Below are 60948 nucleotides of genomic sequence, written 5' to 3'. Positions count from 1 at the left end.
CGTTATCGGGGCTTCGCCAGGTCCACCTCCTCTGAGGCTTCTTTTGAAAGAAAGAATTCAACAAAAAAAGCCCCTGCGCTTCGAGAAAGTTTATCAGCATTTGCCCCCTGTGATTTCTGCAGCCCAAGCCGTAAGGTCCGACTTTTGATTCACCGCTATCTTGTACTCCCACTTTAGCATTAAAGTCTCCCATAACAACATTGTAGTGGGCCCTCGAGGTGTCGTTGAGGGCCTTTGCGATGTCCTCGTACATCGCTTCGACCACATCATCAGAGTATGTCGAAGTTGGCGCATATACCTGTACAACCTTCAGGGAGTACCTGTCGGAAAGTTTTAGGACAAGGTACGCTACCCGGTTCGACACACTACTGATTTCCACAATGCTGCTAATGAGATCCTTTTTGACTAGAAAACCGACACCACCCTGGGAGAGGTTATCACCTTCGCGGAAGTAGAGTAAGTTACCGGACTCTAGAGTTATCGTGTCCTCCCCCTGTCTTCGGACTTCAGATAACCCCAGTATATGCCAGTTTATATGACTTAACTCTACTTCTAATTCGGCGAGGTGATGGTCCAGCCTCATCGAGCGTCCATTATACGTTGCCATTTTCAGTCGCTTTATACGGTAGCCTGCCGTGAACCGGTGATTCTTAGCACCCCCTGCCCTGCCGATACCGCGACCGCTACCTTGGTCGGGCCTAGCGGGCTTGCCGGTAACTGGGGGCCTTTTTTTGGGCGCATCTGCCATTTAGGGAGGGGTTTGCCCATACTCGCCGCGCTGGGCAGGCGTGTTGGCGAGCGCAGTAGGGGGTAAGATGTTTATGGGAGGGGGGACGCTGCTGCCCATCCCCCCTTTTCCCCGTCCCTCAGTCGCCTCTTACGACACCCACGGGATGAGATTGGGGGAGTACTATTCTAAGCCGGTACTCCACGGCAATAGGTATGTATACTGAAACAGTACTAAAGAGTACAGAGAAACTAACTGGACAGGCTTCGGAGGATTCACGACTGTCATATGAAGACGCAATGTAAATAAAAAAAAATATATAAGTATTTAATTCATAGTAGACGTAATTGTAGGTGTGGATGTATATTACAGTGTATTCGAAATTTCGCAATAAACAAAGCGAAAGAAAACTACAAAGCTCGAAAATGGAACTATGCAAGTCCTTGGAGATTTTTACAACAGTTTATAAATAAAAGGTTAATCTTAGAGCATTGTTTCTATGAGGGGTCAAAGTGTTAAAGTTTTAATTACTATATAATGTGATTTGGTGTACCGCAAGGCACGGAGAATTAGTTGGACCATTAGATCCCATTTTGTTACCAAGAAATATCGTTTTGTTACATTATTACCAAAAGTCAATTTCAAAGTCAAATTTTTTGTACAATGATAAACGTCACTTATTCACAATAAGTGACGTTTACGAGAAAATAAATAACTTAAAAATTAGTTATATAATTTAAAGGCCGCATACCCCGAGGTCCTGGGTTCGAACCCTGAGTTTTTTTTATAGGAAGACGGACGAGCATATGGGCCACCTGATGGTAAGTGATCACCAAACGCCCTTAGACATTGGCATTGTAAGAAATGTCAACCATCGCTTACATAGCCAATGCGCCACCAACCTTGGGAACTAAGATTGTATGTCCCTTGTGCCTGTAATTACACTGGCTCACTCACCATTCAAACCGGAACACAACAATAATAAGTACTGCTGTTTTGCGGTAGAATATCTGATGAGTGGGTGGTACCTACCCAGACGAGCTTGCACAAAGCTCTACCACCAGTACCAGAGTTGGGCCTATATAAGCTTGTTGGATTTTTCAGCTACCCGTCGTCAGAAAGTTAGCAGTGCTTACAGTCACTTGCATCGGAAAGCACGTTAAACAATTGGTAATTTCGGTGGTTTCAGATTTGCCATCCCTTTACAATAAAGGGTGCGCCTGTGTTATATATCTTCACTTATGCCTGCGATTTCACTGGCTCACTCATATATATAATATTATTATTCATTAGAAGAATAATAATTAGCGAGTTGGAAAAGATAGATTTTCAGAACGGTTTTTCGTTAAGCTTATTATTTAGTTATTATATTATTAAAAAATAATTAAAGAGTATGTAAGCATTATCTTTGAAATAGAGTTGTTTTTTTTATTGAGAAATACCAAAACAAATTAATAAATATTAATAAATAAAAATAAAAACTTCTTACCAATTTCTTTGTCGAAAAACAATAACACTTTAATTGTATACTGATTATTTCTAAGTTTAATAAAATAAATACTTTAACAAACGTACGCGCGCTTGATTTGACTGTTCACAAATGAAAAATAACTTATTGAAAAATCCGGCACACGCGCTTATTTATAATATGTACCATATGTATACATATGTATGAACACTTTAAATCTTGCTTAAAATGTTTTAATATAAATGACCAATGCTATCTAGTGGCATAGCTAGGCGATCAAACGCCTCGGTGAGGCATGACCTTGAAAATTTGAGTGAGATACGAAGTGAGTCCACACCGACACGCTCGGTGCGGTGAGTCCTATATACCTTGCCTCGTGTAAGAAATAATTTGTATACATCAATGGGCGCTTAAATTAGTTAGACTAAAAAAAAAACAAATTACTAAATTATGTCGTGAGGCACTTTTTATACGCAAATGCAAAAGATATGATTGTTATCAACTAAACGATGCCTGTAAGGCATTTTGAAGGCGAATCAAGGATGTCAATAATTTTAGATTATCCTAATTACCTTAGCAAGCAATAAGGTAATTTATAATATATACTTTATCCGTCCGACGGTCGGCCCGCCGTCAGGTTCAGTGTCAATTAAAAAAGTACATAAAAGATTTGTGGTACACAAAATTAAATAAGTGTTGTTTAAACTGTCTTTTACACTTTACAAGCCCATAACTACCTTGATTTATATTAATAATTTGGTCGTTACATACGTCAACGCCGTTATTTTTTTTAAAATGTGTTCTACAATCCTCGAATTAATTCCTAATTTTTCTTATTAGTTTCTAATGTTCTTGTGCAGATTCTTAATTTTTTGTAACTTTTTTTTGTTATACGTTGTTATTAAGCTATAAAGAACCATATTTTGCCAAATGTTTATACTTTGTTTCCAGTCTTTATGTGCATATATGTATAGAAACTGTTAAATAAGTAATACTTACATACTATATCGTTTATTTTATTAGTAGAGAACCTATTTTATATAAATGTTTTGTTGAGACAAACAAAGTATTTTATTTTTTGTAAGCGATTGATTAAAGCTTGATTGATCGGGCGAGCACCACTGAATTTTCATGTATTTAATTTGTGTTATAATTCATCTCATTATTGACAGTGAAGGAAAATATGAGGAAACCTGCATCTGTTCAAATTTACTAAAATTCTGTCACATATGTATTCCACCAATCAGCATTGGAGCAGCGTAGTGCAATAAAACCCAAAAAAAAAACTCAAAAAAGTAGAGGAGGCCTTAGCCCAACAGTGGGACATACACAGTTACTTACTAACAAAGATATTTGTGTGATGCAACTTCAAATAGTTTACTTGTGTTCAAGAAAAACTTTTGCATTTAATACCAGACTAAGACTTTAATGTATACAAAATATATATTCGTTGTTGGTTATACGACAGCAAATCCATATCAATTAATATTTCCTCAAACGATAATACGTACGGTACAAAAACACCCGACACTCGTAATTTAGCAATACCTATCTAACTTGTTTTAAAAAAAATTAAATAGGAATGACCTCTACCTAATAAATATATCTAAATAGTAAAGTTAAATAAGACTTTCGTATCATTTTGCATACTATATCCATACTTTGTCTTTGGGCGGCTTAAACAAAATGATTGTTGTGTGTCAGAAATTTATGTGTATATGTGTGTTGCACGTTTGTTAAGGAAGCTCTAACAGGTGGAGTATTTTTAAGTAGAATTTGGCATTTTGGCAAGTATTCGATTACATTTGGAATTGACGAAAGGTTTTTTTTACCAGTGACAACGATTATATTGATCTACGTATTCCGATTTAGGAATGAGGACTTTAAGTACGTTGGTATTTCTATCTTTTAAGCGTGGTCGGCTAAACTTTCATGTGATTAATTTGAGCTTATAATTCATCTTGAGTTCGGAAGCATCGTGAGGAAACCTGTTGGACGATAATTTGCCGCAAATGGTTCACAAACCCGCATTGGAGAAGCATTATGGAATAAGCGCCAAACCTCCTCGACCTTCAATAGGAGCCCCCTGCCTTAGCCCAGCAGGGGGTCATTAACAGGCTGTTAAACTAACAAGTCTTATGAAATAACTTCCATAATGATATTATGTTAAAATAATTAAAATATTTGTTATAATATTTCAGTACTATTCAAAGATTTTAGTTAAAGTTGATATAATACAATATACATATGTCCAATGTTTCCAAAAATATAGTCTTTAATGGTTTCCCGGTTTACTTTAATTACCACATGGCTTGATTTGAATATTTATATATATATGTTGGCTTGGTTGGTAGATACTTGCCTTTCACGCCCAAGGTTGTGAGTTCGATTCCTACCCAGATATTTGTGTGCATGGACTGTTTGTCCTGACTCTGGGTGTAATCTATATAAGTATGTATTTACAAAAGAAAAGTTGTATATCAGTTGTCTGGTTTCCACAGCACGAGCTCTTCCTGATTTGGGATCAGATAGCCGTGTGTGTATAATGTCCCGGGATATTATAAAAAAAATACATTATTATTATAATATAATTATTTTGTTAATTTTTTGCTAGTTTACAAAGGCTAGTTACGTTCGTAATTTACTTGTAAGTTATTACTAGACGTTTCGCTTTACGGGTGCAAACAAAAAATTAAAAAATATAATTTTGTATGAAGTGTTAAAATGTAAGAATTACGTGTTTTAATTATTCGCAGTAGTTTTTATATAACATCAATTTATAGTAACTTCGTTTCACAAAGACGGCCCGCCCTTACGGCTTAGATTGTACACTTGCACTGAAAAAAAAGAGCAGGGCGCGACATCGTGGATTGAACGTGGTTCACTGGTGGTAGGGCTTTGTGCAAGCTCGTCTGGGTAGGTACCACTCACTCATCAGATATTCTACCGCAAAACAGCAATACTTGATATTGTTGTGTTCCGGTTTTTTTTTTTTTTTTTTTTTTTTTTTTTTTTTTTTTTTTTTTTTTTTTTTTTTTTTTTTTTTTTTTTTATAGAGTAGGAAGGTGGACGAGCATATGGGCCACCTGATGGTAAGTGGTCACCAAACGCCCTTAGACATTGGCATTGTAAGAAATGTCAACCATCGCTTATAGCCAATGCGCCACCAACCTTGGGAACTAAGATTTTATGTCCCTTGTGCCTGTAATTGCACTGGCTCACTCACCCTTCAAACCGGAACACAACAATATCAAGTATTGCTGTTTTGCGGTAGAATATCTGATGAGTGGGTGGTACCTACCCAGACGAGCTTGCACAAAGCCCTACCACCAGTACCACGGTTTGAAGAGTGAGTGAGCCAGTGTAATTACAGACACAAGGGACATAAAATCTTAGTTCCCAAGGTTGGTGGCGCATTGGCTATAAGCGATTTTTGACATTTCTTACAATGCCAATGTAAGAAATGTAAGGGCGTTTGGTGACCACTTACCATCAGGTGGCCCATATGCTCGTCCACCTTCCTATTCTATAAAAAAAAAGAACTATCAACACAAACGCTACTCTTTTGATTTTTGTAACTGATATTCCAAATTGCATAAATTCTAATAATGAGTATTAGTTCCTAGTCTCACTCAGGCGACTCAAATCCACATGTATTTTAGATTGCGTTATGGAGAAAGAAACTAAAAATCTATTCTTAAAAAAATGTTATCTAATCGTGGAGTTTTTATTTGTGTGATTGACGTAGCTTTGTAATTTAAATGGTGGAAACGATAAACTACTGAGTGTCTGGCTGGTTCTTCCCATGATATTCCAAACCGAACAGTGGTAGCTTTATATATGGGATAATCCTGTAAAATGACCATCGAGGACTAATTACCATGATGATTTCCTTCAGAATTAATATGGCGGTCACTCTTAACGGAAATTTCAGTTGCGGAGAACGCATAAGAGTGCGACGTGCATATATATATATGTGTGTGTGTAAACTCAGGTGCACTCCCTATTCCTCATAATTCGATTGGAAGACGAATCAGTCACGATTGGAAAGAGTTTAAGCGCAGGACCGGCGGCTTTACCTGCTGTACGGAACGGTTCCAAGGTTGGTGACGCATTGGCAATGTTAGGAATAGTTAATATTTTTTACAGTGCCAATGTTTATGGTGACCACTTACTATCAGGTCGCCCATTTGTCCGCCCACCTACATATTACATAAAAAAAAAAAACAAAAAAATATACAGAGGCGTCTGCTTGAGATTCGCGATTGATCACTGGGTTATATCTGCTTTTTAAGTCTACCTTAGAAACAAAGCAGGAATTTATTCGCAAGTTTTTTTTTATGTTTTTAATGTTTTCTGTTTTTAATAATTTAAATACAATAAGCAAATCTTACGTTGGAACGATTGTTGCACGAAGAACATATATTTTTTACGGTTTACTATTGTGTTGAAACTACAAAAAGCTTACATTATTAAAATTTTAAATAATTATTACGTGATTAGCATAATCTATAATTAAGCATTTTTTGTAGACTTTTGTTTACAGCTTTTTCATGTCAATGTTTGACGATTATTTGTCTAAACACAAATTATGCCGAGTATCGGATACGCGGAGCCCGTCATAGGCGACAAATGGACTGTGACGTCATCCCTCCAGATGAGCAGCACAAGAAAATCACTTGAATTTATTTTTGTTGGAAATTTTTGCTAAATCTGATTGTCTGTAATTGTTTTTATATTATATCTCTGTATCTCGTTTTATTATTTGTTGTAAAATAATGCATAAAATAAAATATATAAATATAAATTGCATAAAAGTCGAGATGGCCTAATCTTAACCGATGATCGTGGGTTCAAACCCGAGCAACAACCACTGAATTTTCATGTGCTTAATTTGTGTTTATGATTCATCTTGTGCTTGACGGTGAAGGAAAACATCGTGAGGAAACCTGCATGTGTCTGATTTTATTGAAATTCTGCCACATGTGTATTCTACCAACCCGCATTGGAGCAGCGTGGTGGAATAAGCTCCAAACCTTCTCCTCAAAAGAGAGAGGAGGCCTTAGCCCAGAAGTGGGACATTAACAGGCTGTTACTGTATAATAATGCATTTTCTTATTTGTTACTTTGATGTATAAATTAATTGTGTGGATGCCATCGTTCTTTTCCAAGGTTTAGCATTATTAGGTGTGTCGAGTATGTTTAAAAGATTTTTGAGATTGGTGTTACCGTGTTACAAATATCATAATTTTATTGTTGTAAATAATTTTTAACTTAGCTTAAAAACGCAGCCTAAAGACATCCAGCGCCATCTATTAGCACACAAAGTAGTATACGTATGTAGAAGATTACCTGTACAATGAATATATGACAGTGTTTAAAAACTAATCAAATAAAACATTAAATGTTTCGGTTAAATTTTATTAAAATAAACAACAACAATTTGTTACAATAACAACGATTGTACTTTCGTTTGAAATTAAATTAAACTAAATGTTACTGCTGTTAACTAAGTTAAATAAATTAATTAATATTATCACAGTGATACTAAGTACTTTTTATATTTTACTAAAACACATATTTGACTGACTAAAGCATTTTCTTACAATTTGTATTTCAGGGTGCAATAAGTTGCTAACAACGACGAATTGCATATAATTATTTCTATTGGGATATTTTAACATGGCAGACATTATATAAACATAAAATTAAAGTTGAAAATAAGATAACTGTATAAACAAATATATTTATATAAACAAGTTGATAATGCGAGTATCAACGGCTAACCAAATACACGATCAAAACACCAACATACATAGAAATGACATAATATTTGGAAACGTCACGTGGTCAACGTTAAAAATGATAGGTGATTGAAAAACGATTCTAATAGAACACCTGCCACAGTCCTGGCGGTCCTGACTCCTGACCAAGATGCCGTTATAGATATATAATATACTCATGTTACTTAAGCATGTTGTTTGTTAACTTTACTTGGGTACCAGCCACATACCACATATTCTACGGCCAAACAGAGATTGTTGTGTTTCGGAAGAGTGAGTGAGCCAATGCAAGTACTTCATGCACTCTTTTCTTTACCTAATACGATACGAATAAATTATATTATTCTTAAATTTAATATAGTATTAATAATTAATAAAATTTCTAGACAATATCATATTGCTGTACAATGGTGGGTTATTACATATTTATTACAATTGATTTGTAATGAATAAATGTTGATAAGCATATGGATTTTCATTCACAGAGAATGACTGAGAATACGTTTGTAGTAATGTTTTACATTATAACAAATTTTATACGTATTTGAACCGTTGTACACACACAACATCTTATGTGCCATATAATACCTATCGGGTTACTACACGTTCATATAAACTGGTTTCATTTTATGTATTCGTAAATAAGCGATCGCCGTATTTCGAATTTTCTATATTTTTATAAAACCCGTTAAATAACTTTGTTTTTTTAAATTATTATTATAATCTGATAATATTATTCATTCTTCATAATCAGATGTTTTATTTACATACGGTAGGTAATTTTGTTAGTATAAGAAACGAGATTTACGGCCTTATAATTAAACTTCTTTATTGTCCCTTTAGTTAAAAACTCTTTTTGTCATCATTGATTTGACATTAAAAAAAATGAAAAACTTAATAAATTCTTAAATTATCATATTTTATAGGTAATGACATTAATATTTAATAATAATCAAATGATTAGCTAAATTAATTTAAACTATGATTTGACATAAAAGTAAAAATTACAGATGATTAGAAAATACAAATGAGAATAATTCAGTTTGTCCATTATATATTTTGGTGATAAGTTTATCAAATGTGTTGTATAATAATTAATCCGTCTGTTTAAGCCCAAGCCATATAGGCTTTTTCTAAAATATCACAAATAAAATTAAAAAAAAATATAGTAATCGCCTAAATCATCTAAGAAATTATTTTTATTAAACTTATATATAACAATAATTTTATAATATTTCTTTGATAAATTTATGATAACAAAAATAAACAAACACGATTTAAGTGAAATTAAGCTTCTGTTTAAGTTATTAATAATTTTGTCCTTGCTTATAATAATACCTATATTCGCGAATTACATAAGTATTTCTATGGACTCGTAAGTCGTAGGCAGAAGGCATTCATATTATAATCCATATTTTCATGGAAATTTGGAAGAAGAATAAATATAAAAAAATGGATTTTAATTTTAAATATTAAAAATGCCGCATGTACGATGTTTTTATTATATAAATTCTTTCTAGATAAATCTAATCTAACAGCTAGTGTTGCATACACACTGTTCTAGCGCCTCGACTGCAGACTTCGCTCGCAACTGTGCCTGTCTTCTCAAATGTTTTAGCTTTCTTCGAGAATGAAGAAGTAAATCCTTGTAGAATCTTCTAGAATGAAGAATATCGTCTTTGACTCTATTTAATTCGAAAAGAGCTAGACGCCTCCATCGTATCATTCTTGGCGTGGTCTGAAAAAGAAACGGTTTGTTTACAGAATACACTACTAGATGGCGCTGATTCACAACGTCGCGTTTCTACATCGCGATGGCTAGATGTTCGAGAATCGAATGAGGTCCCCGCCGTTCTCAGCAGTCGTTACTCTGGTTTCCCTTCAAAACGTATAAATCTTTCGCCTTTTACTAAAGATTTCCGTGGAGGGGAACACTCAAATGAGTCTAAACATATTTTTGAAGCTTTGTGCATTAGCGCAAGGTTAATAAGTCTTTCAAACAAATCTTATGTAATATATAACATTGCTTGCAATAAACCTTATAATTATAGTGATATTGGTATTTGGTCAAATATACATTATAATTAGTTGACTATGTATAAAATGGTATTTCGGCTTACTTATATTACAGCTACAGTGGTTCAAAATTTCAAATCAAATCCAGCGAGCTTAGATATATTGTTGATTTTTTGTGACATTTTGTTTTTAACTAACGAATAAGTTAATCGTTTTGTAACTTGTCTTGTACCGCAGTTTCCAAAACAATTTAGTTGTTCAGCTTTTACTTTGAAAATTTTATATATCTAAGAAATAATTACTGAACTGAGCTACAATTGATGTTGTTTTATAAAAGTGAATTGGTTTTAATACCGGTGTTTCCGATCGTGAAAAAATTAAAATCCGACTACTCACTTCGCACGGTACTCCACAACCTCTCATTATTTTTTCACATCTTCTCAAGTAATCTTCGCTCTGAAATTATAAAAAATAAAACGTAAATTAGAAAATGTATATATGTTTAAAAAAAAAAACATTTTTATAACGCATAATTCTACACAATTTCATCGGTCGGGTAGTTAAGAAAGCGTAACAAATAAATTAATAATCAAATTGACTTCCGCATGTATAATTTTAGTTAGCATTGGAAGTGTAAAATAATTATATCACCTTATTGAGATGCATACGGAATACGATCATGTGCCCCAGGAAGAATTTGTGGTGGTTCTCTCCGTTGAAGCTGGCGGCGCGATTCGAGTCGAAAATGACCTTCTTCATATGTTTTTCGAATTCATCACGACAGGCTCTGGACTGAAAAATGTACATTCAAATTTTATTACGGTCAGCAGATTGGTCTCTGGATGGTTAAGTCTCCTGACTTTGAACATTGATCGGATCGTACTGCGATGCCATAATTACGATATTTGAATGAATTAATTAATGATTAATTTCGATTTTACGTCATGTCCATTGGTCAGGTCATGTATGCGCTCAATAAGCCCTAATCATGAGCGGTGACATTTCCGACTAGGGATGTCCAATACGAGATTTTCATATTATAAGATGGTTTTTGTTTAGATCAGTGTCAACTGTGAACAAAACTTTTGCTGAAAAAAACTTTCTTACAAATAAAAAATATCGTAAACACATTTAACAACTTTACGATTGTGATACGAGAAATCGATATAAAGGAATACGATAATATTGCGTATCGATACGGTTAAGATGCGATATATCGATACAATATACTACATCCATATCGCCGACTGACACTGGTATCTTAGGAGATGGTATCTCTCTCATTGGCTTACTCATTTTATATGGTATGACTTGAAAGTTCTGTTTGGAGGTGGAACAAATCGAAATTATACTTTATTCATATGAGTAGTTAGAAAAATTTTTGAATCGACATTTTACAATAAAAGAAAATTGACATTTATAACGGTTTAAGACAATGTAACCAACCTTATGACATAAGTATTATTTTAAATTTTGTTTAGCGGGTGATCACTGAAACAATGCCGTCTTCTTCTTACGAATGTCAATTCAGTAATGACAGAAAGAGATAAATCAATGTTTAAATAAACAGCTGCTGAGCAACGTTTATAAGTGAGATATATTTATAACATCTGAAAGGAAGTAATTTATTCGTTACTTAATTCACGTGACGAGCTCATCTCACTCCTATTGTGTCGTATCGACAGTTTGTATGTATGTTTGGAACTGCTTGCTTTTCGATCTTGACAATCAAGTATTATTAAAATCACGTGTTCCGTGACGACACTGGGTGTGTATTATTCATATATTAACATAGTAATAATAATATCTTGGGACATTTTTCACACACGGCCATCTGATCCCAAATTAAGCTTGTACAGAGGAAACTATCTTGTACTATGGAAACCAGACAACTTATATACTACATATACTATTTTTCTTTTGTAAATACATACTATACAGATAATTACACCCAGACTCGGGACAAACAGACATGTTCATGCACACAAATATCTGTCCTGGGTGGGAATCGAATCCACAACCTTCGGCGTGAAAGGCAAGCGTCCACCAACCACGCCAACCGGCTCGTCAAACATAACGAGAAGCTGGGGTTGTTCAGTGGCTAATACACGAATTTTAATCCAAAATTATGTGTTTAAATCCGGGCAAGTAATAATTCTTGTGTTTTTTATTCATCTCATGCTCGGCTGTGACGGATAAATTGGTGAAAAAACCTGTAGATTTAGAATAAGAGTCTGACACATGTGTCACCAGACCCCAAACGGAAACCTCACGAGGAGAGGCTTTTAACCAGTTTTAGCAGTGGGACATTTACAATAGAGTACCTATCGCTATTGTTTTTTACTTCAACACAATAAAACTAATTGTTATGTATTTTTAATATCGATGTTTGTATTAACACACAAGTTCATGTCATTGAACTTGCGCAGCTTCAACGCTACAGCTGTGACGTCCCTTGAAATATCATATGCATTGATAAATAACATATTGTAAAACGATCGTTTATTGTAAACAATTAATTTAATTAGTATTTAAATTGATAGCCTTTCAATATAATGACAATCTTAATCAATTTCCATCTTTGTAATGAAATTGCCAAGATTTATTGCAAAGATTTGCCGCCTTCACTTAAGCTAACGGGTAATTTTATCTCAATAATATTAAGTACTAAGCTTGATTTGATAATATAGATTATAAATTCGGAATAATTGTTTATTTATATGCTTTGATACTTATTACAGTCAAACAATAATAAGCCTTATTCTAAGCCCTGTAAGTCCACGGATATATATACGATGTTTTTAATATTTGTGATTTTACATATTAGTCTATAACTAACATATAATTGATTCCAATCATAACATTGATCCATTCATGACCTTTATTTGCAGAAATTGGCGATTTTTGATGTCTAAACGCACTTATTGTGTCATACCTAAATTTTAATTAATTTAACGTGTTTTTTAATTTATACAGTTAATATATTTAGTATAAAAAATGTAGTTGTTTTTAATTCTCAAATCCTAAGTAACAATAATATTTTATGTTAAGTCCAAATAACGCATGAGAAGAACCCTGCACAAACGGTTGTGAGCGAGCGATTAGGGGTTGGGTATCAACCTCTGTTATTCAGGTGTATCAGGTATTCTATTGTTTAACATTAATACTTTGTATTATTGTATATTGTAATGACATACACACACACACACACACACACACACACACACACACACACACACACACACACACACAGACACACTATGGAACACAGGGGCCCATAATTGTGTGTAAGTGTAATTATATATTATATGTCAAGGTTGACAGTCTTTGAAAAAGCGTGTGACCACGTGTTTCAGCAGTCAATGATCAGCATCAGGAAAAGAAAATACTTTGACCTGAGAAGAACTGGCGGCGAAAGAAACTCGGCGGGTGTTTTTTCTTGTCAGATTATGTATTTATTAATATTGTTGAAAGTTATGGGAGTTACACATTTAGTGTTTGCTTGTTATGTAGTTGTACATATGTCGGCACCGTGAAGGCTTCTCGTATAGTTCCATAAAAACACAATAGGCCCGCGAGTAGTAAGATATTTGTTTAGCAAAAATATTTGCCGGCATTGCAAGAACAAATTATCTAGTTCTTAACAAAAAATAATATATCGAAAATTGAATTTCTAAGTATTTAGCGTGATCCTTGCTTGACTAGAGTACGGGAAATCGGTCAACTACATTCTTATCATGTCTATGAATGTACATAATTTGTTGTAATTTGAACTTTATCACGTAAGCCATAAGGAAATGTTTTTTTTATTAGCGAATGTAGTAATTGAAAAGTAATTGCTAGTGAATTCGTCATTACATATGTTTATAACACGAATAAAAAACTGATTCCTTACGTAATCGTATAGACCTCGTGCAAAAGTACATCTTTATTGCTTATATTGAAGCATTGCATTTGTTCTTTGTGTGGAGCTTTGTGGGAGCTCGGTTGGGCTTAGAATTTGCTAGAAACTTAGAAGAGTTGACTTCCGAGTTATAGTGAGAGTTGGTGGCACATAGTGATGATAAGGATAGTTCATATTTCTTACAGTCTAAGGGCGGTGGTGGCCCTTTCAGGTGACTTATTTGCCGGTCTGTCTGCCGATTTAAATTAAAAAAAAAACTCTACTAAGTGTAGAGTATATACGGAACGTAGGTGGCGACATCCTTGGTGTAAGCATCGGTGGCGGAATTTGCAAATACCCGAACGTGTATTAAGTTAATTATTAAATAATATTGCAGCAAGTATTTCAATATATATATAAAAGCAAACTCGCAAATATATAAGTAATCGATATTGTAATTACATATTAGACAAATTAATTAATAATATTAAATCAGCTATTTATATCGAAAGTAATAGTTTTTTTATGATGAATGACCCTTAAATCAAGGTTCACATAATATAGGTGTTAATGACTTGGCATAAGTCTGTTCGTGTTATTCCTTTGATCTTAAATTTGTTAGGATAGTAAAAACAATTACGTGCTTCCGTGTTATATTACATTGTGCGAATATTACATTCGTTTCAGGGTCGGATATAATGTTCTCGTATAGACAACGCTTCTTATTGTTAAGTTTATATGTCGTAAACTCTATTTAGACTAGCTGATCCTTGACTGCCTCGTTGGTCTAGTGATTTGATGTAAGGCCGCAGACCCGGCCGGCCCTGGGGTTTCCCAGGTCGACCCAATAAAAAGTTATCGGATTTTTCTGTCGAAAATTCTCAGTAGCATCCCGGAGTCTGAAAATTGGAGGTGTGTACACTCCCATTATGAATGTGAGGGAAGAGAGAGTGCACACACTTGTGCACTATAATATCTCCTGCGCATCTCTCTTGAGATTGGCCGCCGTGGACGAAATCGGTCTGGAGGACATTATTATTATTACTAGTCGATCAGCGCGGTTTCACGCGTCAACCTGCTGACTGCTCCGCGTACAAGCTTTCCTTATAATTGATTAACAAATGCAAAATTATTTGTTACGATGAATGATTTCATTTGATTATCACGTGGATCTAGATATCTACTAGACAATTCTCTCATATGTGTTCTCTTTTGTATATATTTGGCAGAGGCAGAATATTTTGCGCTCAACTAACGTGGATACACGGCAGAAAAAGAAAAATTAAACATTTATTTCAATACGAACCGTAGCCCTTAAGAACAGTCAGCTTGGTTGTCGAGAAGCTTAATGGATCCGAAAGTTAATGGTTGCGTTGCTTAATTTAATATATGTAGACTATATAATACGCGTTTGTAGTACCTCAGAATTAAATTTTAAAAATATTTAAAAAAAAAGTTTGCATTTTCGTTATTTTTTATTTTGTTTTGTAATATGTACTTGAGTTTACATTTGCATAACATATTAATAAAACTATTGTTTACCTATTTGTAGTTCTTATGTAAATTTATTGAGTAACATCTATGTTACATATCTTTTCTTTAAATCGTTTTTAGTTATTATTTAATGTGCTCGACGTCTCCTGTAATTGAATAAGTGCACATGTTATACCAAGATGCAACGTATTCGTGTGTATCCTTTGTTGGAGATGCTAATTAATAAATAAATACTCTTGATGAGTGGGCGGTACCTACCCACACGAGCTTGCACAAAGCCCTACAACCAGTATAAACTTTCGGTGTATCTTTCTATTATTTAGATTGTTTAATAGTTTTTTTTCAGGCTCTCGTTTATCGCGTGTTACATTACATTACAGGGGCACTGTGAGTGGACAGGAAGAGCGGTTAATTCTAGCGTCCCATTACACGTGTTTTATACGTTAGTGCCGTAGTATGTATATCATATCGGATATCGTACAGTACAGTACAGTACAGTAACAGCCTGTTAATATCCCACTGCTGGGCCAAGGCCTCCTCTCCCTTTTGAGGAGAAGGTTTGGAGCTTATTCCATCACGCTGCTCCAATGCGGGTTGATAGAATACACATGTGGCAGAATTTCAATGAAATTAGACACATGCAGGTTTCCTCACGATGTTTTCCTTCACCGTCAAGCACGAGATGAATTATAAACTCAAATTAAGCCCATGAAAATTCAGTGGTGCTTGCCCGGGTTTGAACCCACGATCGTCGGTTAAGATTCACGCGTTCTAACCACTAGGCCATCTCGACTCTTCGATATCGTACGGGTTACTTAAATTCTATAAGTTGTAACTTTTCAAGTCTCCGGATTTTCCGTTCCTTGAAGTACGGATTATTGTTAGGATTAATAGTCTCATAACTCGGGCCTTTCAATTCGAGACTCGATATACATTTTCCTGATGATGTTGATATTTACAAAAGGTGTATTACATTTTATTCTGTCACGCATATTTACAAAACTTTTCACTACACTATATATATATATATATATATATATATATATATAGTGTAGTGTATATATATATATATATATATATATATATATATATATATATATATATATATATATATACTAAGTCTTATTTTACATTAAAGGTTTTATTTTAAAAAATAACGATTTACAATTTCTTTACTAAATCTCTATAAATTTATAAATATAAAATATTATTATATAAAAAGTAGGAATAAAAACATTTTTTTTTAAAATAACATGAAATGCTTCTAAACAACGACAAGACTTTTAACATTAATCGAGGTAAACCTCAATTATTTTTTTTGATTTATAGTTCAATAAAAGATGTTGATTAAGTACTAAAATGGTTATTTTGTTAATGCACCAAAAATCATTATCGTGAAAAGTCTCGAAGTCTTGGGATGTCCCGGGACTTCCACTATAGCATGTCTCGAGATCCGAAAGTTTGGTCCGAAAATGCTGAGACTTCTCAAACAGTACTGGCAACGGTGATATCTTCCTAACCGGTTGCGGTCACGGTAACAACTCTCAAGGTAGATTGACCAGCTGTGCACGACATAGTGAACCAGTGTTTGCGTATATATAAGTGCACTATCTATTCTCATACTCTTTCCCCTCCGACTACGTCCTGAGCCGAGGTGCGATCTCGTAGGAGACATCCTCAGGATGGACGTCATGTAGAGCCCGAGACGGCTCAAAATTCAAGGCGGAGTCTAGTACTCGCCCCAATGCCCGGTGACGCTGTAAAGGCCAATAGGGCCAACAGCACACATTCAATCAGGAAAAAAAAAAAATCTCATACTCTCGCATCCGATGGGATCTCGTGATCCGAACTCTTTTCTGTACCTTAAGAAAGAGTTCAATTTAAACGGGTTTACATGCTTTTCTAGACACGGGAGTGTGAAACAGATTTGGGGCTATTGTGAATTTTTCGACGAAGAAACCCTGTAACATTTAATTGTTTAGAGCCAAGATGAACCTAGTACGCCACGATCCTCTATGGTCCGGTTCTATGTATCCATTACTGTGACGTTCGTTCCTGCTGTATTCCTCTTAGTGAGTATTCACGTTAAGCGAGCCATTGATACCCGGATCTCGTAAATGTCACTTATAGCTCGTTAGAAACAGCATTGTTCAGACTTGAGACAGAGAAGCTAATTTATTACCGTTATATATAACGTTGCGTCCTGCTCTTGTCAAGTAGCTGTTATACTGAAGCCATTGTTATTTATTTATTTATTAGGTCAGTACCGCCTATAGACTGACAATGTAAGAAATATAACTATCCCTTACATCGCCAATGCGTCACCAAAATTTATAACTAAGATGTTATGTGTCTTGTGCCTGTAGTTGTACTGACTCACTCACTCTTCAAAACGGAACACAATAATAACTACTACTACTACTAAGTACTAACTGTTGATGTTTGGCGGAAGAATAAATAAGAGTGGGTGGTACCTACCCATTGTTTGCACAAAGACCTACCAGTCACTATCAAGTAGTATATGTATATAAGAATAAATAAGTAGATATTTAATTTTTTGCCTGTATGAAACAGTAACTACGTATTGAATTTCTCGCCGGTTCTTCCCCGTTGAAACTACATTCCGAACTGGTATAAGCTTCACGTTTCATTAGTCTTCTAAATTACTTGTAAGTACTGAGAATAAAACATAATATTAATTTGATATCCCAACAAATATTATAAATTTGTTACGCTTTCAGGTCTTAACTATCCATTCGATCATCATAAAATTTTGCCTACACGTAGTCATGGATACAGCAACAGGACGTAGGGTACCTAACGCTTCATAAATGACTGTTTGATACTGTAATCATTAATAATGTCCTCCAGAGGGATTTCGGCAACGGCGGCCAATCTCAAGAATGATAAGCCAACTGCGCAGGAGATATTATAGGGCACAAGTGCACTCTTTATTCCCTAAATCTTATAATCCGATGGGACGGCAATCCGACACGACCGGAAAGAGTTCAGGCGCAGTGTCAACGGCTTTACGTGCTTTCCGAGGCACGGGAGTGAACAAACTTTCAACTTCCAGACGGGTTGCTACTGAGAATTTTCTGACAGAAAACCCCAATAACTTTTTATTGGCCCGACCTGGGGGTCCTCCGGGCCTGCGGCCTTACATCAAGCCACTAGACCAACGAGGCAGTCAATGTAATCATTATCCTATATACATATCGTGAGCTCGACAAACACACACAAAATCTGTCTAATTTTGTGTCTCATTTAACAAGTCATCAAGTAACATGTATTTCTGAGCTGTTGTAAGAGGTTACCTTCATTGCATCAACATAATGTATAAACTAACATTACAGTACGAGCCCTTGACTCGTCTGCGGATCAAGGGATAAATCGTAAAGATATACAATAAAATACATCGTAAATAATATTGCGTTAACTTTGATATAACATTTTAATTGATTTGATGAATTTATGAAAATAAATTAAAGTCATTAAAATTGCACAATGAGAGCATTAAAATTATTTACAGAAAAATAACCTTATTTCAATGACGATTCGGTAGGTTGTACATCATTTATAACATTATAAAAATGTTGCATCTCATTTTATTATCCTTGTAACGAGTACGAGGGTGCAAAAATTTATTTGAACCCGTTAATATATAGCGATTTGAAAATATTTTATGCATGTGCTTTATATGTAGTAACGATCTCGAATTTTTGAGTCAGTGCCATCTAGTGAAATTTTTAATAAGCTATATTATAATATTAATGCCAGAATATATGTGTAACACCTTAGATCTTAAATATATTTGAGTAATAATAATGCAAAAATATTAACTCCTATTTCATTTGATTTTCGGGTTTATTTTTGTCCCACGTCGGGCGCCACTGTTACATTTCGATAAAATAAAATGTTCTAGGATATCAAATATCCTCATTCGCTCTTTTATATCACGTATACAATTTTTATCAAAAGTTTGTTGTACACAAACAAAATATAAATTAATAAATTTAATATGAGACATTTATGAGGCAAAACGAATTTGTTATAATAACAATAAATACGACATCCATATTCAATACGATGATTTAACTTAACAGTAGATAACATGTTACAAATTGATCTAAAACGATGCAATCTGACAATAAAATGATATTGTATTCGGATATTGGAGTAAATGAAACGTAATAAACGAAATTGTTGTGAAAATAAATGATAGGGCATAATCTTTCATTAGTTACTTCTAAGTTTTTAAGTTGTAAATAGGTTTATCAAAAGCTTAAGCCTTAAAATGTATTTTTCTCCAATTGGTAATTGGTGGTCTCCAAATGAATTTAATTGTCATTTGGCACATGATGAAGCAATCTTTTTTAAAGAAACGTAGGCAGGTTATATATTGTCAATATTATATTGTTAAGATGTTTCGTCTGTCGTGATGCCATTTTTAACCTTGTAACAAGTACAAGGCTTCAAAAATTTGTTATAGATTTCTTATGCACTTAAGGGTACCGTATGCGTATACTCTTTGAAGAGAAAGCAGAGTAAGGACTTGTTAGTGCAGAAAATCTAGCCATCGCGATGTAGAAACTCGATGTTTTGAGTCAGCGCCATCTAGTGTCAGTTTTAAAAAAGCTATGTTTTTATACATGTGGCGTAAAAAGCTTCATTTGAGAGTCCATACTGCCTCGACAAGAATCGAAATTTTGACTTATATATATCGCATAATCACTGCACAGTCGCAGTTATCTCGCTAGCGCGAGTAAGTGACGCAGCTAAGGAATACGGTAACTTACAGTATTACGCAAACTTACGGTCGTGTAAGCTAGACTTATGTAACAAAATATATCGGGTAAATAAATATAGAAAAATATACATATCCTATTCAAGAATAATATCTATATAAGGCGATGAAAAGGTTGAAAAATGATAAAAATATTTAAATGTGTAATTTAAATACCTTTGGTAGGGAAGTTTTATTTTATAATATAAAAGGAGCAATCCATTTATGTACATACATATTACATAAACTAGCTGTGCCCACGGTTTAACACGCGTATAGAAATCACTAAGAGCAGACTTCTAATACGATTAGTATATCCAAGACTTTTAGTTTTATTTTCGTACCCGGATCTAGATAGTACAGTAACAGCCTGTTAATGTCCCACTGCTGGGCTAAGGCCTCCTCTCCCTTTTTTTGAGGAGAAGGTTTGGATCTAATTCCACCACGCTACTCCAATGCAGGTTGGTCGAATACACATGCAGGTTTTCTCACGATGTTTTCCTTCACCGTCAAGCATGCGATGAATTATTAACACAAATTAAATTAAGAACATGAAAATTCAGTGGTGCTTGCCCGGGCTTGAACCCACGATCATCGGTTAAGATTCACGCGTTCTAACCACTGGGCCATCTCGGCTTTTCTAGATAGTGCAAGAAACAATTGGTCATGAGAAAAACAGCAATGCCTTAAATCTATTCCGACATAATTGAATGTCTTTCCCTATACTTACTGGTTATGTTGCCCTAGGGTGCGGTGAAAATCAATAAATACTAATCCACGAAATTACAACCAAAGAATGTTTTATAAACTGAAATATTATAAACCTGCTCTTAGTGATTTCTTTAAGTTATACGCGGGCACAGCTAATTTGATTATATAACTTGACCTTTTTAATAAGTCTTCGTATTTCGGTTGAAAAATATGAGTCACTTTCCGTATCACAAACTAGACAAACTTAAAAGAGTAACAAGTAGACATTCAGACAGACTTTCGCATTCACTGTTTAGGTTATAAGTAGTGATGTCTATTATTCAATATCATATCTATATATCGTTGGTCTAGTGGCTACATGTAATGCCGCAGATAAGGAGTTTCTGGGTTCAATTTCCAGGTCGGGCCAATAAAAAGTTATTGAGTTTTTATATCTCAGTGGCAGCCCGGAATCTGGAAGTTGGAAGTGTGTACACTCCCATGCCTCGGAAAGCACCTGAACTCTTACCGGACGTGTCGGAATGCCGTCCTGTCGGATTATGAGAGTGAGGGAATAGAGAATTCACCTGTGTTTGCGCACACACTTGTGCACTATAATATCTCCTGCGTAGTTGGCTAATCTCTCTTGAGATTGGCCGCCGTGACCGAAATCGGTCTGAAGGACATTATTACATGACACAATCATTATTTCAAAAAACTTATAATAATGACCTATATATAATCTAATGGATTATTCATTAATATGCTTAAAATAGTTGATATCCGGTCAATGTTGGCACGGCGTCCATTACTGATATAAATGAAACATGTATACAACAATTGATCATTGAATCCCGCTATTACATACTTGGTGGTAGGGCTTCGTGCAAACCCGTCTGTGTAGGATACTTCAAAACAGCAGTATTTAGTATTGTTGTGTTACGGTTTGAAAGTTGAGTATAACAACGGGCTTAAGGGGAATAACAAATTTTACTGGTGGTAGGGCTTTGTGCATTCTCGTCTGGGTAGGTACCACCCACTCACCAGATATTCTACCGCGGAGCAACAATACTTGATATTGCTGTGTTCCGGTTTAAAGGGTGAGTGAGCCAGTGTAATTCAGGCACAAGGGACATAAAATCTTAGTTTCCAAGGTTGGTGGCGCATTGGCTATGTAAGCGATGGTTGACATTTCTCACAATGCCAATGTCTAAGGGCGTTGGTGACCACTTACCATCAGGTGGCCCATATGCTCGGCACAATCTGGCTTAAAACTCATCTGCTAGATTAGAAATTATAATTTATATCAATTAGTAGTTACTAGCTAGTAACTCATATCTGAGTTATTATTTCCCATGTGAAAAGTATTGTTATATGTAAGTGATATATGTTATATGTAAATAAAACATTATATATAATACGACGTAAATGAGAGCCAAAGAAAGATGTGTCATAGATAATGAGAATCAAATGAAAGTAATTATGTCATTACTATAAATACGTTCGTTGAAGATTAATTAAATAGTGTCTACCTTTGATATCGCGGTCTATCACTTGCCAATGGAATCGGAATTATATTGGGAGAGTGATTTAGAAGTGACGAGCATACTTATCGTGGCCAATTTCCGCGGTTGTCTAGCGGTTGTAACTTAGCAGCATCATGGGGTTTTAAGCTAGTCCTGCTCACACTTCCGTGCTCCGGATAGCATGTAAAGCCGGTGGTCGTGTCGAAATACCGTCACATCGAACTATGAAAGTGAGGTATAGAGAATGCAGCTGTCATATCTCACACGCTTGTGCGCTTAATGTGTCCTGCTGAGTTATATTCCGTTGTAAAAATTGTCGTGGCCAGTCTGTGAGACCAAAAAATCCGCGCGCTACTTGTTACTGTTAATAAATAATTAAAACAATCTACATAGTTTACATACATAGTTTTATCAAGATAGTATGTTGGCGTTTGGTATTATTTAAATTATTCTAATACACTGATTTTTGGCCTCCTTTCGCAGTGTTATCGACAACTGTTCAAATTGGGATGCATCATAATGAATTTTTATTAGGACAAAAGGGTAAGTTGATAGTAATTTATGTCTTTGTATAAAATTACAATAATTTTATATAATTGTTGCACTCCCAAACGTGATTACCATTATGTAACTTCTGGCTCTCATTACTCCAATTTACTCACACTTAAAAATAAACATCGGCGCACTTCAAGTAATTGTTACTTGATAAATATCTGGTAATTTTATTTACCATCTAGCAAATCGTAAGTTGTTTATGAGCAAAAATAATAGGATTAGATGCTTCATTGATTTTTACCAAGTTATTCAATGATTGTTATAAGTTATGTAAACAGACATCTCTCTTGTCAAAACCAAGGTCGCTTGACCATATTCCCTGAATCCTTAAAATATCATTAAAATCCCTGCACGTATCATTATAATGATTAACCAGTTGCTCCAAGATGATTTCATGTAGATTTTATTGATAAATTCAACAGTAAGCAGCTGTTCTTCGTGCGCGTGCGCATCTGAATCCTTTATGTCGGAATGTTCCCGACCTACATCTAACTAATAGCATTCCTAGTGCTTCTGATACGGATTCCTTTGAAAACTGATCTCGTCTATTATTGATGCGCCCACGGATCAAATGGTATTTTAGAAAGAACGGTAGATAGGTGCGCCACTTAAATTATCGCTTAAGAGATAAAACATGACAGCAATGTTTGAAGTTGTAATATTTGTTAATTGTGAATTTATATGTAGTGCAGTGGTTAGAATATGAGGGTTTTTATCAAGGATGTAAATTTTTAATCCAATCAACCTTCTTATTTTATTTTGTGAGATTTATGAAATATTTTTTGTCTTGTAGCGCCTTTTTTTTTTTTTTTTTTTTTTTTTTTTCTCGCTGGAAAAACACATTTATGTGTTTCCCCCACATAAGGTGGGGGGGTATGTGGGACTCGCCGGCGCTGAAGGCGCCGGAATACCCACTAAAAACCAGCGGTACCCACTCCATCTTGTCGGGGGACGTCACGGGATCGCTTGCGCATACTACCGTGCCGTCCCGACGGTTGGCCCGCTTCTGCGGGCCTCCAAATCCTAGGGGGTACTCGGGGTACAGAGACCCTCTGGCCCCGGCGACACTCACGGCGGGAGGAGAAGCTGCGCATAGCGCTGGCGTCTTCTCCACGGTCTTCTTCGACGAAGCGGGTCAGCGGAGGCACTCTCCTCGCGCTCCCGCTCCGCGGCCTCCTTCTGCGACATGACATTTTCGCAGAAGGAGACCATCTCCATCCAGCACCTTTCGCTACCAAGCATGGCATTTATCACGCTCGGCAGCGAAAGGTCTCCGCCGATTAAAGTCGCCAGGGAAAGGCGCTGAGGCCCCCAAGCGGCACACTCCATCAGAGTGTGGCATGCCGTGTCCGTAGGCGCACCACACTCGTGGCAGGAGGGCGTTACCTCCCGCCTGACTATTCCGTGCAGGTACTTACCGAAGCACCCATGTCCAGTAAGCACCTGAGTCAGTCTGAAGGTCAGTGTGCCGCCTTTTCTCGTTACCCAGCGACTCAAGTGGGGACGGATCGCCTCCACTGTCGCCAGGCCTGCTGATGGGGACCTCAGATCCTCCTCCCACCTGCGAATCAGGGCTTGTTGGGCGAGAGTCCTGATTCGCAGCACCTCCTCCAACCCTGGACGGTCGCCACGCGACCTCACTTCCGCCCGGAACCGGTACACTTCCGCGAGCACCTCCGCCTGGAGCTCCCAAGGCGGATCGCCCGCGAGAAGTGTTGCCGCCGTCCACGACACCGTACGATATCCGCGTGTCACCCTCACCGCTATGATTCTCTGAGGCCTTCGCAAGAGAACCTTGTTCCGAGCGGTGAGAGCGTCCACCCAGATGGGAGCACCGTACAGAGCCATGGACCGCACAACACCGGCGTATAATCGCCGGCATGGCGTTTCCGGCCCTCCTACATTTGGTAGGAGCCGGCTTAAGGCAGCAGCAGCGTTGATGAGCTTCGGGCCAAGTTGGACAAAATGCTGCCCGAAGCTCCATCTTCCGTCCAGGGTCAGGCCCAGATACTTCATGTGGGCCTGCACCTTAATCACCGTCCCCTGGACGGTTATAAACGCCCCTCGAGGGGGGCCTCGACGTGGACCGTGGAATAAGAGGGCCTCCGTTTTTGAGATGGAGACCCTCAAGCCCAACATTCCTATGCGGTCCACTGTGAGCGACGTACCGACTTCGGCCAGGCGAGCCGCCTCCTGATAATTCCGCCCTGTCGCCGTGATGAGAGTGTCGTCCGCATAGCACAACACCCCCATTCTGGGAAGGACGGATGTCCGCAGGAGCCAGTCGAAGCCAACGTTCCACAGAATTGGGCCGAGAACTGACCCCTGTGGAACGCCACAGCCTACCCGACGCCGGACAAGACGCCCATCGCCCCCCTCCCAGAGGACTACCCGGTCCTGGAGGTATGCCCCCAACAGCCTCCTGAGATAGGAAGGCACCCCGTGGTATCGGAGTGCCTCCCCAATAGTCTCGAAAGGAAGACTATTGAAGGCGTTCGCAACATCTATCGATACCGCCAGAACTACGTCCCCTCGGGCCACCGCATCCGTGGTCCGGGTTTTCAGGGCGTCCAGGGCGTCGATAGTTGATCGACCCGCCCTGAACCCGTACTGAGCCTCTGACAGACCCGGCCCCACCTCGTCGAGGTGCTGAATAAGACGGGCAGCGAGAATTTTTTCGAAGAATTTGCCCGTCTCGTTCAGCAGCACAATCGGCCTGTATGCCGAGGAAGAATCTGGCGGTCGACCTTGCTTTGGCAACAAGACCAACTTTCCCTCTTTCCAAGGCTTCGGAAACTGCCCGCTGCACAGACATTGGTCGAACAGCTCCCGAAGCCTTACGCCTAGGTATTCCAGAGCGTCACATAGAACACGCCCTGGAATCCCGTCTGGGCCCGGCGCAGTGTTTTTGGCCCTCAAGCGGTCGAGGGCCACCTCCATCTCCCGCTCCGTGATCAGTGGTGGAGCCACTGTGTCGTCAATCATAGAGCGAGGGACCATCTGTGGAGGGACATGCTCACCTGGATGGGGGAAAAGTTCCCCGACCAGGCGCAGGAGGAGATCCGATGACATTGTCTCTGTCACGGGGGCACCCTGCGTGCGGAATTTTCCACGCACACCGCGGAACGGACGCCCCCAGGGGTCCCGGTTCAGGCCCGCCAGTAGTTCTTCCCTAGCTTTCTCCTTGGCCTGACTTATCGCCAGCTGTAGGTCTTTTTTCAGCTGACGATAAGCGGCCAATAGCTGTCCCTCCAAGTCCGCATCAAAACCGTTGCGCCTCCTACAACGGACGTAAGCCCTTCGCGCCCGGCTGCACGTCGCCCGAAGCTCTGCTATTTCGGGCGACCACCAATACACCTGCCGGCGCGGAGCTCTATGCCGGAACCCAGGCATGGCAGCATCGCAGACCTCTTTGAGGGCACTGCGCATGTGGCCCGCTAGCTCTTCTGCACTGGCGCCCTCCCACCTTCCTGTGGAACCCCATCGCTGTACGATGGCAGCCTCCCTGGCCAGCTCACGATCTAGCTGGCTAAGAGACCACCTTGGAAGCGTGGTTGGCACCCTAGAGGGTTCCACCGACCTGCGAGAGGTAGAGATCTCAAACCGGATGTACCTGTGGTCCGACAGAGTCTCCACCTCCTCCTCTACTCTCCAATTCAACACTCTGCGTGCTACAACATGGGTGGCGAAAGAGAGATCCACCACGGACCCCCCCTGTTGCCGCACGCACGTGTAAACCTGCCCCCTGTTGAGTAGGGACAGGCTGGAGAGAAGTGCCCACACCTGAATAGCCCTTCCTCGCGGATTCGTGGCAGGGTTGCCCCAGGCACGTGACTTAGCATTGAAGTCGCCCAAGACCAGTATCGGCCTCGGTGACTGCCTGGCCACCGCAGCTCTGATCGAGCCGAGATAAATCTCGAACTCCGCCAGGCCGCGGTTGGGAGAGAAGTACGTACCCACAACAACGAATTCTCTCCACCCTGCCACTACGTAACCCGAGCCCCTCTCAATGAGTGAGAGAGAACTCGTTTCACTCCGGGTAGTAACCACCACGGTGCCGTCCAAGTCTCCTAACCAGTTAGGTAGGGGAGGGACATAATATGGCTCGCAGGCCACAGCCAGGTCGATCTGCCACTCCGCCATGGACTGCAGCAGCAGGTCCTGCGCCGCGGCGCAGTGGTTGACGTTCGTCTGGAGGAACTTTATGTTTGTGCTCATGTTGACATTGAAGCTTCCTCCTCGGCCTGGCGCCGTCCGACATTGGTGGTAGTCTGGGTGCCTAAGACCACCGTACCCTTTGTGATGGGGGGGTTGCACTCCCCTGATCCCATCACGTGCCCAGAGGGCTTGCCAGCGTCTGCGCACACAGCACAGCGCAGTTTCTCGGTACAGCCCGCCGACTTGTGGCCATCTACGCCACACCGGAAGCATAGACCCCCCCGTTCCGCTTTGGATGGGCAAAGCACCTTCGTGTGGCCAAGGCCCATACACTTGAAGCAGCGCAAAGGGCGCTGCTCCAATACGCATACCTTGGCCGAGCTCCATCCTACGAGGAGGCGACCGGCATCTGATATCTTCTTCGCCGCTGTGAGAGGACAGGTGACGCGGACCATTCCCATATATCCGGGACCACGCTGCAACACTCCGCATCTGACTGAGTCAGGGGAGCAGTTCCCTGCACGAGCAACTGCAGCGACCAATTTATCTTTGGTGACGGAATCATCCAATCCCGTCACCTTAAGGTCCACTCGCTTTACAGGTCGAACGACGCTTGCGACACCATCCAGCACAGTGCGGAGCTTCTCAGCAAGCTTATCCGCCTGCTCCGCCTGTGCTTTCGGCAGCTCGAGGAGTCTGGCTCCCGTCGCCGATCGTCGGACCCTAAGGCCGCCACAGATTCCAATATCCTGAAGCTTAACGCCCTGCTCCGCGCGCTCCAGGATGTGAGCGTATGTAACGCCCTTCTCCTGCGCATCCGGCTGCAGAGTGACCATTACTGCAGCCCTGCGAGGAGCAACCAGCCTCGGTTTGGCCACCGGCGGAGCCTTCGCCACTGTTGATGGTACTGTGGCGGACGCTGCGGCCGAGGGGGAAGCCTTTTTCTTCTTTCCCTTTTTAACCACGGTGGACCATGATGTCTCCTGGGCCTCCCGTGGTTGGGACTCCGACGTGGTCGGGGTGGCTGATAGGCACGTAGTCGGTGCCAGCGGGACTGACTCGACTGCAGGCACCCGTTTCGGCGCCTGTGCGGGTTTCGGTGGTGGGGTCGGATGGACCACTTGCGCGTATGTAGGTGCAGTTTTCTGCACTACAGCCTGTTTCTTGTCCGCGGCCAGAGGGGGACGGAGCACTTTAGCTGGAAGGAGACGGTCCTGAATTCCTTCCATTTGAGCTTTAATCATAAAGCCCACCGACGACATTATAGAGGCCTTAAATTCCTCCAAAGCCTGTGTGTCCCGCACAGTGCTGGTGGACGCCTCATTTGCCACTGCCACCGTGGTCCGCATTTCCGCAAACTCACGGCGGTGGGCTTTTAACTCAGTCTTGAGGCTGTCCACCTCCTTGCGCAGGCGGCCATTATCAGCGCGAAGCCTGCGCGTCTCTTCCGCCTCGGTCCTTGATGCCAGAGCATCTACGATGGACTGGAGCGAAGATGCAGATTCTTTGAGCTTCTTGATGAAGCCACCCTTCAGGTTGCTGGATTTCTGGGCAATCTCCAGAATAAGTGCTGCATTGCGACCAGCCTCCGCACGCAGCTCCTCTGCACCCAATTTTAGGGGATCCTCCCTACGGACCTCCGAGGAAGAGGATTCCTCAGAGTCAAGCGCGATTACAGCCGTCTCCTTACGGAAAGCCCGACTTCTCAAGGAGCGCTCAAACGCCTCCTCCCTAGCCTCGGCGGCCTTTGCTTTAAGCTCGGCTTTGGCGCGAGCGAGGCCAGTTCCGCGTCCCTTGGAAGTGAGCTTCCCCCGGCTAGCACTGTTACGTTTCGCCGCCGATCTGATTTCGGTCTCCGTATCCGAACCGGAATCAAAGAGCGCAAGGCCCACAAGTGGGCGTTTACGCCCAGCATTTGCGTCGGACGACGACAACTCCGTGTCGACGTCCATCAGGACAAAAAAAAAAAAAAAAAAAAAACCAACGAACAATCAAACGAAACAAAAGAAAACAAAAATACCCTATATAAATTTAAAAAATGAAAATAATTGAACAACAAAAACAAATCAACAAACAACAGTGAAAACCAACATAACCAATCTCAAGACGAAACAACAATCCATTTGCACAGCCGAGTTCAGAATATCTCTTGTAGCGCCTGTATTGTAGTTCGATATAAACCTTCATAATAGATATGATGGGTTTTATTTTTTGAAAGTAGCTTTGTAAAGCGTGACATATGTTTAGGCTTTACCAAGATTCAATCCCTGAAAACCTCCTGAGTATTCTGGTGCTACGTTTAGCTTTCGAGTGCATATAACGCTCTTATGTATTTATAATAACCAAGTTTAAGTATGCTTTCAAAATCTTCTAATTATTCGTATCTACATAACTATGAATACTACCAATTTAGCCTACTATATAAATATACTTATTTACTTTTTTTTATCTACACTTGCATAAGAAATTCCTGTACGACTATTGTTACATTTGTAAATTATTTCTACAAGTAATTAACAATTTTATTCTATTACTAAGTAAGACAGGTGGGGATACTGAACACTGTAATTTGTGATTATAATTTCTCTCCTGCTTTACGGTGAACGAAAACATCGTGAGGAAACCTGCATGTGTCTAATTTCTTAAATTCTGCCACATGTATACTCCACCAACCCGTATTGGAGCAGCGTGGTGGAATAAGCTCCAACCTTCTCCTCAAAAAGGCAGAGGAGGCCTTAGCCCAACAGTGGGATATTCATAGGCTGTTACCAAAACTAAGTAAAAGGGAATTCTTGATATTTTATCGGTTTTATCTTCCACGTTTACCTTCATAGTAAAACTATCGTAAAAGGTAATTTGTGATTGAAAACAATAAACATTAATAGTCCATATTATAAAAGATTACACTAAAAACAACCGACACGGTTAAGTTGTCAAAACACGTGAATCTTAACTGAAAATTGTGGGTACAAAGCCAGACAAGCACCAGTGAGTTTTCAAATTGAATTTGAGATATTTATCTCGTACTCAGCACTGAAAAATATCGTGAGAAAACCTGTATTAAATAATTCTGCCGCATATATATGCACCAACTCGCATTGGAGCCGCGTGGAATAAACTTCAAAGTTTAACCAACTCTAGAACATTTGCTGTCTGCAGTGCTAAAGTGTTAGGGTGCAACCCGTGAAATATAGTGATACTATTATATAGCGATGCATGTATTCTTCAAACATCATGACGATATATATAACTTTCTAACATTTTACAACCGTTTGCTGCGGTGAGTGAGAATGGGTCCAAAATTGTTATCACAAGCTTCTAGTTAAAAATTTCAGGGAACCAACGCGCGTCGGAAGATGAAAATAATTAAGACAACAGAATAACGTACAAGGTAATGCTTCAATAGTTGTCAGCTGAAGTTGAGGTGTTAGCTCAGTACTAAATCATTTACGAGCTGTTGTTTCTGAACAGCCGGAAGCACTAATCTCAAAATTGGCAAGCTGTTACACGAGAACAAGCTAACATTAAAATGTTAACATAATATACATTTAAATTTGTTTAAATGAACGTCAACCGAAACGCATTCAAGAGCCAATATCTAATTTGACGTCCATTTGGATAATCGGGAGAGTATTCCAACTAAGTCAAGGTTTGTTTAAACGTCGTGAATGACAGTTCGTCTGCACTACGTTAGAGTTTGAAGTAAAAGCTGGATTTAGAAGATTTATCGTCGTTCATAGATATAGTTTACTTAATTCGTATTTCCGTGATAACTTTATATATGTCATTGTCTTAATGTATAGGTTGGGAAATATTGGGAAACGTAATAATAAATATACTCTATATTTGTTATTACGTTAATATTCGAGCGGGCGTGGTGACATCATTGACTATTTGAAAAAAAATAACTAAATTTGTTTCTCTTGTAATTATTATCGTTTTAAATATTATGTGTTAACATTTTCCGAGTTTATTTTTGAATGAAAAAATTATATTTCTGACGGTGACGGTATGAATAGCACATAATGATCTTTGTTTTAATACAGAATTATTAAAGTGATAGTCAGCTGACTCTTGACATTGCCAATTTGTCACCTCAAGAAATAAGATGTTAGATACATATGTTTTGAGCGTTTATTTCATGTTTTGACATTTAAATATAAGTCTTACATTTTATATTATGTATAAACATTTTAAGCTATTTTAGATATTTAAAGAGTAATTATGTACATTCTATTATTTTTTTTGTTATGTTTATAAAACTTATGGGGAGATATTTTTATTTCATAAAGTGTTATCACGGTCAAGTCGACGTTTGTTTAGTTATTTAAATAAAATATGTTGGTATAAGTAAAATAGAATATTATAACGAGATTCTAATACTCACAGCTTTATCCAGGACCCTGTTTTCCATATTTCTTATCGTGTCTTGAGTTAGCGAGGAGATGTTCTTAAGGAACGCGTTCAGATCAGCAGCAGCGTACGCTGTGTATTCCGTGTACAGAAGGAGCGCGTCAGACTTGGTGTTTCGAAGGTCGTTAAGCAACTCTGGAGTATATCTTTTCTCGAGATCTTCGGGTTCTTGTGGTTCTTCTGTACGATATCCTGAAGTGTCGATGATTATTCGCGCTGCTGGCTGGAATTAAATTTCTGAATTAAAATCTTAGTTAAGGATGACTCTTATCACTGCTTAATAATTAAGTTAATAAAGAATTATGTAATTCAATGATGTCAATTGAAGACTAAAGATTTTTCTTACTAATATAAATTTTCAATACGCGGACATATATATTACATTGTATACAAGTGAGCGCAAACTCAAGTGCACTCTCTAGAACTCGAAGTTTGAACCTGCACTCGAGAAGCATGCTGATCATAATAATATAAACGACACCTAGAAGATAAATTAAATCTTAGAAATGTTAATAAAGTTTCAACAATTTAAAAAACACAACTATTACGTCTCTGAAAATATTATTACAAGCGGCCATTACTGTCAGTTAAAATAGCAGCAGCGATTACGGATCAGGTTATTTTTGAACCTCGACTTGAACCTTGGCTGGACTTGACACTGAATGATGTAATGATATACTTTATGACATCGTTAAAATTAACGTTTGCAAATTTTTTTGAATATCTTTGCGTCATCTTTGTTTATCATATCTTGGTACTGTAAAAGTCGACTTGACATCACTACCCTAGTGGCTTTGTACAATCCCACCTTGGTACCTACCACGTCATTTCATTCTACTACTAAACTGTGATAATTTGTATTGCTGTGTTCTGGCTTGGAGGTTGAGTGAGCCATTGTAATTAATCCACAATGGACATAACATCTTAGTTTACTGCACGTTAATTACATAACAAATGATTGTCACATAAAGACAGAGTCGATTCATGGGCTATAGTGATCACTTACCATCTGATGGTCGGTATACTATATTAACCTGTACTAGGTCCATTCATCAGCAAGATCATGAAAAAATATTGAAAAATTGACGAGCCAGTTGTCGCCGGAGCTCGTTCTGCGCCTGGTCGGGGAACTGTTTCCCCACCCAGGCGAGTTTGTCCCTCCACAGATGGCCCCTCGCTCTGTGATAGAAGACCTAGTGGCTCCACCATTGATCACGGAGCGAGAAATGGAGATGGCCCTAGGCCGCTTGAGGATCAAAAACATGGCGCCGGGTCTGGACGGTGTTCCAGGGCGTGTTCTGTGCGATGCCCTGGAATACCTAGGTACAAGGCTTCGGGAGCTGTTCAACGAATGTCTGCGCAGTGGGCAGTTTCCGAAGCCTTGGAAGCAAGGGAAGTTGGTGCTCTTGCCAAAGGAGGGGCGGGCACCAGGCTCCTCTTCGGCATATAGGCCGATAGTGCTGCTGAACGAGACGGGCAAATTGTTTGAGAAGATTCTCGCAGCTCGTCTCGTTCAACACCTCGACGAGGCCGGTCCGGGTCTCTCGGAGGCTCAGTTCGGGTTCAGGGCGGGCCGTTCAACGATCGACGCCTTGAACGCCCTGAAGACTCGGACCACGGAAGCAGTGGCCCAGGGGCAAGTGGTCCTGGCGGTGTCGTTAGACGTTGCAAACGCCTTTAACAGTCTCCCATTCGAGACGATCAGGGAGGCACTCCGATACCAAGGGGTGCCGATCTATATGAGGAGACTGTTGGAGGCGTACCTCCAGGACAGGGAGGTCGTATGGGCAGGAGGCGACGGGAAGTTGGTTCGGCGTCGGGTAGGCTGCGGCGTTCCACGGGGGTCGGTCCTCGGCCCAATTCTGTGGAACGTCGGTTTTGATTGGCTTCTGAAAGCACCCGTCCTTCCCGGTATGAGGGTGTTCTGTTACGCGGACGACACCCTCATTACCGCGACGGGGCGGGACTTTGGGGAGGCGGCCCGCCTGGCCGAAGTTGGAACAACTTTGACCGTGGACCGAATGGAAATGCTGGGCCTGAGAGTCTCTATATCCAAAAAGGAGGCTCTCCTCTTCCACGGTCCACGGAGAGGCCCCCCTCGGGGGGCGAGTATCACCGGAATGGTGATCAAGGTGCAGGCCCAGATGAAGTATCTGGGGGCTTGATCCTGGACGGGCGATGGAGCTTCAGACAGCACTTCGTGCAACTCGGCCCGAAGCTCATCAACACAGCTGCCGCCTTGGGTCGCCTCCTACATAACGTGGGAGGACCGGGATCGCTACCCGGCGCCTCTATGCTGGCGTAGTGAGGTCGATGGCACTGTACGGTGCCCCGATATGGGTCGATGCGCTCACTGCTCACAACCGGGCCCTCCTGCGTAGGCCGCAGAGGGTCATAGCGGTAAGAGCGATAAGAGGGTATCGTACGGTGTCTTGGACAGCGGCGACGCTTCTCGCGGGCGATCCGCCCTGGGAACTCCAGGCGGAGGTGCTCGCAGAGGTGTACCGCTTCCGGGCCGAGGCGAGAGACCGCGGCGACCGTCCAGGGTCGGCGGAAGTCGGGCGGATCAGGGCTCTAGCCCAGCAAGCCCTGATAGCCCGGCCTGGCGACAGTGGAGGCGGTACGTCCCCACTTAAATCGCTGGGTCAAAAGAAAACGAGGCACGCTCTCTTTTAGGTTAACGCAGGTACTTACCGGGCACGGCTGCTTCGGTAAGTACCTGCACAGGATAGCACGGCGGGAAATGTCACCTTCCTGCCACGAGTGTGGTGCGCCAACCGACACGGCGCAACACACCCTGACGGAGTGTGCCGCGTGGGGGCTCCAGAGGCTTTCTCTGGCGGCAGTTGTCGGCGGAGACCTCTCCTTGCCGAGCATCATCAACGCGATGCTCGGAAGCGATGAGTGTTGGTCGGAAATGGTCTCCTTCTGTGAAAATGTAACGTCGCAGAAGGAGGCCGCGGAGCGGGAGCGGGAAGCCTGCGCCGCTGCAAACCTGCTCCGCCGAAGAAGATTGGGGAGAAGAATGAGGCGCTATGCGCACCTTCTCCCTCCGCCGCAATAGGCGTCGCTGGGACTAGGGGGTTCTCAGTACCCTAGTAATCCCCATAGAGAATGGAGGCCTGCATATGCAGGCCACCCGTCAGAGCGTCGCGGTAGCATGCGCAAGCGATCCCGTGGCGCTCCTCGTTATGACGGAAAGGGTACCGCTGGTTTTTTAGTGGGTATTCCGTTGTTCAGGGCGCACTCGGCGCCTCGGACATCGGCGAGCCCCACATACCCCCCCACTGTTCCCGTGGGGGAAACGCGTAATGCGTTTTTCCAGCGTAAAAAAAAAGACAGGTATTTGTGTACATGAATATGTCTGTTTGTTCTGAGTCTGGGTGTAATTATCTATATAAGTATGTATTTACAAAAGAAAAACAGTATATGTAGTATATCAGTTGTCTGGTTTCCATAGTTCAAGCATCTGAAAAATGTTCCAGGATATTATTATTATTATATTATTATATAGAATAACTTTTCAACAATTTAATTTTTATGAAAAAAAAAAATATAATGATCTTAAATTATATTAAAATGATGCTATGTAGTTCAAGACCACGTTTTTGTTATCTTAACTTTGTTTGCGCATACCATTCATACGTAGATGTACTCGAGTGAACGAACAAACGTAAAATCGTATCATGCTGTTTTGATTCTTATTACAAACACCATTGTGATTAATATCGCATGTTTTATTTATCTTTGTTATGCATTATCGTGTTCATTAAAATTTGCTCGTATTGGTGAGAATAGAGTGTTGCTTAGGAATAAATATTTATCAATGTTTGTAAGTTTATTTGCTTGTTACCGGTAATAAATAAAATCAATAAACATATTTTGATGTAGTTTTAGACACTCCAAAGAGAAGTGTGTTATATATTTAAGTCACTTTTATAAAACTCACATAGTTTAAAAATTTAGGATAACGTACGATATTTAGATTTTCGCTCAATTTATTTGTTTTCATTATTTCATCGTTTTAAAATTCAGCTCTTTAAGGTTTGTCCTACACATACCGGTCAAGTCAAATAAAAGTTTGTAGGCAATTGTTATATTTATAATATAATGATAATTTGTATAATAGAATTAAAAAATCAGTGTAACTTTAGAAAAAAAAAAAGAAAATCGTCAATAAAGAATCATCAATGTGGGTTCCATGGTAACGACATTAGATCATATACATAAAGGATAATTCACACTTGTGCAAGACTAACGCAATCTTAAGATTTTAATCGAATCGACACATTTAAAGTTATTACTTTAAAGAAACATTCAAAGTCACATGTACGGAAATTTATTAGAATTATTAAAAATTTCATAATATTACAATAAATTAAATCTACGAAAGTAATGTTACAAGTTTCTAAAAATATATATAAATTGATAAAGCTTTTAAAATTTATTCCATTTTTTACTTACAGTGACTACAATTTAATATAGTACTACGATTCAAGCTAGTGCATGACGAGCCTTATTTCCAACGGATAAATTACTGAATGCCAAACCGGATGCATCTCCTGACGTACAGACATACAACGTGTAACGACCTTGTTTATATACAAATATTATATGTATTACGGTATCAGTGTTATTATATAATTATGTGGTAGTTAACAGACGAACTTTAAGAGGGATGACATGTCAAAAGAGTGGGGAGCTGAGGGCACTTTTGGTGATAAAGGTGAATAGTGCGCCATCATGAGTACAGTACTCATGATGTTCACCTGACCGGAGTATAACCAGTTGGTTATACTCCGGTCAGTTGCGCAGGAGACGTTATAGTGCTTATGTGGCCAAACACACTTGTATTCATTATTTATTCAGTCCTATAATTCAATAGGACGGCAATCCGACGCGAGTGGTGACAATTCCGGCGCAGGACCAATGGCTTTACGTGTTATCCGAGGCAAGGGAGTGTTAACTCAGCAATCATCCAAATTCCGTCGCAGAAAAAGTGAATTAGTTTTTACTGAACCCAGGAGCTGGGGTCTGCAGCCGTATAAGTTAGCCAAAAGACCAACGAGGCAGCCGGTCGTCAACCCCACTTAAATAACAATGTCTTAAATTTTATACATGTTAGACACTTGAAGCGGCTTAGGTAGAGACGCAGGCAGTGTTGAAAACTATATTATGTATAGCCTATTTCAATGGCAGGAATCATAGATTTTGATATTGAATTGACGCGCTATGGTTGGTCGATATCTTGAATAGTATATGCTATTCAACGTGGATTCGTGAAAAAGGTCATTTTTAATCTCGGTTAAGTTGTCATCAAAACTTTGAAAGTAAAATGAAAGTGGATATAAAAAGTTAAGTCGATGTTGCTTTATAAATATAAAAAATATATTAATCGAGAACCATTTGTAGTACGTAATATAGCAAAGCGCTTGGAATATGTAAATAAGGTCTCCTTAGTTTTACGCCATCTGTCATTAGAATAGACTATATAAATATAGTACGTTGGGTTGGTAACAAGATTTTAATAAAAGTGAGCGTACATATAGGCAAAGATGCGATTTTAATCGGTGGTAGGGCTTTGTGCAAGCCCATTTGGCTAGGTACCATCCACTTACCACTTGTTCTACTGTTAAACAGCATTATTTAGTACTGAGTACAATTAAAGTACTAAGTGTAATTACAGGCACAAGACTTAGATCCCGTGGTTGGTGGCGCATTGGCGACGTAAGAAATGGTTAATCTTACAATGCCAATATATATGGCCGGTGGTGATCATATACCATCAGCCCATTTGTAAGTACTTTTTTTTTCACGCAGTGGAAACGTTCAGAAACCCATGGGGGCGGTAGATGGGTTAAGTGCAATTCTTACCCACTAAAACTACTGTGATGGCCGTCTTCGGCACGGGTCAGAGAGGCTGCGGGATTTGTAATTTTGATTGAATTTGTAAGTCCACCTACAAGTTGTATATTTGAATGTTGTTCCGTGCGACATGTGTTAGCTGGCGACATGGTTAGTGCATCATCTCGTTTATGTGTATGCAAATAACGTCACAATACATAATTACATTTCAACCTTGCAATTGAAACATGTGATTGCAACCAGACGGCACGTCGTATTTATATATCCGTCTGTTCATCTCGCCAACTGATCGTGTCAAAGCGTAACGAGACTGACAGCAGGTAAACAGACTTAACCGACGACATCAGCCAATGATGATAATGCCTTTATTATTAATAATATAATAAAGAGACCAAATTGCCACATGGCTAAGTAAATCTTAATGTTATCATTTTATTGATGTAGCGATCTGGAATAAGCTACAAACCTTGTCCTCTTATGAACAACAAATACATTATTATAATTACAACAAGTATTTAATGATTCTATAAGGGAGAAATCACACAGAGCTTTTTTCTCTACTTATTTTTTTTTACTAGGTGGAAACTTTCATCTCGTGCTCGTGAGGCGAATAACATCTGCGCCGAATAATTTATGATACTTCATGGCGACCACAACCGCTCTGACAAGAGTGTCACAACGAAGGAGAAGGAAACCTTCATAAACGGTTCCTATGCCCACTATGCACTCTACAATATCATAACATTACTTTTATGATAGCAGTAAACTAAGCTGTGGGTACATTATTTAATTCCATCATATTATATATGAATATCGTTATATAACATAAAATATAATAACATGAAGACGTAATTTTTACCTTTTATTATATTACCCACATTCACAGATTCTCAGAGTTATTTATTGCGTCATCTAAGATTATTACTTCCTATAATTACTTTGAATATTGAAAGTGACTAACCATCCGGTGGTCCATTTGCTCAGCTGTTTTTATAATGGACTTTGGAGATATTAACCCTGAGGAGAAAAGAGGGGTGTAATAATTTTAATGTGTGTGTAGCTCGAATGGACCGATTCTGATGCGGTTTTGCTGTTTGAAACTGGTAATCAAGATGGTTTTAAGCTAATTTTCTACTTGCAAAAGGGTCTTACCAACTTTCACAAGTCCGATTGATTTGAAGTTAGGGTCCCTCGACGCGACGATTAAAGTATGACTGGGTACTCATAATGGGGTAAAAAAGACAATAAACAGATTAGATTTTTTTACTTTTTATACATTTTTTTAACATTATTAATTATTTATTTATCTGTATCCTTATCCTCGGGATACGTTAATGTGAAATTTTATTATAGTTTCGGAGTTATGAGAAAATAGACAGATATACTTTCACGTACATACTATTAGTATAGATAATTATTAAAAAAAGTCAGAGCTACACGAAGTAATGTACATTTAAATAGATATTTGAGAATAATTGTTGTACTTGATATTGTTATCAGCGCAATAGCTAACGAGTCCTCACGGGAGGTTGTGTTGTAACCCGAGATCTGTGTTCAATGCCACGGTGTACCAAGGGAACCACATGACCGAGTGTTTATGTAATAATAAACTGTCAATTACGTTCTAAATTCAAAATATTCTATACTATACTATAACGTATTTTTTTAATTATAGAACATTTAAATTTAGAATGTGATAGCTTTATTGAATATAACTTTTTTTATTTAGTCTTGCAATATGGCCATTAAGAATGCTTAAGCATATATTATATAAAAATATTTTAAATATTGTAAATAAAATTTCCCTCTCCTCAAAAAGAGGAGAGAAGGCCTTTAGCCCAGCAGTGGGACATTCACAGGTTGTTACGGTTACGGTAAATAAAATTTCAAATAATATTAATAGAAATCTATACTCTCAACGTTTATGAGGATACTTAACAATGATTGTTATTTAAATAATAATAATATCCAAGCAATTATTTTTTAAGTCGGTGTTAATTGAGGCAAGAAAAAGAAGACTTTAAAATGATGTATTCATGCTTGCAAGCCTGCACATTTAATATAATCAAGATAATTAATTAAAAATTACTTTAATCCTTCTTGAATAAAGTATAAATCGAATTAAAAATAAAAAAACAATAATTTGACTATTTTAATTTTTCAAAACTTACAGGAGGTGATAAGTAACAGTTTGTTATCATGTTTTTGTTTTCAGTAATTATACAATTAACTAAACAAGACTAAATATAAATGGGCAATGAATTCCAATAAGTTATCGGTATGCGCTAACGGTCGGGTTTGATTCCCGTTTGTTGCGAATAATTTGTTTCGTCTATACGAAACTTGATAAGATCTGGGTGGTATAAATATACATATATCGCATTGAATGCATCTTCTTAGTTAGAGTCTGTTAGTTGTTTTGTTAGCTTAAATACTTTCAGTGCAATTATCAACCCTAGTGTTTGAGTTTTATTGAGTTTTGAAAGTTAAATAACCTTATATGTCTTTTATTTTATTTAATAAATATACTTATTTAAAATGAATATAAGTAGTTATATCAATAATTTATTTATTTATAAGTTCTAGAATAATATAATATTGTTTTAAGTTATTCATTCATAAACATGCTTCAATTCTATCCACGGATTTATATTTATTAATAAGATTACATTAATATTATTAATTGTACTACAGCAAAAGTTTGTGAAAAAATTCAGATTCAAAATATATATTTTTTTAAATTAACAATTAGTAAAATTACATACTACATAAAAAATGTTGAACGATTTTGTATAAATTTTTATTTTTTTAGCATACGTTACCATAATTTAACAATTTTCTATTGACGAAAATTAAATAACTAAAACACTAATAACCATTCTTTTTTTTAATTTATTATATAATTTTTTTTATTTCCGATTAATTTTAATACTTAAGTAATTTAAATCACTTTAAACTGACCTGCGTAGCGCGCGCAAACGTTGCGCAGACGCAGAGCGCGATGAACGCGAGACGCGCTGCCATTTTGCATGCGCGCGGTGCACTACTGCATGCGTCTGCAACTCAGACGTACACAATTCGTAAATATAACGCGCGCTGTTGTGGAGATAGTGCTATATACGTCCCCGTGACTATGTCGCGTCATATATATGTATATATTACATCCATATATATATACATCGAAATAAATCAGCCCCTGTAATGTATTACCCGTTTCGAAACGTATTATTAGTATTAGTATATTACTGGTGGTAGGGCTTTGTGCAAGCTCGTCTGGGTAGGTACCACCCACTCATCAGATATTCTACCGCAAAACAGCAGTACTTGGTATTCCTGTGTTCCGGTTTGAAGGGTGAGTGAGCCAGTGTATTTATAGGCACAAGGGACATAAAATCTTAGTTCCCAAGGTTGGTGGCGCATTGGATATGTAAGCGATGGTTGATATTTCTTACAATGACAATGTCTAAGGGCATTGGTGACCATTTACCATCAGGTGGTCCATATGTTCGTACGGCCTTACTATTCTATAAAAAAAAGTATGTATATTTCAATATCAGTTCCACTGATAGGGCTTTGTGTGAGCCCGTCTTTGTGGGTACAACCACGTCACATGTTCTACCACGAAACAGCGATACTTAGTATTTTTGTCACCATCCCGCATTGGAGAAGCGTGGTGGAATAAGCTCCAAACCTTCTCCTCAAAAAGAGAAGAGGAGGCCTTTAGCCCAGCAGTGGAACTTTCACAGGCTGTTACGGTAGTATTTTTGTATTCTGGTATGGAGGATGAATTAATGCAAATAAAGTGATCAGGGCCATAATATCATGGTTACTAATAATAATTTTGACTTTTTATCGTCCCGATTAGATATTTGAGCCCTGGTCTTTGGGATCTGCAGACTTGTAAGCGTGTCACTAGACAAACAAAACAGTGTTAGGTGTAAATGCCTATGTCCATCTTTGGGGTTCAAGCTTGCGTCATACCAAATTTCACCAAAATCGGTTTAGTGATTTAGTCGTGACAGACAAACAGACAACAGACAAGTGTTACTTTCGCATTCATTATATTAGTATAAATTATACTTTTCTGAACCATAAAGCTTAAATGTATAATCGAATACATTTCGTTTGCAAATATTTTTTTTAATTCCATTGTAGTTTTTTAGAAATATAATCTTCGCTAGCCCGTATCTATCACCCCTCTTAAACCAGGGTGTCGCTATGGGAGGAAAAACAGTATAAAAAACTTGGTATAGACGAGTCTACACGAAGCTCTTTTAATGTTTAAGCTCAAGCACAAGATGAAAGTTATATTATAAACACAAATTAAAAGCACATGAAAATTCAGTGGTGCTTGCCCGGGTTTCAGTCCACGACCATCGGTTCAGATTTACGCGTTCTAATCATTGGGATATCTCGGCTACTATCAGATCTTCATACCCAAAAAAAATTTAATAATCTGGATGACAAGGGATATCTAGCAGACGTGAATCATCAAAATTGTTGGTTACTGAAATAACGAGGGGGTAGAGGGTGGCGGTGGAGAGGGGGCAAGTCGGATTAAGAAAGGTTCATGTCTTATTACCTACAAAATACATATAAATACTTGGGTCTTATCATCTACTTTGATTATCGCTCGTTAACATTTCAAAAGCGGAAGGAATTGTTATGATTAAAAATACAAGTGGTTGGTTTAAAGTATTCTTCATAATTTTCAGATAAAATACTTTAAATAACACGCAGTTAGACACTTATACAAAACGAGGTATATCGTTTTAACAACTGTGCTTAAATATGAAGGTTAATTTAAAAAAAATCTATGAATGTCGCACTGGTGGGCTAAGTCCGCCTGTCCTTTTGAGAAGAAGTTTTGGTGGTCATTTGTTAGCGGAGCACCCGCTCTTGGCTCGACGAAGTTCACCCTAGGGAGCAAAGGTCTGCGATGGTAACGAAAGTTTAAAGAAAGATTTAACATTTCACGTGTTTTTGGCCCCAGGGTTCCGCCTATATATTGATCATCAGACGTCGGAGCCTTCGTCGTTTTCTATGAGCGGGATCAATCGCTTTGCTTTCTCGTTTAGGAACGTGACAAACACAAAACGTGGCTACGGGCCTTCACGTCGATTTCCTGCTACTTAGTAGCGTGAGTGGACTAGTGTAATTATAGGCTCTTTGGACTCTACTACCACTTACCATCAGGTGGAGTAGAGTCATTTGCCCTCCCGGCGATATAAAAAAAAAAAAAAAAAAAAAAAAAAAAAAAAAAGGCACAAGGAACATAACTTAATTCTCAAATGCTGGCGATCGGCGATGTAACGAATTATTAATATTTCTTTCAGCATCGAAATGCAATTTCTCAGTCCTCCGCCTACCTATTATTTTACAAATAAAAAAAGATTCTTTATATTTATTAGTTAGCTTTCTAGATCGGATGGGTCTGATCGTTCATATTATAATAAACTGGATTGTAACCTGCACGAGGAAAGCAACTCTTGGATCACACTAAAGCAAGATTATTGCAATAACGAACATAGAACAGCTCATCGTCATCATAAGAATCTTGTTTGTTTTAAGAACGTGTTGGAACGTGAAATTCGCTGTCATGATTTGGCAGAAACTCTCCATGAACGAATGCCCGTGGGCGACGCTTGTTGATAAGAACATTTCAAAACATTTGTTCCACTCATACATATTTTCCCGTTGAATCGAGTTTTTGATTTAGTCAATTGTTTCTTATTTCAATATCCGTTAGCTGTTGTTTATTTGGGAATAGAAATTGTTGATAAAACACCTTCACCTTGTTGATTGCTTATTATTTATATTGGGATCTTTTAAGCTGTTTTATTTTCTAAGCTATTTTTTTGAAAGATTTAATTGCAACATTCGTGTATGTAACGTTTGCTTGAAGCGTTTTTGACGCAAATGCTTCACTTATTTCTTTCGCTTACATTTAGTTGCGCGTTAAAATTATTCAAACACCGAATACAATTTTATTTAATAACAATTATGTTAAATTATTTATTAAAGCCTGATGCAATATATTTATTTGAAAAGTGCATAGATGATAATAACTACAGCACGATGTACTCTGTGGACTGTTTGGCGACCTCAAAATACAAGAAATGTAAACATATTTTATTATCAAGACTTACAGATATGTGTTGCCAAGTTAAAAACACACGCTGTTAAAGAATTATAAAAAACTTATAACCAAACTACATTTATTGATTAATTATTCTCTAATTATATATTTATATTATTACATTAATAATGATATCAGTGAAATATCAAATAAAACAATAATATTGTGATTAATACAAAACGAAGGTGTGATTTTATCTTTTGATATGGTAAATCCATACCTTCTTCTTTTTTATCTACTATTATTATAATATATTATATTATAATAACTGATAAGTTAAGAAATAAATGATAAAAAAATAGTAATAATTAATAATAGTATTAATTGTTTAAATATTTAAAACTTGGCCCATAGCACATCGGTTTCCTTTGATCTTCACACTTGCGTGAGCCTTGATGGATTGTCGTCGAGGCATTCTTTCAAATCGAAGGCTGTATTAGTCAGTACAGCGTCAGCGTGAACAAACAATTATTCATTAATAATACTGGCAATTATATAATATTACATTTAAAAAATGACAGATTTTTTTAGAAGAGTTAGTAGGGAAGTAAATTTCAATGTCATCAGTGTAACGCACCAACCTTTCAGTGGCCCGACCAGTCGCGTATATAATAACAATTGTTCTTAAAAAAACTGGAATGGAGCAATAAAAAGTGCTGATTATTGCCACAATAACTGGTGAGTGAGTGGTACCACCCCAGACGAGACTGTACAAAGGCCAGATACCAGTAAAAAGTCTGTCATACTCGTTTACGCTTGTGTTTTTACTTTCTTCGTCATTATCAAAAGATTATTAAGTTATATTGCAGCGCCGTTGTTTTTTATTTTCTTATTTATATAGTAAAAATATTATTAAAATAATAGCATAGTAGAGCATTACTTAATTCTGTTTAATTGAAAATTAGTGAATTAGAGTTTATATTTTAATTTTTTATAGACGATATTTGATATTGTTGATATCGTCACACTTCACGACATACCAGCCCTTCCATCTCGCTAAGAACGTACCGTACGTACACGCTGATTGATAAGAGTAAGATAAAATAAGATCTGGTATCTTAATTTTTTTTTCCACAATGCAATTTAATGATTTCTTATGTTAATTAGTGATTCGAGCAAGATAGCTTAAATGCAATATATTTAAATGATAGCTTAAAGTTCGGAGTATATGTAAATATAATTTTATATAATTATTATATGTATTTTTTATTAATTATTAAAAATATTAACTATAAAGTAGTATAACTTAAAAACAATCACTAAGAGCAGACTTATAATATTTCAGTATATACAACATCTGTGGTTTTATTTTCGTGGGATATTGAGCCGGTTGGCGTGGTTGGTAGATACTTGCCTTTCACGCCGAAGGTTGTGGGTTCGATTCCCACCCAGGACAGACATTTGTGTGCATGAACATGCATGTTTGTCCTGAGTCTGGGTGTAATTATCTATATAAGTATGTATTTACAAAAGAAAAGTAGTATATGTAGTATATCAGTTGTCTGGTTTCCATAGCACAAGCTTTGTACAAGCTTAATTTGGGATCAGATGGCCGCGTGTGAAAAATATCCCAGGATATTATATTATTATTATTATTATATTAGTATTTATTCGGTTTTTGCCGCAACCGGATTTAGATAGGGCAACATACAATTGGAATCATACATGAGAAAAACATCATTCCCTTAAATCTATTTCGACATGCTTGAATGTCTTTTCCTGTGCTTTATTTATTGTGACTGCATACGATACCTTCACAGGAAATTGCGTCCTTTTATAACTAAAACGTTAATCTGTTTTTTTTTAATAAGTACTTATTATCAACTAACCGGCTAAGTGGTTTATTTTTCATCACGAGAATCGTAATTGCGATTCAAAGGGGAAATGCTGTTAGCATTCTTGCTAGCATTCCATCATCAATTAATTTTTATTTGTATTTATTTAAGACGTTACTTCACTTGTAACCGACTAACTATAAATTAACAAGTAATAATATGTCAATGCTATAAAAAGTACTAAAAACTGTCTGTTGTCTTATCTCGATATCTTTTATAACAATTAATATTTTATAAAATGATTTGGCAAATAATGCATTATCTTAGAACAAAGTTGATTACCATACAAAAAATTATAGTCAACCTTAAAAGATAGACATATATGCATGGACGAGTTAACCGACTGCTACCAGCATAAGCTGAACCCTATTTAATATGATTGATCATATAGATCCGAGTTTAACTTACATTGGAAGTTTAAACCTCTGAAACTGTCCATTTTTTAACTTTGAAAGTTTATGGAACTTTCAATCATCATCATTTTACAGACTATTGTCTATAGGTAGCTAAAGTTTCAGCCAATTGAACTGAACAGTTATTTTATAACAATTTTATCGAATATATGTTCGACGTGTTTATTTAAATTGACATAACTTTATTATTTATGAACCGGTTGAAATAAAACGAACATTTTAATTGAAGTTAGCCACAATACATGAGTGAAAACCGCACTCAAATCCATTAAGCCGTTTCTAAGATTAGCGTGCATAAACGCACAGACAAACAGATAAATTCTAACAGTCATTGTTTTGCGTTCTATTGCGTTGATAAAGGCCCCCGGTAATAGTTTTTTTCATATATCTTTCATGTACAGACAGTGATCAGTTACAGATTTATTATATGCATAGATTAAGTTTGTTGCCGGTTCTTCTCCGTAGAATCAACAATCCGAACCGGTGGTAGCATTATATTAATATTCAAATTGATAAATGACGATTCATGAGTGCTTTTTAATTTTTTTTTCTTTTTCTGGCTCGTGTCTACGCTTGTTTCGCGCAAAATATTCTGCCAATGTCACGCAGAAAAAAAAACACATGTGAGATTACTTCTTGTTAGAAATATTAGAAAAAAATATATTTTACATTAACGTTGAAAGCAAATTTATATGACAGTATTAAATTTTTCATCTTAAATATTTTGCGATTTTAGTTTATTTAGTACGATCTCTTCCAGGCCAAGGTGCTATCAATTTACCGATGAATAAATAAATAATTATTAAGTTCCAATTATTATCAACAAGTGTTCTTTGATTTATCACCACATTCGCTTGTGTTATTTATCTCAACTATGATATTATTCAATTAGTGTACTTCTATCATTATTAAGCGCAATGTAGACAGCGTGACTCTACATGCACTACGTGTATACGACTTGACTCTATCATTATTTTTTAATTAAAATATATAGATTATATATCTTGTTGTTTGGGCGGTGGAATATGTTGTACTATCAGGGTAGGCCAACCCTACAACTGATTAGCCACAACTGTTTGGCCACAATTTATACCTTCGGGCCTAGCCATTCTCGATTTTTTTTTGTTTATTTTTTTTTTATTTAGAATAAGAAGGCGGACGAGCATATGGGCCACCTGATGATAAGTGGTCACCAACGCCCATGAACATTGGCATTGTAAGAAATCCTTTTTACCCTAAATTTAAGCTTCCCTATCATTTCCAGGTCTAAGTAACTACAACCCAAAGTATAAGTTACCATGTGTTGTGTTTACATTATGTACATCTATTAAGATTTTAAAGATGTTCAAATGTGTATACTTTATCAATGTCGGTTCATTATCTCGCGTGTTTAACACAGACACACTTATCCTATCCCTTCTTATATACATAAATAGATAATTATTGATTGATTACATTGTTTATTCAACGACGTTGGATATAAAATGGAGGCATGGCGTGTCATTATGTATTTAATTTACGAGTTTAATTCAGGGACTGTTGTTGCAACAGAATTATTAGGCAGGAAGGAGACTTGACTAAATCTAGAAACATTTAAGTTAAAACATCATTTCTCCATTTAAAAATCATATCAATAGAAATCCTGAAACAGTACTTTTCATGCTTCGAATACTTTCCCCGATAGTAGTAGTAGTAGTAGATTTATTATTTTTTAGCTTATTTTGTAGGGTGGTAGTAGAAGAAATAGCAAATTAATTCATTCCACTTTTACTACATTCACTTCCTATGGGTATTTAATAACCGTGTTACAAAAGCAGAAATATTATGTACATAACTAAGAGCTTGACGATTCATAAATACTCGTAAAAGTCTATTTGAATAAAAATATTTTGATATGATTCAAGTTTTCTTTAGAGAGAATACTTAAGTAGTTTAATTGATAAAATTCATATAAATCAATTTCCTACCGGTTCATCTTTGTAGAATCTACATTTGCTACTTATCAGTAGTAGCATGAAGTAACTCGTATGAGTCTACATAAATTTTAATTTCAACCTAGACATTCTTAATTTGGTTTACCTAGCCTAGATTCTAGATTGCCTATGTCATCTAGGAAACAGGAAATTACTAAGTGTTTTCAACAGAACTGAAGCATTTACACTCATTGTTTGAACAAGTGAAACTGCGTATCATATTCATGGAATTCAAAGATATGAATATATTGTCCAACGAATTTCAATAATTGTTTTTAACAAAATCAAAATGATCTTAAGCTCATTTCAAGCGTCCTGTCCCAGAATGAAATTGGATTTAAGACTACAATCGCTCCGGAATACTTAGAAGAACCGGATTATGTCAAATCTTTAAAAAATAGTAAATTGTCTATGATCTCATCCCAATGTCTTTCATAATATATATTGACAGTCCACCACAAGGCTGCGTGTGAGCAAGGTGTTTGTCAGTTAACTCAGTGATGATTGATACTAAAATAGTATATACTCATCATCTCAGTATATCACATCATAAGATATTCTACAACAGCAGTACTTGGTACTGTTGGGTTCCGGTGTGAGCCAGTGTTATTACAGGCACAAGGGATATAACATCTTAGTTCCCACGGTTGGTGGCACATTGGTGATGTAAGCGATGGTTAACATTTCTTACAATGCCAATGTCTATGGGTGTTGGTGACCACTTACCACCAGGTGGCCCATACGCTCGTCCGCCTTCCATTCTATTCTATAAAAAAAAATACTTGTATAAACAAAGATTAAAGACTAATTATAACAATATATATATACTGTTAGATGGTTAGTTAGGTTAGAGGTGGTTATTTTATTTCTTAAATGATATACATTGCCAAGTACATGTAATTAAATATATGTATATTATATTTACATATATTTAATATGTAAATATAATATACGTGCTACAGCACGCTTGCCTAGAAGAAACCAGTCTATTTAGCTTAAGACCAATATATAGTTATATTTAAATAATATTTTAATTTCGATTATGAGTTCGGTGGTAAACACAACTCTAGTGTCTTCTATTGTACAAAATACTGATTAAGCGCTATTTTTTAATCGTCAACGTAACGAAATTACATATTATGATAACAACTTGAGAGGTCTCGCTTTAGTCTTGTAACACGAAGCGTTTCCTGATATTGTACTTGGAGTATATGAATGAGGTCTTTGCTGTTACTCGAGATAACAACGCCCTTGTTGAATATAATTTGATTAGTGTGAATAACTTTATCTGTATACATAAATATTTAAACGTAAATTTTTATTAGTAGTTAGTTAATCATTCTTAGATATTTTTACAGTATTTAGTTTATCGATAGATATTTCGGCTGCTGCAAAAGTTACAGAAATTGTAATGTTACATTTCGTTATCAATACCGCTTTTTACTAATTTTATTTTTACAAATTTTTTTTTTTATTTCCAACTGTTTGTATAATATGTTAATCACGCCTTAAGAACTTATATTTTTTAATTATTAATTGTAAATCTGGGAAGTATAATTACATTTAAGATTTAAGACATATATAAACAGCACTGAATATGTCTCGGTTATTTCGAGACGGACCAGATGAGAGACAAGGAAAATAAAAATTGCGTTCGAACTATCAAAAAATAAAAATTGAAACTTTTAGCGCGTTCAATTATTAAAATAATCATTAAGGGCAGTGCTACAAATAATAATTGTAATAAATGTGTTATATCTTTCATTTTTTAAGAATAAAAATAATATTTCATTATCATTTTTGGATAAAAATGAGTTCCTTAACGGGGAAAATGAATAGCTTATTATGAATGTTTCTTCAAGTATTCAAAATCTTTAAAACGGTACTGCTAAAATGGAGATATAGATAGTCTAGTTAAATAAATAAGTGCTAAAATAGTTATTTTAATAATATGTTTGGCCTGGGCCCTTAGCTTTGAGAGCCCAGGAGCACTACACCGCCTGGCCCTATGGTAGCAACAACACTGCTGGCCATATTCCTAACATTATGTAAATAGATTGTAATATAATTTTAATATCAATGACAAAATCTTTTTATATTGACTTTTAATTTATTCAGATGCATTTATAACATTTATATTAGTTTATAAAATATTTAGAAAATATTTCATCTGACTAGCTGATAAGCTCAGCTTGATACATGGACAGCACAAGGAACCCAATAGCGTACACCGCAAGTACCATGTCCATAACGGTTGCAAATATTTCTCTGGATATATGATTTTCAGCTACACGTCTAATTTGACATCTAATATGATTACAGGCTCTTCCCAAATGAGATAGAAATATTTCCGCTGTACTCAATATGGTGCTGAAAATAAATTTCGTTGAAAGTGCCATCTATTACATTCTCTTAGAACTTTTTTATAACAATGTCTAAATAACAACAAGCGCCATCTAAAACTCATTTTTAAACTGTTTAGAGTATTTATGAAATACTATGAATAAATTATTAAAATATAACAGTTATACGGTAATAGGATAATTATAAAAGATGTTTTTATTCGAGTTATAAAGAATAACTATGAAATGAATGTTTTATTAAACATAATTCCTTTGTATTTGACTAGATGGCGTTAATAAGCTTAAGAAATGGTGCAGATGAATTTTGCTAGATGGCGCTATGTATTAAAATAGAGGATAAAATTAAAGCATCATTTATAAATTGCGGTACAGTACTTAATATTTTTGAAAACTGTATCTGTAATTTTGAAAACACCGTTTTTTGATGTTTCCTCAGCAATTTTCATTAATACGTATTAACGAAAATTGCGAGTTCAAATTTGGAAACATATATGAATTTTAAATGTCTTTGAGGTTCATTAGAGCAACAGCTATCACGTTTCTTCAACACAGGTTTGAATAAAACCATGTGGCAGAACTTGATTAGACACAAATGCAGGACGACGTTGTTCTGTACGCCGAGCAATAAATCAATTATAAACATAAAGTAAGCACAGTTAAGATTCATGTCCCAACTATTGGATCAAACGACTTGTGTTACCATATTTAAATATACAACAACCTGGGTGAACATCTCCAACGGGTAGTGTTATTCACAGTGAACAGCGGTAGGAGCATAGCTAGTATGTACCACATTCCTGCTCCATGGTCAGATACTGCTAGAGTTGAGCGCTGCACAAGAGGCACCCTCAAAAAAAAAACAATTAATATAGATATATTGAAGTTACCATTTAGTAAAGATTCCACTTTATCATAATTATGAGATGATAGATCTATTTAAAGACATATTTGCTTACATGTGATATTTTAAAGATTCCTATTAATCATGTTATATATCTACATAATTAGATTTTTAGGAAAATTGGTTACGAGCAAAAGCAGTTCATACGAACTAGTTTGGCCGCAGCATATCTATTACTATGAGGTATGTAAGGTATGGATTTGACGTTACTAAAAACATCACTAAAAACATGAAGCTTTCTGATGGAGAGTAAACCAGAGATTGAGATTTGTGTGGTGGATACATTTAAGGACATTAAGCGCTTTTTATATCTCAAGAAACCTTGTTTTGGCAGTCCAACCCCAGACAGTGACACTCTGAGATATAATTGATTAAATAAGAGCTACGTAAACATAAACAATTTCTTCAGCTTTATAATAATTAGGTAAAGATAGATTTATACAAAATGAAGCTGTCATAATAAATAATAATATTTATTATTATTACCTGCTTCCCTGAACCCCTGAGGTTTCAGTGGCGTTAACACTACCACTGATCCAATGGTCTACATCCCTGCTGAACACACTCTGGTCGCTGGCCATTGTGTAGGAGGACGAGCTTGTTGGGCTGGCCTGTAGTCAAATGGTAGGATTTTCAAAATTATATATAAACTCATATTTATAGCACAAGAGCAAAAATGACAACACTTCTAATATACATATATGAAAACTTTTAATTTATATATTTATAATTTTGGAAGTATATAATCTTCGTTTAATTAGCGATAAATCCAAGGGATTATCTGCGACCCTCGCCTGTTCTCGACCCACCTCTCGAGTTTGCCGTAAACTAAGGGCGATTTATAAATCTATCAACTGACCTGTTATTGTACAATTGTCATGCAGTGGAGTGTTCGGTCAAAAGATGGGTGAAATAATAATATATTTAAATAAGATGACAATTCTGAGATGAATGACGAGAAATGGACAACATTTATGCAGAATATCATTATGGTCGGTAGAAGTAGCGGAAAACATCGTGAGGAAACCTGCATGTGTCTAATTTCACTGAAATTCTGCCACATGTGAATTCTACCAACCCGCATTGGAGCAGCATGGTGGAACAAGCTCCAAACCTTCTCCTCAAAAAGAGGAGAGGAGGCCTTTAGCCCAGCAGGGGGACATTCACAGGCTGTTACGGTTTACGGTACGTTAGAAGTAGTAGTTAGTAGAAATTAGCAGTAGTACAACGTGGAAGCATAGCAAACAAACAAATTCACTTTCGCGTTTATAATATTGGGGGGTATATGGGACTAATAGCGCGGAGTGACGAAATGAGCGGGAAAGAACCAGCGGTACCGTCCCGTCTGTTCAGGGGGCGTCACGGAATCGCTCGCTGATATATATATTTGATAATGTGATGTATGTTTGTAAAATGTAAAAGATTGTCCTAGAAATTGTACCGTTCATACTATTAGTAATCGGAAAGAGCATAAGCTGGTTACGATTGTTACCTGATGTAGTCGACATAGGGTTAAAAATTGTTATGTCGGGCAATGTATACGCTTTTACAACAGGATCCCAGAACACGTTTAAAAATGTTCAATTTTAAATTAAAAAAAGTCGTTTTAGGAACGTTTGTTTGTTAAAGGATATTATAAAACTAATGACTAGGTGACAATACAACTTGCATTATCTAAATAATAATCTAAATAATAATCCCTGCTTCCCCCTTCCTTCTTAAGTCCACGCGAGCTGGTTCTCGATGTCACCGCCTAACTGTGACATCAATTCCATCGCGTACAAAGAAATTTGGCAACTCCTTTCTTTGTCGCACTTCCAAAAAATGGAATTCCTTACCAGCTCACGTGTTCCCCTCCTCTTACAACCCGGGTTCCTTCAAACGAGGCGTGAAGAGGCATCTTGCGGGCCGGCAAGGCGAAGGCGGCTAGTGCAGAACGTTTTTCCCGTCTGTACTGGCCGTCGTCGCGTTTGGACTCTACTACCACTTACCATCAGGTGGAGTAGAGTCATTTGCCCTCCCGGCGAATATAAAAAAAAAAAAAAAAAAATTGCAGGCGGAATATGAATAACTGCACTGTAAATACAATTGTTGGAAAGAAAATGAAAAATCTCGCTGAGTGTGACTAAAGATAACCTGCAGTACAACAAACCAAAATACTATTTAAACGCAACAACACAAAGTATTGCACACACATAGACAAACAAAGGTTAAAACCTGGGTTTCCTGAATTCCCCCTTCTACTTCTGCCGGTCTAGGTATCGGGTCATGAAGCGTCGGTTCCAGAGAGTTCTCTAATAACTCTCTCGCAACTTCCATGCTTACGAAAACGCTATCAGAATCTGTAATCATACATCATTATATATTTTTGTACATTGCTTAACTCGCGTCTCAGAATTGACTAGCAAAACAAATTAATGTTATGTAATAAGAAATAAACCTACTTCCTACCTAATTACGTCACACTTAATAGGCAAGTAGGCTACTTGTACTGATATAAGATATTAATAACTTTACTAATACATACATTTTGAATACATCTACCACCTCTATCATACGACAATTTCTCTTTTTATTTATTATTCTAACTTGTTATTAAATCTTAGAGGTAACTTGTCACATTACATGTTAATGGTATTTACAACTTTTTACTTTTATTTCTTGTTAAATTTATACTTACTCTGCTATCAATTTTTCTAGGTAGCTCTAGCACACGTCACAGTTTTATGGCATGGCTAGAGAAAAAATATTTCTAATTCATTTTGATTTTATTACGAACATCACGATGGAAATGAATTTTTATAAGTATGACAGCCTAATCATTTTTATATTTTTTTATTTAATATAACCTTCATAGTATATGTGACAACTTCCTCACTGTACGAGTACCGTGTTAACAATAATGTAAAGTATTAAATTTATAATACATATATCCAAAATATTTGTATTTAGAATGTCCTAATTTACATATTAATTAATTCCAACCAAAGTATAATTATAATTAGTTCCAACCCAAATTAATATCAAAATATTTTAATCAATCTCAAAATATCAAAATATTTAACTTATTCGTATTTATGTCAGAATTGTTTATGTTGATGAGACAGAATATATATACAGCTTTTTATTCTGGTAGAATTCTTACATATTAGCTACATGGACCAGTTCTACTAACAAAGTCACTTTATCGCAATCGAATCGAATCGGAACGTAATCGTTGCCGTTTATTCTCTTATTCTTTAATTTAATTATTATCAACTACTGACATAAAAGTCAACAATTAAGTTACGTTTTGATATCAGGTTATATTGTAACATCATATTGGATTGGTTCCCATACGAATAGATATAGAATAGTCAAAGTTAAATTGTAATTGAATCGAGAACGTATCGTAACCTTTAAAAATGATTAGCAGAATGTTTCCTCTGATTTGAATGATTACATTTGAAAACTATGTATTTTTTTACTTTAACGGGCAACATTTTGTTCATATTGCCGTGTTCTATTTAATGGTCTAGCTTAATTTGCCTTCAGAAGTATATTTAACATAATTTATCAATGACTTCCACACTTGACTGACCAATTTAATTAAATTATCAACAAATATACAAGATCTTATATTAAATTTGTTAATTCGGTAGCCCGTGGCGGAATATGCAAGGACAAAGTAACTTTTTTTTATCACTTTATTCTATTCTTTATGTCATTCTTTGTGTGGTCTGTGTAAAAAGGCGCGAACCGCTGGGCGCCATTGTTCGAATACGATTTGAATTTGGAACGCAGACGTCCCGCCGTTTCATTATTCGCGGGTGCCCTCGTGAAAAAAGGTTTTTTTAATGTCAATTGATTTGAAACCTTTTTTTAATTTGGGTCTTTTAACGTACCGAGTGGATGGACTCAATTAGATGAAATTTGGTATAAAGTCTAAATTATGTTGATTATAAAAAAAAATTATTCGTGCTTTGAAATGAAATTTTTATTAGGCCAAAAACTTATTACTTATTTTGACCAATGATATTATAACTAAATTTATACATAAAAAACAACACCTCACACACATACTTAAATACATATCAAAATTATTTTTTTCGTTTGTAGAAATGGAATACAAGGTGTATTGCACAAGAAACCGTTGTACGTATTATATAATATAAATTTCCTGACCAATAAAACTAATTATTCAAACATTCTGTACGGTTTCCTGATATACCAACAAGATAAAAATTCTCAAGGAGTTCTGAGAAAAAGAAGTAATGATATTAAGTTTTTAAACACAATAATCAGTACACTTGCTCACTTGTCGTGGTGTTGCGTATGATGATTTAATCAACACATCCTGCGATCAAGCCGCGATGACAGTCATAAACATAACGATAATCTACTCTAATCTGTGCTGCTTTTATTATCTGTGGTGACTGAAGTGAAACTGATTTTCTTTGTAGTTTTGTGCAATCTGATTTTTTTTAAATTCTTTGTAAGTTGCATCATATTAATGTTTTTTTTTTGTTTTAAGTCAATGGCCTTCGTTAATATGTTATTAATTTTTTTTTTATTATGTGGAGCAAGAACTATAAATAAAAATAATAATTTGTAGCTATTAACGAGCTTTACAGTTGCAATAACAGTACATATAAAATGTTATGTTATATGTACTTTTATAAATATTAATTTATATTTAATTTGCACGGTTCGAACTATGCAAATTAATAAATAGGTTTTCCTTAAATTTTCCAATAACGAATAATAATTGTTTATGGTCAAATTTGAACCACTGTACGGACTTGTTTTTTTTTTAATTCATGGAATCCCTATTGTTTTCATTTTCATATTTGTTTTTATATCGAATGGATGTATTGAAGGCCGTATTTTTTTTTAATCAATCGCTTTTTTTACACTTTCAAGTGACCATAGGCGTCTTGTCACTGCGGGATGCCGCTACCGACGAGATGTGGAGAATTGGCGATTTTTTTTACATTTTGGCACCTTGATATAGGTCAGCGTCATGTTAGAATGTTAATTGATTGACTTTTTTTATTCGAATAAGATTAATTATTTTTTAAATATGATTAGAATTATTTTTCGTGTCGACTATCAGAAGTTGCTGTTCTGTAAGAACTTTATTGAATTGTGTATTGTTTAGAATGTTATGATTACATTAGTTTTTTATAGATAGACGAGGTTTTGTATGTAGACGAGCAAATTGGTCACGTGATGGTAAGTGTTCACCAGAGGCTATAAGTTCACAGCTGTTTTACTTACACTACTTGCGCAATGCCTAGTACCAAGTAAGTCAATCTCTGACATTTCACGATCGTGTAATATGCTGGTTATAAATTGGGTATCATTCTAAAAAGTGTGATTAAATTCTAATCATGTCATAAATTAAAAAAAAATAATAATCTTCAAGTATCCAATGATTAATTCATTATCATTTCGAATGACGTTGGCTTTATAATATATCAAATAATACGATTTTAGTATTCAATCAATTTCAAATTTAATGCGTTTAACAAATGTCACACACGTTCCGTAAACCAAATTAATTCACATAAGTAGCATCATCACTTAGGCGACAATGGCTTCATCCTATCATCCTATCATCGCATACAAATATTTGACCGTGATATAAAAAAAAATCAAAAAATCCTCCATATGGCTTAATGAATTCTAAGTCAACCCTTTATTTGCCGACGAGGTATCATTTAGACCCCATTATAATATTTAATGCTAAACAAACATGGAATTTGCCCCGAAATGACTTTATCGAGCTTTAGCATAATGTGTAAGCTTTGAAGAATACGTTTTGGGGCTACACCGCGATATTAACTTCTATTGTGTAAGATATAAAGATATTTATTGATTAATGTACGATGCATTTAAAGTATTATATTTTTGTACGGGTAATCTGTGATTATTTTTAATGTTTGTAGATATAAACGCTATATATTCGGATGCATTTATGTCTTATTGTTAAATAAATTATATTATTTGATGTAATTACGTGATTATGATTTATTTTTCGAAAAGTATTCTAGCACTTAATGTTTGTATTTTAAAAATATTGCTATTTATAAAAATTAATCTTGCCAAATTATTTGTATTACGTAGTATATCATATATATATATGTGTATATGGTTACACTATAGTAAAGAAGTAAATGATACGGAAAAAATATTTCTTATCAAAATGTACAATCTTTATTTAACATTTTTATTATATCACATTTCTATCGTAACAAAAAATATAAAATATGTATTTTTATGAAATATTTACAAGCTTGAACATTTGATCTCCATAATAAACCTTACGACATTTCTCTTTTGAGATTCCCGCATTCGAAGGGTTAACCGTCATTTAACCCACCATACTTAGTTCGCGCTTCGATTTATGGAAATTAACTATATTTAGTTAACCGGTCCTTTTGATATTAATGACGTTATTATTATTTTTTGTCCCAATAACTTAATGATTCGAGGTAACGACATAAACTGTTTGTTTCTGGATCACAATTTAATTCTTTAAGAGTTTGTTTAGAAAATAAAGGGGTTGCAGGCCATAATGTTAAGTAATGCGGTTATGTATAAATACTTTATTGAATTAACTAATGATCTTCTTCTTCTTCTTTTGCCTCTTCACTACTGGAGGTTGGCCGTCAGCTCAGCGAATTTTTCGCGGTCTAATGATAGCGGGTTCAAACCCGGCTTAATTTGTGTATATTCATCTCGTGCACATGCGGCGAAGTAATCCTTGAGGAAATCTGCGTGTCCTGTAGTTTCATACAACAATGTGTGATGTGTGTCTACCAACTCGTATTGGAGCAGCATGGTGGAATAAGCTACAAACCAGCTTCTCAAAAAGAGAGGAGGCCTCAGCCCAACTGTGGGAAATTAACAGGCTGTTACTTTACTATTTTTATTGCGTTTGTTTGTAAAATAAACTATAAACAGGTGTTGAATTTGTAGAGTGAACCGTATCACTCTACAAATTCAACAAAAACACGACATCATATTTATTTATATTATATATATTACAGTGTTACAAAAACAGATATTTAATATAATTATCATGGTTCACATTTGACTCAACTTTGAAATCGGGTTTGCAACAAAAGTATTAAGTATTTCTATCAATTCTTCTCCGGAGAAAGATATATACTGTCATGACGTTAAAATGACAATCCGATTTGAAAAAATAAATTAAATAAATAATATTATACAGGAAATATTAAATATTTTATTTAACATTTCCGATGACGAAATCTTTGTTTAAAATAATAATCATCACAATCAGCTTGCTTTATTCTACTTATTCAGGTATGAAAAAGATTGGGCGGATTTTTAAGGTTTGGTTGCCTGACGCCATACATCATTGGGACTTTGCCGATGGGTTGTTCATGGGACATTCCCTAGTCAGCTTCAACAACACCAACGGGTTTTGAGTGGTTTGATTATCCTCTAAAATTATACATTTAACTACACGATGTAATTTAAAATATTATTATATTTAAGTAAACTTTACTATGAAGCGTTTTTACATATACTTTAACTTTACCACCGTTTCAGAAAGCAGCCTCTAGCGACACGAAAACGGTGAATATTCGCGATAAAAAAACAAACTGGTCCTACTTTTATTTTGTTGGCGTGGTTGGTAGATATTTGCCTTTCACGCCGAAGATTGTGGGTTCGATTCCCACCCAGGACAGAAATTTGTGTTCATGAACATGTATGTTTGTCCTGAGTCTGGGAGTAATTATCAATATAAGTATGTATTTACAAAAGAAAAGTAGTATGTAGTATATCAGTTGTCTGGTTTCCATAGAACAAGCTTTGTACAAGCTTAATTTGGGATCAGATGGCCATGTGGGAAAAATGTCCCAGGATATTATTATTATTATTATTGTTTTTTCTTTCGTTCTTATTAAAAAGTCAGGAATAATAAACAAACCTTATTTACTTTGAAAGAATGATTCTCACACACTATATTATAAAAGTATTGAAGCCCATTGTGTAGTAACATAATAAATGTTGTTAAAAACTCCAACTAATTCCCGTTTCCTGCTACAAAGTATCTATCGCAGAGAAATCGTTAAACAATAGAAACTCTATATAATCCATATGTTAAAAAAACCGATCGTTTCAATATCCTGTTTCGAACTGACGAAATTTCGAATTACCTCCGGAATCGCGTCAAAGCCTACCCTGCACGTGTCTCCTGCGCACGCGCACAAACAATACGCCTTTTTTGCAATTCGACATTCAAATAATAGTACTACCAACTAATGAATATTTTGTCTCGTTCTGGTGTATATATTTTATTATATGTGAGAGTGGGACAGCGAATACGACAGTTGGTTTGGCGTCTGCCACTACCATATGTTGTTGAGGTTACCAGAATTACGGTTAAATGCAACATGGCGATCTACGTTCGTTTCACGTATCGTCTATTCGTCAAAGTTTTTAAACTTGTCAAACACACTCGCAATTATAATAACCGCAAAACATCATTGTATTGAAGCAAACCTTACATAGTACATATAAAATTAAAAAAAAAAACTATATATTATGAACCAGAATGCAACTAATCTTTGGCATACTACACTTTATATAATATTTATATAATAAGCTTGTATTTATGTAATCCCTTAAATCGTTTGTTAAAGTAATGTTAATTTTTCTATTTAATAGTATTATTTATCCTAGTTGTAAATAAAGCCCGACGTCCGGTTTCTAAAAAAATCATTGTTATATTTATATTACTTTTCGTGTTTTATAGTTCTAAAATATCTATGTATTCAGTATTTTTATTAAAAAACTTTGAAAAACAAATTAAAAAAACAATTTTAAAAAATAACCTATATTTAACCTGTATATAGCTAGATTTAATTTACCTAGATTTATTAGTAACATAGGATAACGTTTCATTATTACAAACAAAACAAAAATATTTCAATTTTATTAGAATTTTTTTTTTTTTTTATTTAATTCATGTGCAAGTCTCGATTGTCAAAAAAAATAATGATATTCTTAAAGGAGTGTTTAAGTCAACAGAGATACCGTGTTTGTATATACATACTTTGTTGTTTACGTATGTATATATCCCATGTAATTCGACTTGTGCGTTATTAGACAACGGCTTCCTATATTATAATGATGTGTACCAAGAATAAAAATTAAATTTTGTTGGTATAAACGTATTATTAATTAATTCATACAACGGAAAAATATATTATGATATCATTTAAAATCTTGCTGCATCTCCACTGGAAATATATAATAATAATATGGCAAGGCACCAAAGCGTAATGTCCTTTGAATTAATTCACCTTTCGGACCCTTGAGCTTTCATATCTGTTTCCTCAATGTTCTTAAGGCTGTACACAGTGTAGAAGCCACAAGAAACCGCTCATATTAAATGTAACAAAACATGCGAGTAACAAACACCCCCCCCCCCCCCCTCCCTCTTCGATATCCCAATATGGGCGACATATGGCCGACTCGTGCGCATCCCTTTGACATCCCGACAGCCCTTGCACCTGAGGGAGCAAGTTTTTTCCTTTCCAATGAGAAATGACTATGTGTGTAATATATATGCGTTTTATTTTATTATATATTTTAATATATGATAAAAGGAAAAAAATAAATATAAAGTAATAGGCAATTCTCCTCTCAGGTAGGGTGTCAATTTTATAATATCACGTCTCCTGAAAACTTAGGTTAAATGTATAAATAAATAAAAAAAATCACTTTTGCATGTATTTGTGTGTTATTGTTATATATATTATGTTTAAATTCCTTTTATTATGTTTTATGACAAATTAAAATTTAAACTGTAGAATAAAATTTATAAAGAGTAATATTACTTAATTTGTATTAATAAGTGTATATACTACACAGACAAAAAACTAAAATTATTTACGGAATTTTAACAGAAAAGAAAAAAATATTCGCAATACCTTGAAA

The 60948-nt window shown here is 36.6% G+C and overlaps 2 protein-coding genes and 1 non-coding gene across 3 annotated transcripts; 1 reads left to right on the top strand and 2 right to left on the bottom strand.

Moving 5' to 3' along the window:
• Positions 1 to 9377: 9377 nt before the first annotated feature.
• LOC126773034 (uncharacterized) lies at positions 9378 to 40472 on the bottom strand. The gene is made up of 5 exons (XM_050493655.1): positions 40326 to 40472; positions 31474 to 31722; positions 10646 to 10786; positions 10391 to 10450; positions 9378 to 9716 (listed from the first exon to the last, which is right to left on the bottom strand). Exons 1-5 carry the CDS (start codon positions 40386 to 40388, stop codon positions 9510 to 9512), a joined length of 720 nt encoding a protein of 239 aa, XP_050349612.1. The 5' UTR covers positions 40389 to 40472; the 3' UTR covers positions 9378 to 9509.
• LOC126773094 (U5 spliceosomal RNA) lies at positions 9844 to 9962 on the top strand. Its single transcript, XR_007669715.1, has one exon. It is a non-coding gene; the product is annotated as a U5 spliceosomal RNA (small nuclear RNA).
• A 9361-nt stretch (positions 40473 to 49833) lies between the features above and the next one.
• LOC126773038 (uncharacterized) lies at positions 49834 to 53798 on the bottom strand. The gene is made up of 5 exons (XM_050493662.1): positions 53669 to 53798; positions 53206 to 53330; positions 51475 to 51599; positions 50809 to 50934; positions 49834 to 50094 (listed from the first exon to the last, which is right to left on the bottom strand). Exons 2-5 carry the CDS (start codon positions 53305 to 53307, stop codon positions 49899 to 49901), a joined length of 549 nt encoding a protein of 182 aa, XP_050349619.1. The 5' UTR covers positions 53308 to 53330; positions 53669 to 53798; the 3' UTR covers positions 49834 to 49898.
• Between the last annotated feature and the right edge of the window lie 7150 nt (positions 53799 to 60948).

This window comes from Nymphalis io, chromosome 13, assembly GCF_905147045.1.
Source record: "Nymphalis io chromosome 13, ilAglIoxx1.1, whole genome shotgun sequence".
Taxonomy (NCBI): domain Eukaryota; kingdom Metazoa; phylum Arthropoda; class Insecta; order Lepidoptera; family Nymphalidae; genus Nymphalis; species Nymphalis io.
Note: the sequence above shows the minus strand (reverse complement) of the source record. Positions and strands in the feature narration are given on the sequence as shown.

What these genes read in the sequence shown, in the direction of transcription:
- LOC126773034 (XM_050493655.1), bottom strand. Translation starts at nt 40,388, where the DNA reads ATGGCAGCGCGTCTCGCGTTCATCGCGCTCTGCGTCTGCGCAACGTTT. An exon ending in TCCGTATGCATCTCAATAAG is followed by an intron (nt 10,451 to 10,645) that starts GTGATATAATTA and finishes TTATAATTTCAG; the next exon opens with AGCGAAGATTACTTGAGAAG. An exon ending in GTTGTGGAGTACCGTGCGAA is followed by an intron (nt 9,717 to 10,390) that starts GTGAGTAGTCGG and finishes TTTCTTTTTCAG; the next exon opens with ACCACGCCAAGAATGATACG.
- LOC126773038 (XM_050493662.1), bottom strand. Translation starts at nt 53,307, where the DNA reads ATGGAAGTTGCGAGAGAGTTATTAGAGAACTCTCTGGAACCGACGCTT. An exon ending in TCAGGGGTTCAGGGAAGCAG is followed by an intron (nt 50,935 to 51,474) that starts GTAATAATAATA and finishes TTTTTTTTTGAG; the next exon opens with GGTGCCTCTTGTGCAGCGCT. An exon ending in CGTTGGAGATGTTCACCCAG is followed by an intron (nt 50,095 to 50,808) that starts GTTGTTGTATAT and finishes ATTTATTTTCAG; the next exon opens with CACCATATTGAGTACAGCGG.